This window comes from Lytechinus variegatus, chromosome 3 (assembly GCF_018143015.1).
Source record: "Lytechinus variegatus isolate NC3 chromosome 3, Lvar_3.0, whole genome shotgun sequence".
NCBI lineage: Eukaryota > Metazoa > Echinodermata > Echinoidea > Temnopleuroida > Toxopneustidae > Lytechinus > Lytechinus variegatus.
The window spans coordinates 8,328,345-8,392,930 of NC_054742.1; the positions used below are offsets into that span (position 1 = coordinate 8,328,345).

General features: G+C 36.3%; 2 protein-coding genes across 2 annotated transcripts; both read left to right on the top strand.

Annotated features, from left to right (window-relative positions):
- The first annotated feature begins 13,417 nt into the window (after positions 1-13,417).
- Positions 13,418-42,116, top strand: LOC121410146 (MTRF1L release factor glutamine methyltransferase-like). Its single transcript, XM_041602036.1, has 8 exons — positions 13,418-13,914; positions 22,458-22,549; positions 23,970-24,063; positions 24,246-24,359; positions 26,184-26,248; positions 27,729-27,896; positions 37,805-38,014; positions 41,757-42,116. Exons 1-8 carry the CDS (start codon positions 13,555-13,557, stop codon positions 41,788-41,790), a joined length of 1,137 nt encoding a protein of 378 aa, XP_041457970.1. The 5' UTR covers positions 13,418-13,554; the 3' UTR covers positions 41,791-42,116.
- Positions 42,117-46,847: 4,731 nt separating this feature from the next.
- LOC121410147 (protein kish-B-like) lies at positions 46,848-60,030 on the top strand. The gene is made up of 3 exons (XM_041602037.1): positions 46,848-46,972; positions 56,091-56,222; positions 59,211-60,030. The coding sequence occupies exons 1-3, from the start codon at positions 46,963-46,965 to the stop codon at positions 59,291-59,293; spliced, it is 225 nt and encodes a 74-aa protein (XP_041457971.1). The 5' UTR covers positions 46,848-46,962; the 3' UTR covers positions 59,294-60,030.
- The last annotated feature ends 4,556 nt before the right edge of the window (positions 60,031-64,586 follow it).

Consider the following 64,586-nt stretch of genomic DNA (forward strand, 5'->3'; position numbering starts at 1 on the left):
CCAGAGCTATCTACCCTTTGGAAAAATTGGTGATGCCGAAAAAATGTCTCTGCCGGGAATCGAACCCGGGCCCCCAGCTTTGAACGCCGGTGCCTTAACCACTAGACCACAGAGACGGGTTAATGGTTAGGGCGAGCCAGATCCGATTGACCGTCAGATAGACAGATTTTCGACACTATACCAATTATATTTTCCTTTGTCGGGTGAAGGTGAGTTTTGAACAATGACAAGCCGCCATGCCTCAGCTGGATCGAAGCTATTTCTTTTCCATTTCTTTACAATATTTAAATAAAAAAGAGTTGCCAAAAGCTGTTGTACATGTAAAGCTTTACACATTTATATATATATATATATATATATATAGAACGGTCCTATGTCAAAACACAAAGTAATAAGCTCTTTTTTTAACTGTGATCCATGCATATCTAACTCTCAATTTTCCCACAAAGCGCTTGAAATTCAGAGCTTAAATTGACCCATTTTCAGATCGGAATATCATATATTTTTAGCTCCCGCTTTGCACTCGATGATAAGAAAGGTATTTAGAATACCCAAATTCTAGGTCGAATTCTGAAACACTCTTATTCAGATACACAGCTTGTTCTCTATTTAAATCATTATCCAGTTTCAGATCACAATATCAAAAATTTTCTGCTCGCGCTCTGCGCTTGCATTGTTAATGTAAGGAAGATCCCCACTTATTCATCCTTTTCATGATTTACAGAATTTGAATAGAGTGTCTCGTTCAGTATAGGTCTCAATATCGATATTTTTTGCTTACGCTTCGCGCTCACGTCAATTGTTTAGCTATATACCTATTGTGTAAAGCATGGGTGTCGATCACGGGGGGGATGGGGGGATATATCCCCCCAATATTTCAATTGGGGGGGATGGCCTGTATTATCATCCCCCCAATAATTTAGGGTAGAAAAATTATAATAATGATGATGAAAAAATGAAAAGTTTGATCATGATGATTATAGTATGCCATCAATCAGTTTGTTTCCCTCGCAATTTGTGTATACTGTTATTAAATAAAAACATTCTTTTCAGGACTATTAAACAGATGGGTGGAGGTTCAAGATGAAAAAAAATGAAATGCTTATGTATATGATATTTTTTAACACATGGCATAAAAGGACCCCACCGAAAAACAACTTTTATTGATAGGGTGTTCCATCTCACCAGTGGTGAGTAAATTAATTTTAATAAATCAATTAATTCAAAAGGGCGGAAAAATAAACGGGAGTAAAATGGTGGCAAGATAAATCATCTAAGGAATGACGGTAAGCCCGATGGTGCACGAGAAGCCACACAGTTTGTAATTTGTGCTAGTCTTAATTGGTCCGAATCTGCATTTCATCATCATGCATTAAGAAGAAAAAAGATATTGCCAGTCGGGTTGTATACACAGAGGCGTCGATCCTCAATAATAATTCCGCATGTGCAACTAAAAAATGACATAAGATTGTAATGCTACGCTGAAATCAGCAAGCGAGATTGAGATACTAACTCGATTTTGATTTAAAATCGTGCTCAAAATGTCTGCTTTTTAGATTGGAATATAAAACTTTTCAGTTCGCGCTCGCATCATTTCTGTACCCAAAACCCATACTTTTCATGATTAAATAGCTGAATAGAATGTCCCGTTTTCAGTTCTAAACCTCAAAAGAACTCCCGCTTTGATTTGCAATAATCTTTTGTTGTATATATATCTTGTTCTATATTAAAAGCGTCCAATACTCTGTCTTTTTTTTCCAGATCGAAATATCAAAATTTTCAGCTCGCGCTTTGCGCTCGCATCTATTGTTCTTCTAGTGACCATCTCAATCATTGAATGCTTAGAATATCAAGCTTTCAGGTCAAAATATAAAGAAATTTCAGCTCGTTCTCTAGTGAGATACATGTATCTATCGTCCTCATGAGTTACTACAAACAAACCTAAACAGGTAAATTTTTCCTGTTTTCATGTGATACTAAAAAATTTCAGCTCGCGCTTCGCGCTCGCATTGTTGGTGAGGGTGAGATATATGTCTCTTTCTCATGAGTCATATACATATATATAAGCCTATGTGTGTGTGGGTGAGTTTGTTCGTTTTGTGTGATAGAGCGCCTTTGGAACGTTGAATTATGATTTTGCCCCCCCCCCATCTGAAAAAAGGATCGACGCCCCTGTGTATACATCTTGCTCAATAAACAGATCACTATGTACATGGTCCAGACAATTTTTGTCATTTTTTTTTCTTTCGCATGAGTTTTGAATAGGCTTACTTTTAACACAAATTGAATTTAAAAAAAATTATATAAGTAAAGTACACTACAACAATGAAGGGATTTCCAAGAGCACCATGCATATCAACCACTCCCAAATGTCCTTATTTGTGATTTTAGTGGGGGTAATGTTGAAAGATCCCCATCCACAAGAAAATTTGTGTCAATCATCCCCCCCAACCAAGAATACCGATCGACACCCATGGTGTTAAGTTACAGAAAGTGCTTATATAGAATGTCCATTCCTTAGGTAAAATTGTCAAAAGATTTCAGCTCGCGCTTCGCGCTTGCATTGTTTGATTTTTAAAGATATGTAACGTCTTCATGGCTAACTGCTAGCAAGTCTTGAACAGTACCTTTTCCATCACTTCATTTCTGCTCGCGCTTCACAAGTTCACATTCGTAGCAATTATTCACTTGCATACACAACTTTTTTGCAGGATAACAAACATTGCCCAGAATGTTCAAAATTTTAGGAAAAAGTACATAAGATTTCCAAAAATATTTAGCTCGCGCTTTGCGCTTGCATTATATAAATAAGGATTATGGTATTAAATATTTATGTTTATTCATAAGAATAAAGCTAAGAAGTGACTATTAGGACTACCCCTTCAAAGAAACCAAAAATCCCGGCAAAAATCATATTCGAGCGGCCAATCGGCGAAAATATGGCTGAAAAAATCCCCCCCTATTGGCGAAGGCTGGATCCGCCCCTGCATAATACCTGACTTTGAAAAAGGTTTTAAAAAGATTATTACATGGTTCATTTCTACACCCTATAGGTGCTTAAAGCTAATTGCACCATTAAAAATTCATAAGTGAGCAAAATTGCACACGTGCTGATATTGAACAAACCCGCATACATTCGTAATTCCGAAGCTTCGTTATTCCGAAGGTTCGTTATTCCGAAGGTTCGATAGTCCGAAAACTAAATGATTAACGAACCTTATTTCGTTTTCGGACTAATGAACCTTCGGAACAACGAACCTTATTTCGTTTTCGGATTAACAAACCTTCGGAACAACGAACCTTATTTTGTTTTCAGATTAACGAACCTTTGGAACATCGAACCTTATTTCGTTTTCGGACAATCGAACCTCCGGAATAACGCCACAAATGTTCGGATTAATTCAACCATTCTTAATTCAGAAGATATATCTTCTGAATTAAGAATGGTTGAATTGACTGTAGGCATGGCTTTACATTTTCTGCAAAATCTTCCTGCAGTCATTAATGATGCCCACTAAAATTTAGCTTGGGTGTCGCTTATTCATAAATTGTTCCGCAGAGCTAAACAGAATATTCATACACTGATATAGCAACAAGTTCGACTCAGGCCACCAGATTGCTTCAAATGTTTCCAAATCAAATTTAGTATGCAGATGGCTAAACATTTTGTGAAACAATTAATGTTTACAGAATTCCACAAGACAAAATACTACAGGAATAGGCATATTTCAGAAAAAAAAGAAGGCGTGTCTAATTTACAAAAGCACAAGTATAGCAAGAACACTGTTGGGTTGTAATATATAGATGGACGTGAGAGGGAGAGTCCCCGGTCCATCCCCGGGGGGGGGGGGGGGGGGGCACTTTCATTGAAGAGTGGATACAATGCGCGACCATGGTATTTTCCATATTCTGAAAATGCACCCCTTAACAAGTATTGTCGTATGAAACCCTACCCTTAACAAGTATTGGAAACAAAACGATACCCTTATTCATAGGCGGATCCAGGGGGGGAGGCTATTTTCTTCCGGGCCCCTTTTTTCCCTTATTTGCTCCGCCCCCCCCCCTATTGGCGGAGCAAAATAAAGGAAAAAAGGGGCCTGGAAGAAAATAAAAGAAGGGGGAAAGAGAAGAGAAAAAAAGAAGAGGAGGAAGACGAGTAAATAAATTAAGATGAGGGGAAGACTTGGAAAATAAAAAGAATCTTTCATGTCACTATACATGTATAAAATTTTCGCTCGCGCTTTACACTCGCATTGCCTGTTCGGTGGTTTTAATATCTTCTTCTTCCAGTCTGGTACAGTCCGCCACTGGCGTATTATCGTACCTTGTTCAATATGGAGTTTAAATATCAAGTTTGGAAGTCAATATACAAAACATCTTCATCTCAGAAATCGAATTTTCAATATTTTGTGTGATTTACAAATTGATTTTAATAAAGTGCTCTGTAAAAATGTCAGTTTTATTTTCTGCTCGCGCTGCGCGCTAGCAAATTTTGATTAATCAGGTACCTATTATAATTGTGTATTCCATAAAGATTTCAATATATCCCTTGATATCTCTGTAAGTGTAATGGTCTAATTCATAAAACGTGGAAATAAGAGTAACCAAGTTGTCAGAAAACTACCCTTCTTTGTAACCAAATACTTTTTCTTCATTTCAGATATACAGGAGCTGCAATTCGCTTTTCTTTGTAATGCAAATAAGTTGCTAGAGCAGGAGTGTGAGTGGTAGTGAGAGTGACTCTAGGATGGTTGAGCGGATTTGAATGAGTGTGTACAAGTGAATGGGTTGTATGTGAGGGGTTTCTCAGTTTGTCTCACTGCTAATTGAGGAAGCCATTTAGGTGGTCATAGAGGAAAGACTTCTAGCATGTCCATTCCTTATCAGCCATGTTACTGAATTATTTTGAAGCCAAGCACTACCAAAGCTGAATTGTAAGTTATAAATTGTCTTGTTTTCACACTTATATACTATGATGTGTTATTCTCTGACGAATTTGATATTGAATTTTAAGGATGTTTTAGTATAAACATGATAAAGACTGGAGTTGTATCAGGCATAATGTGTGAAGGTAGATCGATGATTGATTAATAATTGCCGCTCAGGATTAATCCTGATTTATAGTGGTCTCGTTATTGCATGTAAATTAGTTAACATTTCATTCAGTAAAACAAGTATTTACCTTAATCTTTAACTTCACATAGATATTTCTAAATGATGATTTGCTTGTGATTGTATTGTTATTTGATCTAAAGTAATTGTGGGTGTCAAACAGAAATAAACCGTTACAATTGTATTATATAGAGGTAAGGTATTATTTGCATATCGCTATCTATGGAAGTTTGGATTGTAATTACAGGTGGCTCCTCCCTTTGGGGACTAGGACAGAGTATAAAGCCAACTGAAGGGTTAGACAGCGTGTGACAGAACTTCCCCCTCCTGTGTGATGAATTAACTTCGTGAATCTCGCAATACTGAGTGAGAGATGATGGCGTCAAGCCTCTGTGTGGTGGGGAACTGTTATGGAATCTTTGTGCTGTACCCATTTGCAACTCGCTAATCTTCAAAAGGAAAGTAAGAACAGTACCATCTGGCCATTACATGTCCCCACTACTTGCTTTGCCTAAAGCAAGGAACATTTACTTCAAAATCTCCGGACCTTGAACTCTAGCCAGCTTCCATAGAAGTCACACACAATTTCATTTAAACGATTTGATTTATGCAAGACTGGTTACTGAACATAATTTCCTGGTTATATATTTGTAATATTTAATTATATTCTGATTGACATCCAATTTTAAGTAACTATGATTTCATTAATTGCATTATGAGTACTCTGATATTAAACGGAGTCTAAACTTAAACCTCCTCGACTCTGTACTCTGTTTGTGTCCAAGCATTTTCCTGACACAAGTATCACTGAACATCTTGTGCTAGTTATAGTAGTTTTCAAAGTCAGCACTGCTGCTATGTTAAATCGCGTGATGCGGGTGAGACGGCCAGAGGCATTCCACTTGTTATTGATAGACATGTGTAAAAAATCAAATTATAGCAAATTTGGACTTGTGTTTATTCAACCGTGAAATTTAGCCAAAAAAGTTGTATCGTCTTTTAGAAAGTACCTTTTACAAGCATTCTGACTATTTTCATGATGTGCTTAGAATTTTAATTCTTCGGGTGAAAATGTCAAAATATTTCAGCTCGCGCTTCGCGCTCGCATTTGATTTTTAAAATATCTTCGTAGTAATTATTTAGTTGCATACACATAATTTTAAAGGGGAAGTTCACCCTGACAAAAAGTTTATGGTAAAAATAGCAAAAAAGTTAATGAAAAATATTGCCGAAGGTTTGAGAAAAAAATCATCAAATAATTAAAAAGTTATTAGAATTTCAATTAGTTGATTTGTGACGTCATATGCGAGCAGCATTCCTACATAGCGAATGGTAAAAAATGAATGAAATGTCATTTTCTCAGAAAATTGAAAATGGTTTTTACTGTAACATTTGTATATCAATAGAAAAATCGTTTCACATCCGATCATGAAAAGAAAACAAAATTAAGTCATCAGGAACCATACAAAATTTGAAATTTATGCATTTTATATTACATAACACATGGGACAGCTGCTCGTTTATGACGTCACAGATCCAAAACTTTGAACTCTAATAACTTTCTTACTCTTTAACGGATTTTCCTCAAACCTTCACCAATATTTTTTACTATTTTTTCTGCTATTTTTACAAGAAATTTGTCTTCAGGGTGAACTTCCCCTTTAAAGATAACAAACCTTGCCCATCAGAATGTTCAAATTTTTAGGAAAAAATACATAAGTTAAAAAAAAATAGCTCGTGCTTCACGCTCGCATTATATAAATAAGAATTATATATTCACGTTGATTTATAAGAATAACGCTAAGAAGTGACTGATAGGACTACCCCTTCAAAGAAATTTTTTTTTTGAGCAGCCGATCGGGGAAAATATTGCTGAAAAAATATTCGGGCCCCCTATTGGCGAAGGCTGGACCCGCCCCTGATTATTAGCAAATTAGTATTCCCTAATGGAACCCTTTTTAGTGGCGTAACAGGCATGACAGGTGGGGGCAAGTCCCCCCCCCTGGCGGATTTCACGGGGAAAATAAAAAAAGGGGGAAGGGAAAGGGAGGGAGAAAGAAAGGAAGGGAAAGGAAAGGGGAAAGGAGGAAAAGGAAGGGGAAAAGGAAAGGGAAATGTAAAAGAAAAGGAAGAAGAAAAACATTTTTATGGAAAAGGAAGGAAAGCGGGAAAAGGAACAAAAGAACATAATATTATAGCATTCCGAAATAGGCCTGTGTAATGCGATAGCATTACAAGATGGGAAATAAATTAAAAGATGACAAAATGGCAAAAAATACCGGGAAATGAACGTAGAATGGAATTAGTCAAAGCTAAATTGGAAAACATAGAAAATGGAGAAGAAAAATGCAACTTATAACATGACCGGGCTGCCGAGGATAGAAAATAAGGAGCGGGAAGGAAAATGGACTGCATACAACATTGTACTATAAGTTTGCTAAATTTTATGCAAATAAGCTACCGGGGCTTTGCCCCAGACCCCACGCAGTAGGGGATCTTCATCTATAACCTTGAAATGGCTCTATAACGCCCCCCTGTGGGGACCCTTTTCCTATATTAAGCTTTACGTTCAATTACTGGCGTACAGGTGCGAGGGGGGGGGGGTGGGTGGTCTTGGTTCCAACCCAAGAGCCTGAGGAAATAAAAGAAATTATAGGAGACAACGTATAATGAAATGAATGGAAACAATGAAATGTGTTATTTGCTGAATATAATGGATATCTATCTGATCACATAACTAGAATTTAATTTCAAAAGGCTTTTTTTTTCTTGCTCGCCGGCGACTTTTTACAAATTTTCCCACATTGCTATGTTTTGCCCCCTCAAAATATTTGGTTCAACTGGGTTGAATAATGTGTTGTGTAAAAGCTATATTCTGTATACCCGCGATTTGATTGAAAATAGCGGCAAAATGGCTTTGATATAAAGTTCCGGGGGCTGCAGACGGACCCCAACCGCATAGCACTGCCGTAGATGAGTACGGAAGAGTTGGGCATATACAACCAAGAAAGAAAAAAAAAGGAGGAAAGAAAAGCAAAGGAAAAGTGAATGATATGATTTTATTTACTGAATATAATTTCAAAAATACATCAAAGTTAAATTCTCATGAAAATGTGATTTTTATTATCGCTCGCTTCGCTCGCTCGGGACTTACATTAGGCAGCTTTTTAGTAGGCCTATATGCGCCACACTGCACCTCTATATTGTTTTACTCTTCAAGTTAATGCCGCATGTTCAGAGTGGCATACAGACCACAAAAAGGGAATGGAAATAGAGAAGAGTGAAATATATTATTCACTGCATCATGTCAAAATCTTTCACAAAATTGGATTTGTGTAAAAGATGTCAAAATTTTTGCTCGCTCGCTGGCAACTTTTTTTTAAAGATAAAATCTGCCTGATACGCAATGTCTGGCCCTCTCAAAATCGTCGCTTCATTACACCATTACGCTTATTCATACCATGATATGACCGTCCCCCCCCAAAAAAAAAAAAAATCACCATGCATGCTTAAAAGGTGCTGAGCCCCGTGCTGAGTCACCGTTTGGTTACATCCCAAAATGGCAACTTAATTTACAAACAAATACAATCTGATATTTTGCACATCTTGAATACAACCTTTGCAATACGCTAAACGTTAGGGACTTAATTGCCAAAACTTTCGGATTAGATGAAGGCATGGTATATTACTACAAGGACAGTGGTCTGGTACGAAAATCCCGTATATAGCTCTTAAAATGGCAGAGTCTAAAAAGGCTGTTGATGTAATTAAAACTGACATAGGCCTAGTTCACCTGCAGGGTGATGATTTTGGCGTCTAAACCATGGTTTCAATGGTCAAGTATTAATATTGGAACAAATTACAAGGACAGTCGATGGTCATATTACGTCATCCAAGATGGCCTAAAAAAAAACGAGTCTAAAATGGCTACTGTTACACATGGACCTAGAAGGCCGAAATTTATTCGCATGAGGAATATGATTACCTCCATTTAGCAAAATTCTAATCAATGATAATAATAATAATAATTTTGAATACCGCAAATTTGCAAATTGCCTCTGAGCGGTTAAGAGAAAAGGCAATGGAGAAAATTAAAATGAATAACCCCGCGCAAAGCGCGAAAGCTATTTTTTGCCATGAAAAGGGTCCCGAGAAAAGAATATTCTCAAAGATATATTGAATACTTCCCTTGCAAAAATCAGATTTGATTACAAACAATTTAGCGAAAGTGCATATCTTTAACTCGGCGAAACAGAGGAGAAGTGTGCCGGGATGAATTAGAATGATATTCCTCCCTGCGCAGAGCAATGAAACTCTGAAATTTCAAAGGTCGGGTGTTTCATCAAATGCAGATATCTCTAAAACCCCATCAATCCGCTCCAATTCAATTGATTTTCTAAAATTATTGAACTTCACTACATGGAAAATAATGCTAAAAAAGTTGAAAATTCTGTGATTTATTGAAATTATATATAAGGATGCCTAATTTCTTTGACTTATCCTGAAGCGCTTCATTTTGAATTATAAAAAAAAAATTAAAGGAGAATGAAACCTGTGGAACAAGATAGTTTGTATGAAAACATAAGATCAAAGAAACAGATCAACTAAAGTTTGAGAAAATTCGGACAAATAATGAGAAAGTTATGATCATTTGAACATTGTGATTACTAATGCTATGAAGATCCTCATATTGGCAATGTGACAAAGATGTGTGATGTCACTTGTGAACAACTATCCCCATCAGGCGCGCCGGAACACTTTCAGTTTTTTTTTTTTTTTTTTTTTTGGGGGGGGGGCAAAATCCCGAAGGGGGCACAATATTTCTGACAGTGTGAGATACCGAAGCGAGCGGGAGAGGCTGTGGGACCCCCCCCCCCACGGTAAGGACTTTATGTAAAAATGGAGTATAAAAGTTGCGTTTCTAAGAGCATTCAAAAATAAATTTATTGAGAATTAAACAGTCTTGGAGTTCTTTTTGCTCCTTCTTCTGACCCAGACTGGTGTTTCGTGATGATCAGGGTCGCAGTTCCAGCAAATTACGAGCCTTATTGCAAACGAAATTGTTTCAAACCAATGTAATATAGGCCTTTTAAAGACTTTAAGATGGCAGACATGTCCGTACGCAGCAAGGGTCCGCCTATCGAGAGGGCAAAATTCACCAAAAGTGTGCACGAAATCCTTCAATTTTATTGTAGAAAATGCAAAAGCTCCCCCATCACGAACCCCCTCGCTCTTACGTTTCTCCGAAAATTTAGGTCTTGCAGCCCCACCCACTCCCGGATTGTTTTTTTTTTAATTTTTGCAAACGTCCATGAATAACAAAAGCTGGGATGAACCACAGAACATAGCTGCCATCTCGATCTGATTAGTAACAGGTAATGGGAAGAAGTTTTGGAATCTAAAATACATAAGTGCTATATCATATGAGCTGAAATAGTATCAGACAAAACGCCTTCCAATCATGCCAATGAAAAGGAATAGAGGAAATACAGGGCTGTGAAAATATCTTTAGATTTTATAGTAGAGCAGTACTGTAACGCTCATTATTTCTTTTATATTCTTTATTTACATTTTTATTCATATCTCGGATAATATGAGTCCGGTCAAGAAGACACTTTCACAGATGATTTCATTTTTTTCATGTCTAAACATCTCAAGTTGCTTTCGAATGGGATTCACCATTTTCACAAATTATAAATTATAATCCTCTACACATGATTATTCTGCGTGTAATTTTCTGATAACATGTCTATATTGAGTTGAAATGACCTCGATATTTTCTTTAGGGCACTGACTTGTTAGCATTGTATTAACTCAATTTATATTTAGTTGAAAATGAAATAATTGAAACAAGTTTCTCGAGATGTTATGGTTTCTGGGCTTGACAGCTATGACATAGATTCCATATGTTGCTCGAGTAACTATATATAGTGTTCACGCGCGTTAGTGATATCGGGTCCGGTCTGAGCGTTTCTGGGCGACCGCGCGTTTGTTAGACGACACAGCCAGCATCATAGAGTTATAAGCCTAATCACTGGTGTACCACTATCAATTTAATTGCCATTCGCTTTTAGTCTGAAAGGTATTCATAAAAAGGTAAAACGTTATCACACTGTAATAAGATGGAAAAGGGGCTTATCAAAGGTATGTTTCACAGAGGAACTGTTCGTCGAAAGACGCGAGGCTTACTGTGATAATGTATTTTTTCATTTTTGACAATGGAAATGACAAATTTTCAGGCAGAAAAGTGCCTTCGTTTGCTTTTGTCCTTAAATAATTTGTCATTTTTCTACTTTCAGGGGGGCACATGGGGGGGGGGCAAAATCTCGTTTTGCCCCCAAAAAATTTTACTGGGGGGGGGGGGGCAAGTGCCCCCCCTGCCCCCCGCTTCCGGCGCCCTTGCTCCCCATTATATTTCACTTAAATTGCCTCTTTTATAACATCTATCAGTATGTAGATCATTCCTATAGGAGGGCATGTAATACAGATTTTTAAAGAATACACCATGGATAAAGAGTTTGTATCACCATACGAAAAAGCAAAAAGAGACATTTTGAGGATATTTATAGTCCATCAAAGGTAAAGTTTTTCACATATGACATCACACATCCTTGTCGCATTACCAATGAGAGGATCTCGCATTATTGATTGCAATATTCAATTGCTCTTAACTTTCTCATTATTTGTCCGATTTTTCTCAAACTTTCTTTGTTCATATTCTTTGATTTTTCTGTTTTGACACAAGCCTACTTATTAAAAAGGTTTCTTTCCCCTCTAAGTGTTACTCAACTGAGAGCGCAAAACAGGACAGGAGATGGATGCATGTGCAGCTAGAGAGATGACATCAAGTTTAATAGAATTTGATTTAAAAAAATAGGACCTATACTTTTTTTTATTTAATACGACATGAATTATATCAGGAACCTGTTTGCCCCGAAATTATGGTTGTTTAGTAATAAGCTGAAAAGCGGAAGAAGTTGACTTTATGGAGGTGACGGCAGAAATTGATATAAAGATTTGACCCGCCCGGCCGACCCGACCAGAAGTTGCGCGATCAATTAAAAAAAAAAAGATAACATAGGCCTACACTTCGGCTTAATTTTACTCTAATTCCATACCCTAATGTATACATTTTAACTTTAATTGGCAAGAAACACAGAGGTGGAAAAACAGGGTTAGAGAAAGGATTGGGGAAACGATGGAAAACTTCAATATTGTCATTTAAATGCGCGCAGCGCGGAAGCAAAATTCATATACAGAATTAGAGCAAGAGTGAAGGAGTTTCTCTTTTGAGAAAAAAAAGAATAAAAAGAAAAAAATATCACAAAGCTACCTTTATCTCTTTCCTCCCTTCCTTTTTCTTTTCCTCCTCCCCACCCTTTTTTTCGCCTGTGGGGATAGACGAAATGTTGATGGACGGAATGACATGACCATTTGGTGAGTGGACGTGCTAATTAATTGGCATATTGGCAATTTACCCAATATACATGTACCCGATATTTTGCTCGGTTTGGTCTTTTTGACACACCCTAAACAATTAAGCTACACGCGTGATGTGCCATGATCGGCAAAAATACGCGGTTTTTGCACGTGTGTGCAACTACATACTAGTTGAGTCAAACTTGAGCCCCCCCCCTCGATTTATCCATCGAAAAACTGAGTTTCGGCGATAACAAATGGCGTGCCATAATCAAGGGCTATGGCACGCACCTTTTATGTACATGCGGTACCTACACGCAGTTCGCGCGACTGGCCTTATCGAGCCAGCTATAGCGAGCGCTAGCGGAGCATAGCAGGTAGGCGGACCCGGCCCCCGCTCCCGTATTACTGGTAGTACCGTGCCGATGTCGACAGTACGTGAGCTGAGCTGTGACTGTGTCATTGGCTTAAAACGATTATCTTTAGTTCAATATTCTCGCCTGCGAGCTGCTCTGGCCTCTATATCAGATCAGAAACCATGATATACTGGTATCTGCCATAATTTTTTGACCAGTGTCTATCCTCACGGACCTCACAGATCCGGGCGATTTTTGAACATCATCAACATGTTATTGTTGAACTTGAGCTTTGATTTAGGCCCTAGAAGGAGTTTACTGAACTAAAACTTACTCTGAAGTCTGAAGAAGCTGAACAACACTGTCATGACTGTGTGACTGTCACTGCCCTGTCGATTCCAAATAATCTAGACTTCCTACTACTAGTAGTACTAGTCATTGCTAGTACACTACAAGTCATGCAAGTACAACTAACTAAGTTTTACAACTTGCTATACCGGTAGATCTAGGCTACTTAGGCTACTTAGGCCTAGCTGCTTATAGTGTTACTAATACTACAGGGAACCGGAAAAGTACTTCCTACTAGTTTCTACGTTACTTTGTAGTCATTACACACTTACGGCTGGATTGAAACATTTTTGATGACATCAAGTGATTTTCAGGGAACATGCTATTGTCTTTTAGGCCTAGATTAATTTCTAATGTTTTGAAAGGAGGGCTGTCTCTGGGACCCAAACATTATTTTACTTGTGATTGTTGGCGCCAGCGGAACTCGAAGTTGAAGACGAGAATTTCATCATCATCCTCCAATCAAGTCGGACTTCAACTTCAAGGTTTCGCTGATCAAAGACCAAAACATGATATTCAGCAGGAGCGAATAAGAACTTGCCTTTCATGGACATCAAATGGTGATGAAAGTGTGTCAAGAGTGGTTTCTAAACTGGTTGAAGAATTTGAAAATGAAGATGTTCCAGAAGCAGATGTTTCTGCTGAGTACATTGTTGCTCATGCTTTAGGAATTAAGCAGGTGGGTCTTGTACACGGTTTCTTCTTTTTCTTCTCATTTCCATTGAGTAGGATGGGGGGTTTTGGTGTCCGGACACTTAAAATTATTGAGACCTCTTTTGTGTTGGAATTAAACAAAACTATGAATTGAACAATTGTAATCATCATGATCATGAGAAGGCTTATTTGTCCTCTTATTGTCAAACACTTTGTATCGTCAGGTAAGTTCACCCTAAGCTAAGGGCCCCTTGTTTGCGCACACGTTTCTGTGCGATGCTAGAGAGAGAAGATGTGCAACGACCGCAAATTTACATGTAAGTGCAATGCATAGACAAGTACTATAAAAGAATCTTACTGAAAATGGTGCAAAAAGTGACGGCCTCAAACTAGGCCTGTAGCCTTTCTGATCAAAATCCCTGAATCGTGTGTAAAGTGAATAGGTGCGCAGACATGGGACCCCAAATATTTGTTCCAAAATGAAAATTACTGGCTTGGGTTTTCTGAAGAAAATCCTATTTTTCACCCAAATTTTATGAGACATTTGGCTCACTTGGTCATGAAAAATATAAGGAACATTAATCAACCGAAATAGAATGAAGGGAAAAAATTCTGGTTTGTGACATGCCCCCATACTAAAATTGTGGAAACTATGCATGTAACAATTTTTCAAATGGCTGTTTGAAATATATTGTCCGGACTCACAACCTGTTCGGACACAACAACTGAGAATTTCTCTTTGCAGTTCTAGATCTAGTCATATTTGGATGGGACCACAAGCACATGACATCTGGTACAAGGAATTAGGAATAAGATGCAATTTTATTTTGGGTCCAATATGGCCAATTCTAACATTGGTTCAACTTCGCCCACTATCCACATTGTCTAATGTTTTGTTCACTCACAATTTTGTCTGGATCTGGATGTGTATATTGCTGGACCAATTGGTATGAATGCAGCAGGTATTATGCAATGTCTGATAACCTGTTGGTCCAGTTGCCATTAACACTTTATATTCTATGAACAAGGTATGATATAACCTTGTTCTCTGAGTGTTAGTACTCCATATGTGGCAAAATAATGTTCGCAATGTTTGGCTTATTTTCTCTTTTTCTTTGGAACAAATGCTTGATTGTTTAACACTGTCAGATTCCATTACAGCTAATCATCATATAACTTGGCTCTTAAGTAAATTTGATTCTTTTTTTTATTTTTTATAAATTAAGAATAGAGATTGAAAAATGAAAATTTTCTCTCCATATTACTTTCAACCAATAGAGGGCGTACATAAAAACATGCCCCTAATTCAAGTTTTTGAGCACTCTGGTGATTACAAAATAATTTGCAACTGTAAGAAAATTAGTATTTTTGGTCACAAAAGTGTTATTTTAATAATTCTTTGTGTGACACTGCATTGGCATACCATAAGTCCTGCCTGTAGATTCCCCACAGGCAGGATGGTTGCAGTGAGCAAGTGCCCATTAAGTCTGTTTGGTCTGATTGTGTTAATTAGGCAAAATGAATGAAAGTTTAAAAGTGGGTAGGCCTATTACCAGACCAACTGCAGATGATTGCGTACTGAACAGGAATATAACATCCCCAGATGATGCAAGAGGGTAAGACTTGGATACACTCCAGGAATGGACAACTGACTCTTTAATGCAATTTCATCCACAAAAATGCCAGGTGATGCACATCTCAAATAAGAGACAAACATCCATAATGTCTTTTCCTTATGACATTAAGTTTTTAGAAGAACCTCTCCAGATGTAGGGTGGCTCCTGGAGTTAGATGGCTTGTTTAGGGTTCAACTACACAGGTGTAATCTGGACAAATTACAACAGAAGTCTCTCCGTTCAAGGTTATGGTTAGGGTGGAACAAAGGCCCAGTTTATCCTTTCAAAAAAATCTCATCAATTAACATAATCATTGACCAATCAGGAAATAGTGTATCCTCTGGGTGGACATATGTTTATCCACATTACATGAAACGTAGTTACAAATTAATGAATAATCAGCAAATAGTGTGTAGTGTATCATCTGGGTTTATGCATGTACCCTGTATCCACTAGTACATTACATATTATATAATACACAATAACACAGTGCATTAATGAGTATGTTAGATTCATAGACAGGGCAGTGGATCAATGTGTGCAACACAGAGAATTGATGGAGTGCATCTAAACCAGGTCAACTCCATGTCTAAACAAAAAGGTGAAATTTACAAATACTGAGCAGATGAACTGAATCGCATCAAACATTCCAACTTGAAAAGTTCTCTGACCTATGAAAATAAGACTCGACAGTGGGGAGCGCATGCGTTTTTACAGACTCCACCAAGTACATGTATCTAGGTGTTAATCTGCAGAGCAACTTAAAATGGAATCATGTGGATGTAATCATGTAATAACCAAGAAGGCTAACTCTGTACAGGGCTTTCTTCAGACGAACATGAGGGCCTGTCCACCAAAGACAAAGGTGTTGCTATACAAGACTCTGATACTCCCCGGGGGGGGGGGGGGGGCACTTCCATTCACGAGTGGATACCATGCACGACCATGGGGTCTCGAAAAGCACCCTAGACACGTAATTTCCATATTCTGAAAATGCACCCCTTAACAAGTATTGGCGTGTGAAACGCTACCCTTAACAAGTATTGGAAACAAAACGATAATCTTGGCAAATATTACCTGAAATGAACCCCTTAACAAGTACAGGAATGTTTTATTGTTAAGGTCCTTCGGTCGTCGCCTTTACCTTATTTGGTTTAGTGCGACCCCATCTTCTACACCTCACGCAAATCGGACTCAAACATGAAGTGTTGGGGCAAAAAGGACATCCTTTATAAATCATTTTAATTTTGTTTTATCATCCCCCAAATTCGACCCTAAACATGTAATCTTCCTATACCCTTTTTACACAGGCTAAAATTTCCTTAACCCCGTACTATAGGTGGGGCTAAATTGCCATTTAGCCCCACCTATAGTACGGGGTTAAGCTTAGCCCACTTTCTTTTTACACAGCATTTTTGCAAAGTGGGCTAACCCCACCTATAGTACGGGATTATTTGGCCCTGCAAAAAAGCAGGGTTATCCCAGCAATTGCGGTGCTAAGAGCGATAGTACGGGGTTAAGATCGCTAGTGTAAAACGAAAGTGGGCTAAGCTTAACCCCGTACTATAGGTGGGGCTAAATAGCAATTTAGCCCCACCTGTAGTACGGGGTTAAGGAAATTTTAGCGTGTGTAAAAAGTGTACGAGTGAAGTACTTGTACTCCGAATGATCGACAAAAACCACTAGTCCAGGGTTAGCGAGTTTCGTGTGTAAAAAGCAAGCATTCCTTATCCGGAGTTAGCAATAACAATTTGGCATGTGTGAAAAGGAAAAAAAAATAGTACGGGGTTAAGGATAGTACGGGGTTAGCGATAGTCCGGGGTTAAGAAAATCCTGTGTAAAAAGGGTACTAGCGAAATAGATACCCTTTATTCATTATTTTTGTGTTTTTGACACCCTTATCATGTTACGTACGTAACGTGCCCTATCGTGAAAAAGACATCCTTTTTACATGTTTTTTTGGTCGCGCATGGTATCCACTCGTCAATGTAAGTGGCCCCCCCGGGGATACTCCCTGTCTTGGAGTAAGCATTGCTGTGGTAGTTTGGGACCCATCCACACAAGAGAACATCAGAAAGTGTGCCTGTTTTGTCCTAGACTAACACCACACAAGTAGTTTAACATCTATGCTGCAGCTGCTCTAGTGGCCAAGTCTTCAAGAGAGGAGGGCTCAGCAGAAAGTTTATATGGTATACAGCATACTCCATGGCTCATTTCTCATTCCAGTAGCAGCGCCCAAATGTTGATGGATGGAATGGCATTAGACCAGTTGGCAATTTAACCTGTTAGACTACATTGTATGACATGATTGTTAAATCCAGAAAAGGAGTGCTCTTCTTTGCATGGAGTACATGTACAGTCCTCTTTGTTGAGTATAGTTGTACCTGATTAAGGCTGCAATCACAAAGACAACATGACATTTGGTGTTTGTTAAAAAATACCAGAAAAAATATAATTGTGAATTTTGAGGAAAATCCATATCAAAGTACTGTTAATAAAATTTAAAGATTTTTAATTTGTGATGTTACAATCCATATGATTACTCTGGAGTAGTTGCCCCACATTTTTTATGAAATGCATACATTTCAATTCTTTAATGGTTCATGATGAGTGATTTTTTTTTTGGAGTGGATGTGAAGTGATTTGTCATACAAAGGTCCAATATTAAATCATTTTGGAAAGAGTTCATTTTGCGACAGCCACCCCAATCCTAATATGTATAGCTTTTGTCTCACCTGCATAGCAGAGTGAGACTATAGGCGACTATAGGCGCCGCTTTTCCGACGGCGGCGATGACGGCGGCGTTAACATCAAATCTTAACCTGAGGTTAAGTTTTTGAAATGACATAACTTAGAAAGTATATGGACCTAGTTCATGAAACTTGACCGTAAGGTTAATCAAGTATTACTGAATATCCTAACAGAGTGTCATGTCACATGACCAAGGTCAAAGGTCATTTGGGGTCAATGAACTTAGACCATGTTGGAGGAATCAACATCAAAAATCTTAACCTGAGGTTAAGTTTTTGAAATGTCATCATAACTTAGAAAATATATGGACCTAGTTCATGAAACTTCGACATAAGGTTAATCAAGTATCACTGAACATCCTGCATGAGTTTCACGTCACATGACCAAGGTCAAAGGTCATTTAGGGTCAATGAACTTTGGCCGAATCGGGGGTATCTGTTGAATTCCCAACATAGCTTTGAAAGTTTATGGATCTGATTTATGAAACTTGGACATAATAGTAATCAAGCATCACTGAACATTTTGTGCAAGAGTCAGGTCTCATGATTAAGGTCAAAGGTCATTTAGCATTTTAGGGTCAATACAACTTTGGCCGAATGGGGGTTTCTGTTGAATTACCATCATAACTTTAAAGGTTTATTGGTCTAGTTCGTTAAACTTCGACATTAGAGTAATCAAGTATCACTGAACATCCTGTGCTTATTTTAGGTCACATGACCAAGGTCAAAGGTCAATGAACTTTGGCCGAATCGGGTGTATCTGTTTTATTACCATCATAATTTTGAAAGTTTATGGATCTGATTCATGAAACTTTGACATAAGAGTAGTCAAGTATCACTGAACATCCTGTGTGAGTTTCAGGTCACATGATCCAAGGTCAAAGGTCATGTAAGGTCAATGAACTTTGGCCATGTTGGGGTTTTTGTTGAATAACCATATCTCTGTAAGTTTATTGGTCTACATGTAGTTCATAAAAAGTGGACATAAGAGTAAGCATGTACCACTGAACATCTTGTGCGAGTTAGAGTAGTTTTCAAAGTCAGCACTGCTGCTATATTGAACCACGTGATGCAGGTGAGAAGGCAAGAGGCATTCCACTTGTTTCACTTTAGGTGGCTGTCGCCAATTTTTTATACGCCCGTCCTACGGGACGTATTATGGTATCACGCTTGGTGTCCGTCCGTCTGTCCGTCCTTTTCTTTGTAAACGCGATAACTTCAGTTTGACTTAAACCTACGCTGATATAATTTAGTGTGTATGTTACTAGCTAGCACCGATCCCAGGAAGCCTTTTGCTATTGAGGTCTAAAGGTCAAAGATCAAGATCAGTTAGACATGTTTTCATCTTACCCTTCTGAAGTCCTTGTTAACGTGATAACTTTAGCATAACCTAGGCTCAAATAATTTATTGTTTATGATACTAGCATGGATCCCAGTAAGCCTATTGATTTTGAGGTCAAAAGATCAAAGGTCAAGATCACAGTGACATGTTTTCAACTTACCGTACCCTTCTGAAGTCCTTGTCAAGCTGATGATATCGTATGCCCACTTATTCTTTTGTATCTTATATGAAAATTATGTTTGTTATTGAAATTTTATCCTCCATGAAAAAATTAAATTGACTACTGATTTAGTGTGTAAGATAATTATTTGTACAACATATGGTAATGAAGATAATTAGGATTTCATGTAAAAAAAAAACAAAAAAAGAGGATGAGAGGTCATCAGCCTACTGATGCATATTATCGATGGTGTGCATATAACTTTTTTTTTTTAAGGACAAGTCCACTCCAGCAAAAAGTTGATTTGAATAAAAAGAGAAAAAGCCAACAAGCATAACACTGAAAATTTCATCAAAATCGGCTGTAAATTAAGAAAGTTGTGATATTTAAAAGTTTCGCTTAATTTCACAAAACAGTCATGCACATCCTGGTTGGTATGCTGATGAGGAGACTGATGACTTCATCCACTCACCATTTCTTTTGTATTTTATTATATGAAATGAAATATTCAAATTTTCTCCTCATTGTCAAGTGAAACAATGATCAATTCCTCCCTGAACATATGGAATTAGCATATGGTTCAGTCAAGTTGGTTGTCAAATCTGTAAAAATTGAAATATTGTAGAATTCAAACAATAAAAAACAAAAGAAAATGTGAATGAAGGACATCATCATCTGCCTCATTTGCATGTCACTGAGTTGTGCATATCGCTGTTTTGTGAAAAATAAGCGAACTTTAAAATGTCAGAACCCCTATTATTTTACATCCGATTTTGATGAAATTTTCAGCATTATGCTAGTTTGATTTTTCTCTATTTATTCAAATCAACATTTTTTGGGGGTGGACTGTCACTTGACCTTTAATTGCTTAACTTCAAAATTCAATAACTTTTTTGTTAGCATTTTGCTCAATGAAGTCAACTTTATGTTGGGCAATTTATGAATGAAGTTGAGGAATGTGAACAGTAATTAACTCTACTATATAGATTGGAATGCTTATCACTTTTCCTTTGAGACCTCTAGTTTTTGTCTCACCTGCATAGCAGAGTGAGACTATAGGTGCCGCTTTTCCGACGGCAGCGGCGTCAACACCAAATCTTTTTGAAGTTTTTGAAATGACAGCATAATTTAGAAAGTATATGGACCTAGTTCATGAAACTTGGCCATAATGTTAATCAAGTATTACTGAACATCCTGATTGAGTTTCATGTCACATGACCAAGGTCAAAGGTCATTTAGGCCTTTTTAGGGTCAATGAACTTAGACCATGTTGGGGGAATCAACATCAAAATCTTAACCCAAGGTTAAGTTTTTGAAATGCCATCATAACCTAGAAAATGTATAGACCCAGGTGGGTGTTTCATAAAGCTGTTCGTAAGTTAAGAGCGACTTTAAGAACGACTGGTGATCCTTTCTTTTGGTAAATGCTGTACACCATTGGTGATGGTTTAGCGCGTAAGAAAGGTTCGCCAGTCGTTCTTAACTTACAAACAGCTTTATGAAACACCCACCAGTTCATGAAACTTGGACATAAGGTTAATCAAGTATCACTGAACATCACATGACCATGGTCAAAGGTCATTGAGGGTAAATGAACTTTGGCCGAATTGGGCGAATTTGGGGTATCTGTTGAATCACCATCATAACTTTAAAAGTTATTTTATCTGATTCATGAAACTTGAACATAATAGTAATCAAGTATCACTGAACATCCTGTGCAAGTTTCAGGTTACATGATCAATGTCAAAGGTCATTTAGGGTCAATGAACTTTAGCCAAATTGGGGGTATTTGTTGATTTACCATCATAACTTTGAAAGTATATTGGTCTAGTTCATAAAACTTGGACATAAGAGCCATCAAGTATCACTGAATATCCTGTGCGCATTGTAGATCACATGACCAAGGTCAAAGGTCAATGGACTTCGGCCATAATGGGAGTATCTGTTGAATTACAATCATAACTTAGAAAGTTTATGGATCTGACTCATGAAACTTGGACATATTAGTAATCAGGTATCATTGAACATCTTGTGCAAGTTTCAGGTCACATGATCAAGGTCAAAGGTCATGTGAGGTCAATGAACTTTGGCCACGTTGGGGGGTATTTGTTGAATTACCATCATATCTCTGTAAGTGTATTGGTATAGTTCATAAAACATGGAAATAGATTAACCAAGTATCACTGAACATCTTGTGCAAGTTAAAGTAGTTTTCAAAGTCAGCACTGCTGCTATATTGAATCGCGTGATGCAGGTGAGACCGCCAGAGGCATTCACTTGTTTTTTTTTACATGATCTCTGGGGGTGTTTCACAAAGATTGAAGTATGACTTAGAGTCACACCCAAAAACCGAGTTGCGTACGGTATGAATGAAAGGCTTGATCGCATTGTTCAGATCTTGTCATGAGGATGCACACTACTGCGTATGTATCAGTAAGATTGCGTGTTGCATATCATGTACTCGTCGGCATTCAAGTGCGACCTAAGTCATACTTAAATCTATGTGAAACACCCCCCTGAACTTACAAAGGTAGATGGAGTAGTACCTTGTGCATCTAAGCTCATCAATTTTATATGATGTGGTGGTCAATAGAGCAGTCTTTATTCTCTGAAAGCATCTATCAACATATACTGGGATATCTTTAGGTCTTGTAGTAATATATCACCTATAATTTATCAAATGTATCTTATTCAATGTAGCTTTCAGATTTTGCAAGAATTGACCAAACAAAGATCTTGTCTTCTGATGAAAGAAAGAGGATCACTGACTTAGCCATTCAGAAATTGGCAAGGTAATTCAAACATGATGTAATGTTAATGTGCTAGTTGCTAAATTTTCAAAACAATTTTAGCTCAGATAATAAGTATGCTGTATTATTTTGGCTAGTACTTTGGTAGCCCCAGGGATTTTGTCAGGAATAACTTGGGTGCTGCCTGGGGGGGGGGGGGGGCAGTCAAATGTATTGCTGTACACATGCGTCCAAACACCACCTAGATGAGTTTTTCTCTGTGTGCAAAATAACCCCCCAAACAAGTTTATCGTGGGCTTTATTGACACATTTTGGCCCGTAAACAAGTTGTCGCCAGAATATGACCCTGGGGAAAAAAACATACCCTAAAACTTGTTTGGCTAGTCTTTAAAAAAAAAACTTTGGAAAAAATACCTTTAATACGTTAGACCCTACGATTGACCACTTTCAAAACTACCCCTTTTTTTTAAATCACGGCCCGCGTCCAAAACTGAAGAAACACCCCTTTAATCATGTTTTTTTGGTCATGTGCGTGTACAGCAATATTTGACTGACCCCCTCCCAGGGGTGCTGCGTGCTACCCCCAAGTCCTCAACTAGCCTAAAGTTACGGTAAATGGAAAAAAATACAGGCAATGTAAAGTAAAAGAAAAAATGATTACTTGATCCAATTATTTGTAACTGAAATACTCTCTATTAGATATTCGTATCCCATTCCAATATGCTTTTAGATTTTACATGCAAAATTCTCTTTACTTTAAATGTGTTTTATTAAATGATAATGAACAGTTTACAAGTGTGTAAATTGTGGTGATGCTGTGAATTTGAAGGTATCTATAATAATATGCAACTAGTGCTGAATGCTTTTGCATATCATTATGAAAGCCCTTGATGCCGTCATCACTAATATTTTTTTTAATAAAACAGGTCAGTAGAATGAATTGGCTGTGGAAATCAGCTTTCTATAATGACGTCAATGGGGTGTCTACTATGTGTGCCTAAGAAAGTGCATCAAAATCCCTGCCATAGACTTTTTTTTTGAATAAATGTGTATTTCAAATATCGTCTCGGGTTTTGTGGCTATGGTGAAAATGATTCACCCAAAATGCACAGTGCAGCTCACTAAATGCACAGCGCTGCACTCCAAAATGTACAGATTGAAGCATGAACTTGTGATTTGGTTGAGCACTCACCAAGGAAATAAAAATACACAGGGCCGGGTCATGGCCAATTCGCCCTGGAAATGATCAAAAGTGCCCCAGAAATAATGAAAAAGAACCCCTGAAAATCCCCATTCACTAATATTATTAAAGCTCATCCAAAGGAGCAGATTGAGGCAGTACTTAGGTTTTGAAAAGTCACCTCCCCCCCTGAAAACCCCCCCAACCATTGCTTGGTACTCGCTATTTACTATTGGCTACATCCTTGAACCTGTTTTATGATATGATTTGACATGTTAACAGAGTACCAATGCAGTATATTATAGGAGAATGGGATTTCCGTGACATCACTCTCAAGATGAAGCCTCCAGTTTTTATACCTAGACCAGAGACAGAGGTAAGAAACTTTGATGATAACCACCCCACCTTGGTTGTGTTTAAATGAACATATTCAAATGTACATGTTCTCTGTAAGCATGTAAAGTGCAGTAGTAGTATTTGATACCCAACTTGGTTAAAATAGAATGATTGCTCTTATAAACTTGAATTATTTATTAATCTGCCATTTTGTATCCCAAGATGTTGGTAGATCTACTTGTCAGTCATTATGAAGAGGATGAAGAACTTAGAATTCTTGAAGTTGGGTGTGGTTCTGGTGCCATTTGTCTCTCACTCCTCTGTGAATTTGAAAAGGTAAGAGACTAATATTTTATTTCACTTTCATTCATTCCTTTCATTTATTTTCCATTGAAAACATAAGTAAAGCAAATACATACAAAATTTACAAGTAAAAAATTGGAAGGGCCCCAAGAAAAGCATAGCTTGCAAGTATGGGGCCCTGTACAAAATAAAGATATAGACAAATTTTAATCAAATAAAGTGTAACTTAATAAAAATGAACAGCATAGCTCATACATATACAAGCACACTCGGATCAATGCACCAATGTACACCCCATGCTGAACATCGCAAAAGAATGAAGAGTATTAAAGCAAGGAAGGGAGAGATGGCAAAAAAAAGTGAAGAAAACCAAAAAAGACAGGGAGAGAGAGTGGGGAGAAGGAACAAAATGGCTTTTACTTGGTGAACATCAAGCATTTATTTTTTTACGTGAAAATTAGAATTTTTTAAAAGTTGAGGAACCGTTTACATTGCAGGGCAACATATTCCAATCATGGACACCCTAAAATCTTCCAGTATGTTGAGTTAATAAAACTTGGACATTATTAAGAGCCATCAAGTATCACTGAACATCTCATACGAGTTTTAGGTTACATGACCAAAGTCAAAGGTCATTTAAGGTCATTGAACTTTGGCCATTTTAGAGGTAATTTTTATATTGCTGTCATAACTTTCAAAGTTTGTAGTGTATAAAATGTGGATATAGGGGTATTTAAGTATCACTGACAAATTTTAGGTCACATGATCAAGGTCAGATGTCAAAGAATGTAGTATTGTATCATTATATGAATGTGTTTTCTTTATGAATAAGTATTTCATAGTAGTTTTCAAAGTCAGTACTTCTTCTGTATTGAATTGTGTGATGCAGGTGAGACTGCCAGAGGTGCTCCACTTGTTTCTTCTATTATTCTGTGGAGAAACAAGTATGACATGAATTATGAAATGTAAACCCCCCCTTCAGTTAAAATGGCAAAAGTTAAAGATAAATGCTTGAGATGTCTGAAATGAACTTTAGTTAACTTTAATTTGTTTCATTTTATGTCCTCAGATCCAGCTGGCACAAACAGCATAAAGGTTATATACACACAAAATCTTTGTGAATTATGTTTTATACTCGCATTTTATCACTGTTCTTTTTGTCTCACCTGAAAAAAGTTTTGCAGAGAACTAGTGATCACTTTTGCCGTTAGTCTGTTACCAAAATCTTAAAGTTTTTTTGTTCAACTTGCTATGATTTCTTTATTTCAGCATCGATTAAAAAGTTCATACTTGGTACATAGGATCCTTGGGTAATACCACGTGTGATTCCATTAGAATGATGGGGTCAATGATCATCTAGGGGTCAAAAGGTCAAATAATGTCATGCCCATCCTTTTTTTATAAAGTTTTTGTCTACCTTGCTCTCATTTCATTATTTCTGCATCAATTTTTATCACACTTCAACTTGGTTCAAGTAATCCTTGGGTAGTCCCACATGTTGATGATGATGGGCCAAAATGGGCAAGTTTTTGAAATTGCTCTCATTTCTTTTTTCTGCATCAGTTGTGTTTACTCTAGGTAAAAGTAGCCATTGGGCAATTCCACAAGTATGTTCATGATTATGATAAGGTCAAAGGTCATTGAGGGGTCAAAAGACCATATTGCATATTCTATCGATTGTGATATCAGGCGAGACTTTTAGACCTTTGATTTGTTTTATTTGAATTCCTATATTAATAAACATGAAAACTTACTATGGAGATGCTAATCAATGAAGAGATAGTAATCCTTATAAATCTTGATTCTGTGTACTTTCATTTCATCTTGCTTATTAATACCTTGTTCAATTTTACTTAGGCACACATAACAGCAATAGATGCAAGTAAGGATGCTGTTAGGCTAACACAAGAAAATGCCTTAAGGTAATTGCCACTTATGTCACTCTTTCCCTTTCGCTTCTAAACAATTTTTTTCTGAGATCTTAGGTCTTCAATCAGGTGAGTGCTGCAAAAATTTGCATAGTGGTAGTGTGCAATAAAATCTACAAGGATGTATGATTAATTTTTTCGAAAAAAATATGATTTTTCATTTAATAAATTCATTATGCTAATTTATGCATGAAATAAAACATTTGCTCTAATCAACCATCATACAAGCCCAAAACTGCTCCTATGTATCTCATTGTTTTTTAATTTCTTATGTATTTCTTTGTTTTTTAACTTTTTTTTTTAATGCTTTTTCAATGGAAATTGTTGCAGACTTAATTATGATCATAAACAAGACAAAATTTAATAATTAAGTTTAATCAGGAAATGAAGAAATAATGATACAGGGCAATTCCAAGCAAAAGTGGAAATTTTCCAAAAAATTGTATTGGCTCAATTTCAAATCTGGATCAAATTTTCTATCAAAACTCATATGGAATTTCATAAATACAAAAGCGTGGCATAATTAGCCACAATTTTTTTTCTTACGCATCTCCTTATAGGAGAAGCGGAACCATACAAGAAATTCTATACATGGGACTACATATATTGATTTTTACTTAATTTCAATTTAACAGAAAACTATTGCTTGTTTTGTGAAATTTTGGATAATTTGAAGGTCATCATTTTACATCATATCAAACAAAAATTTTGAAATGTAAGTTCAATTTTAGGTTGTTTTATGAGTGGATATTTCTCATGTCACTCCGTAACCGGGAATGGGTTTACGTTTTAAGTCGTAATTAATGAAATAATTCACCAATTGTTTAATGTAATGCAGCATATTAAAGCCAGAACAACATAGAATCCAATCAATAAATCAAAATTATGATAGCAATTCAAAATTCACAGAGTTTGAGCAATATGTTTTCTCCTCAAATATGCATGTCCATTTTGCGTCACTCCGTAACCATGATTATGAATATTCATATCTCATTAATTCAGTGGATCAAAATAATGAATTTTATTATTTTGAAAAGTGGGTTTTATCAACTACTGTCAGGTACCATTTCTTTGCAAATAACTATTCAAATATGGGTGATATCTTTGTTTGAATGCAAGCAAATTTCTTCTGAATGTCACTCCGTAACCGTGGAACTGCCCTACATAGTTTGGTTAAATACACAATTTGCATTGGATTTGTACATGAATTCACTTTTATGAGTAGTTTTGGGTCTGACATGCACTTTATTATGTTGTGTAATTTCATAACTGCGTATCCGGGCATCGCGAATTTGGTCTCAAAATTTGTGAGAGATTTGAAAATAATAAGTCAGCGAGCGGCACCTATAAAAAAAAATCAACAACAACAAACCGAAATCTTCAATGACTTCAGTAATATCATTTCTGTACCTTTTATGAGTTATCTATAATTACTCAATTTAAGATTTCCACTCTCCTTTTTGAAACATTGCAGGCATGGTCTAAGCAATCGTCTCAGTGTTCACCACTCTGCTCTGACTAATGAGAGTCCTCTACGTCTTGATTCCAAGTACGGAAACAGATACCAGTATGATGCCATTGTCAGCAATCCACCTTACCTTTTCACCAAGGATATGGATGACCTTGACCCAGAAATCTTAAGGTCAGTATCTTTTCTCCCTGTTGACATTTATAGAAGCTTTACAGAAACAATTGCATGAGAAACAATTTGAAGTGAAATTCCCTTCCTAAGTTCTGATTGTACGAAAATACCTAACGGGCGATTACTGGCTAAAGCTCACATCAAGTTTCTCGAAATAGATGTATATTTTGGGGTGACGTTTGTTATTCTGTAGGTTTGTTATTCCAAAGCTTCAAATATTCCAAAGGTTTGTTATTCCGAAGGTTCGTTAGTCTGAAAACAAAATAATGTTTGTTAGTCCGAAAACGAAATCAGGTTTGTTAGTCTGAAAAAGAACAAGCGTTCATTAGTCGGAAAATGAAATAAGGCTTGTTTTTCCGAAAGTGAAATAAACCTATTTTAGTAACAAAAACATTGTTGCAATTAAAATATAATGAGATTTTATGCATTATGAGTCTCAGTGGAGGATGACACCTGTGTTGCCAAAGCATTGTATTGTATCCAGAAGTGGCATGGAACAAACATCTTGATTTTATCTGAGCAGTTCCCGCATGCCTGAGCAAATGGATTAAGAATGTTAGGGACTGTGTGTTAGTCACCCATGAATAACTCAAGATGAGGACAATTCTTTTTTTCTTGGGGGGGGGGGCATTATTTAGGGAAATATACTTTAATGAATCTATGACAATGAAACGGACAGTATCAAGTAGTAGTTCATGATTAAATGTTCATTGAACATAAGGCTGGTAATGACAGCATAACTTAGAAAGTATATGGACCTAGTTTAGTAGTTTATGAAACTTTAGTTAATCAAGTATTACTGAACATCCTGCCTGAGGTTCGAGTAAGCTTGTAACCGATTTTGCAATCGGCAACCGATTTCATTCGATTTTACTACAATCGGCGATCACTTGCCGATCTTCGATCAAGCCCCTTGAAGGAAAAAATCGGATTAAAAAAATCGGCGTAGATCTAGTTACAGTGCGTGATTGTTCAGAACATATTTCAAGATTGTTTTTGAGGTGCTAGCTATTTAGTGGTCGCATTAATCAGGAAGAAAGACGTGGTATTATCTATTAGATATTGGCAATGTTGGAGGTAATTATCAAATTGCCATCATAACTTCCAAAGTTTATGGGTATAGTTAATGAATTGTTGATTATGCAGGTGAGACTGCCAGAGGCGCTCCAATTGTTTTCTTTCAAGATTATATATCTTGGTTGCCAAAGGGAAAAATTTTTCAATGTGGAGATTTACTCAGTAAGTCCTTGTTAATTCTCACTATTTGATTGACAAAGTAGACTTTTGTTTCTTGCATTGTCATACAAAATGAAATGTTGGTAAGGGTGGTTAGGGAAAATACAGTGGATGGAAGTACAAAACAACCAATAGGAACAAGTTGTTCATTATTGACTAAGTGATACGTACTTGGAACATAATGATGAATGCTCTTTATTCCTTCTGAACATTGATGCAATAGAAAATTATGTCACAATATAGTAGTTCATGAAAATGTATGATGCTTACATGGAACGTAAGATTATCTTTCTTGGTTGTTGAAGGGAAACGTTTCTCAGTGTGGAGCTATTTACTCAGTAAGTCCTTGTTACTCCTCACTTATTGGATGAAAAAGTAAAATTTTGCAAGTCGTACAAAACAAATGCTGGGAAGGGTGATTAGGTAAAATACACTTAGATGGATGGGAGTACAAAACAGCAAGTAGGAACAAGTTCATAATCAACTAAGTGATACTTAACATGGCACATGATGAAACCTATTGAAAAAAGTAACATCAAATAATGGGGTAGGTAAGAAAAAAAAGTTTTAAAGTCATGTGATAAATGGTACATCATGATGATACCTGTTTCACTCATGCAGATTTATCAAGATACTTAAAACAAACACAGCTATAGTTGTATCTACTCAAAGCTAGTTTGTATCCACATTTTACGATCATATTGCTCTCTTGATTTCAAGGCTTCATGGTTATGATAATGGCTGAACAACCTTGTGGTGGAGCTGTTTTGTCTGTTAAAATCAGTGAGATAAAGTACCCTTAAAATCTCTCTGAATTGGTATTCTGAGAACAATTTTATCTTCATTGTCTCACCTGCATAGCAGAGTGAGACTATAGGCGCTGTTTTTCCGACGACGGCGTCAACACCAAATCTTAACCTAAGGTTAAATTTTTGAAATATCATCATAATGGACGTAGTTCATGAAACTCGGACACAAGATTATTCAAGCATTACTGAACACCCTGCCGGAGTTTCAAGTCACATAACCAAGGTCAAAGGTCATTTTGGGTCAATAAACTTAGGCCAAGTTGGGGGTATCTGTTGAATTACCATCATAAATTTAAAAGTTTATGGATCTGATTCATGAAAATTGGACATAAGAGTAATCAAGTATTACTGAACATCCTGTGCGAGTTTCAAGTCACATGATCAAGGTCAAAGTTCATTTAAGGACGTTCCACAGTTTAAGTGAAATCCATGTCATTTTCACCAAACTTTGCACATAGATACTTTAGAACCTGAATATTTGAAATATGCAAAAATTAACATAGGTCCATGTGCTTGATAGTTTGCTATAGAGCTTCAAAGTTTACCTAAAGGGATGTTCTTACGAATTGAGCATTCAAAAGAATTTGGCATTTTTAGACCTCGCAAGATCACTACAATGAGTTTAAACCTCTACTCAGTCAAAATACATGAAAAAGTCATCAAATTTTGCAAGAGAGTTAATAATTGTATTGTTGAATGGAGAATCTATTTATAGTGCTATTGTTTGCAATTTTAATTCTAACAGCACTGTCAGTTCTTAAAAACGGCGTAAAGTTCTATGTGAAGAAAAAAATCAAAACCAATCTACCATTCATTCAAACTCGGGGTCATATTCGTGATTCTTGGCAGCACTGCAGAGTAAAGTATTTTAAAATTATAGACATATTTTTAAAAATGGTCTGTAAAATAATTCCAGTTTTTGTATTTTTGAATTACCATCGCAACAAAATTAGAACAATGCATAAAAGGGGAACTCCCCCCCCCAAAAAAGAGAATTTGAGCAAAATATAATTTAAAGGGAAAACAAAATAGATTAAAGAATAGAAATAAAAACAAAAGAGAAAAAATGAAGGAAGAAAATACAAAGAACATGAAAAGAAAAAGAAAATTTAAAATGATAAAAGAAAAACAAAAGGACAAACCCCAAAAAATGAAAAGAAAGAAAAAATCCTACCTTTGGAGCTTTAAAACTAAGTCACTACCAATCGTGATAACAATAATCAGCAATTTTACTGTAATGACTCATATCATTTGGTAATGATCATGAAGTTTGCTCATAATGGAACATGTGCACACGGCAAAATAATGGGTTTCCCCAGTCTTTGTCATCTGCAAATTTCACTATGTCAAACCAGTCAACGTATGTGCACAGTGTATTTTAGAGCGTAAGATGGCAGCCCCCATAGCCAAACAAGTTACCTGGCGATAAGTTATTGGTAAATTCACTAAATTGGCACAGATTTTACAAGTTTCCACTGTTTTTTGACTGGTTTGACCTTGTACGAGAGATAATTGGCCATTAATGGTAATTTATCCAAAATTTACCGTCATTTTACTTTTTCAATTTCAAACAATCACTTGCCCTGGGCATGCGGGTTTGTCGCGCCCTAGTTTTAGCAACTTCATAACCTGAGGAACCATACTTTTGAGGGTGTTTTCTTTGAGACACCCAATACTGGACTTGTGCATTCTCATTAACATTCTTCAAGGTTTGCAACAGAGCATTGAGTCTAGAATTGTCCAGGTCATCTCCATAGAATACGGTCAGTCTTTTCAAATTCTTTTTAGGGAAGTCCACATTGTTGATGCTGCTCATGATCAGCCGCTCAATCGACTGTATGATGGGCGATGCCTTGTCAACAATTCTGTCTTTTAACTTGTTTACCGCCACATCTAACGCCATGTTAACTTGCTGACAGTGAAAATCTTTTGGTGTTTCGAATCTGTGTGAATCAGATTCCTACAGCCTTCGAGATGCCCTAGATTGATGTAGGAGGCGTGGTCCATCTGCATTGCACTTGGTCACCAGCTGCTCATCATCGCTGAATATTCCTGCAAATTGGTCATCTCTTTAAAGGGCCTTGATCTCTTACCGCAAATCCAACCATCTCCATTCCTTCACTAACATACACACTCTCGTGTTGTAGCCCTTTCCATAGTCTGTCTGTAACCTTAAACAAGTGATGAGCAACTATCTACTGAAATAACAATAAAAAGAGGTCTTTCTTCAACACTTTACAAAGGACATTTAGCTGCTTCATGAGAATACACACCGACATCTGTTCTGTTGTGCTAACATAGATCTGTTGTTTAGTCAGCCATGATTCCAATAGTACCATGCTCTTTGATCTCCCTGATTACATTCCTGAGAATACTGTTTGTCATCTCCTTAACAATCTCATGTTGTGTCTTTACCAAGTTCTAACTCGTTTTCCTTTTCACCAGTCTTCTTTTAGTCCTCAGATTGAAGACTGTGAAGCTAGTCAAGATTTGACTCAGTATCATGGAGAGGCAATCCCTGATGTTCCAAGTAGTCGATATATGAAATAATCGTTATCAAAACACCAGGTTGCTGAACCATCTCTTGTCCTTGTTCCCTCCTTCATTGACTGAAACTGATAACTAGCATGACGATGGGATGAGCTGTTTTAGTGTTTCTTGAACTAGTGCTGCAGCCGAACCGCCGAACCGAACGGAAGTTCGCCAAACTTGGCACTTCCGAACCAGACCGTAACCGAACGCCAAGGCCTGGTTCGGAAGTTCGGTAAAAAGAAAAAATGTTAATATGCAATGCGTAAGTGCGATGACTACATAGATTTAAGTATAAAATTAAACAAAAAAATATTGGTTAGTGATTGTGCACAAAGAGAATTCCACTCAATATATTTTTAAAATCCACTATGACAGCTCCCATCACGTCTTTGATTGAACTGTTATCAACTTAAGAATATTTTATTAACATAAATATATTTTTTCTTGATAAAATGAGGGGACATTTGAAGCTAAACTCGGTATAAAAGTGTGGTGTAATTACGTATTGCCATAATCGATCGTGATCGTAATCGGACCTAATCATTTTGTATTTAATAAAGAAAAAGAACCAGACATAAATTCATTCCTCGTAAATGACAAAGTATGACAGTTTCGGTCCCGTGTTTGATTAAATTTTTATCATTTTCAATTTTTTTATAAACATGAATATATTTTTTTCCTTATAAAATGTGGGGACATTTTAAGCTTAGCTCAGTTAAAAAGTGTAGTTGAATTACGTATTGCTGTAATCGGACGTACATTTAATTGTTTTGTATTTAAAAAAAGAAAAAGACGACAAATTAATTCCTTGTGACTGACAAAGTAATGGTAAAGTATATATATTCCACCTTCTGAAATTTCCATATTAATATAAAAGATAAATAAATAAGATATGAAGGAATGAGTGTGAGAAAACAGCAAATATAAAAATTCAAACCAAATCAACGCATGTTCCCTGATCGATGTTCCGGAAATGGTTGGTAAGGAAAGTTGAAACAGGAAGTCCAAACAACCTGCTCTCGGTTGCTATTATACAGGTAAAATTCGTATTCCGAACTTGAAACGTTTTTCCATTGTCAATATTTTCTTAAAAGTGGTTTAATCTGGTCAATTACTGAAAATGAAATGATAAATTATCAGTTCCGTCTTAGTTCTGGCGATCAACGCCGGGTGATTTCACAACACTAAAATACAGTGTACAGTCCCATGTACTCATTTTCGTGTTGGAAATATGTTTGAAGTCACGTAGCGTCGATCTTTCTGGACCAAGAATGGACTGATATTTTATCTTTTTAAAGTACCGGTAATTCATTGACCAGATTTCACCACTTTTCAGAAAATAGGGACTTTCTATAACACTCATATTCTTTGGAATGTGAATTTTACCGGTATAATAACAGTTGAGTGGTGGTTGTTTGTCTACTGTTTCAACATTCCCGATCAACACTTTCCAATTTGAGAAGCTGCGTTGGCAATGACATCGTAATTAGGCCTGGGACGATTGTCATTTTCACCATTCGATTATTTCCTGAAAAAATTATTGAATGATTCGATTGTTCGTTGGGGAATCACGTCTTTTAAGTCACAATAGGTGACCTAATTTATGGTGACCCCCCCCCCCCATGAAGAAATCTCCATCAAAGTCACATGTTTAGCATAAATGAAAGTAGGCCCTTTTCCCCCTTTTCCATGATTTTTATATCAAAAGAAACTACATGAAATGAGATTAAATCTTTCAGTATATTGTTTCAATGAAAATCTTTCCTAAATCAATGCTGTTACTCTGGCATCATGCATGCATCCCTCCAAGTGCCACACCCCTGCATATGAATGAATCAGCCCAGATCAGCAAAGTCCAAAGCCCAAAGACGTAAACAACTCATTCATGAAGTATTCTTTGAGATTGACCCCAAGTGGAGCATTTCACTTAAAAAATTTCATCCCTTGCCCACACCATGTCTCCGCCCCCACTTGTGGCACTGCCCACGATGCTACACATGTATTTAAAAAAAAATATTTTGCAAAATATTTCATTTGAAATACCTTCAAAATTACGATTTTTTTATCATTTGAACCTTCATGTACAACTGGGTCTATTTTTGGAGACTAGTCGAGAAAGTACTGGTGAAGACGGGCGCATGTTGGAATGTCGTTTTCATTGTGTGAGGGGGATATAAAAAAGGTTGCATTGTTTTGAAACATGAAAGGAATTGTCCCGCTTCCACCCTATCTTTCTCTCTCTCTCTCTCTCTCTCTCTCTCCCTCACATACACACACAGATGGGGGAGGGGTCAATTCATTTCTGAAGTCATGACCTTTCCTGATAAGGGAACCACTGCCTTCTTCTTTGTTTCCCAAAGTTTCATTGGCTATCCGAAGGTCCAATCAGCTCAAGTGAGCTGGTTGTGTGTTTACTTATTGTTTTGTGCACGCAGACAATGACTTATTTTGTGTATCGACGGCAAGGTCGGGTGGGATTAAAATTTTCGGAGCGCTTTCATGTTGGTGTGTAACTGTGAATGTGATACAATCATTGATAAGTTTTGAAAAATTACCTCGGTAACATGATTTTTAAACCTGTATGAAGTATTCAAAAACCGTTGTCATCGTTGTTTTCTTGTTTTTGTTGTTATTATTACTTGGGTATTCGAGTTATCCCAATGTCATCATCAGGATCTACCGAACATTTGATAAGTGTAAATTTTTCTAATCGATTGGGGGCATGCCAATCGAACCATTCGATCAATCGATGTTTACTCCCAGGCCGAATCGTAATCGATCATGATCATAGCTACATGAAATAATCATGAAAAAAATATTCTCATCTTTGTAATTCTGTTTCTGTCCTGATTCTCTCATCAATATTTTTTCTTTTTTTTTTAAATTTTCATTTAAAAAAGGAAAGTAAAAATGACTGTTATTTTTTGTTTAAAGATTAAAACAAAAGAAAGTTCAACACTTTTCATAACTATTCTTTTTAGAAACAAAATTTATTATAAATATATGACAGATCATCCTAGAGATCACTTGTTTGTGGGTCGGCGATCTTTATTTTTTTTATATTTTAAATTTAATTTGGCATTTATTGCCGAACCCCGAACCGAACCCGAACATGCCGCCTGACTTGCAGCACTATCTTGAACCAATCTTCAGTCCTTTTCCAGTTCAAAAGCCTTTGTCAGTGTCTTCCTCTTGTGATTTAAGGCTGGGTGGCAAAAATAACACCTTTATCATGATACTCCATCCATGGAAATGTCTTATTCCACTTGGGATGGAATCTCCTATTCTTTGTGGTTGAAAAAACTGACTGCCATGGTATGTAGTGGGTTGTTTTGGCTCTAGTCGTACCTGTTTATATTAGTCATGGACTCAGAAGTTGGTGAAGAACTAGATGTGTCATAAGTTTCTTCTAGTTCATGTGCACGTATCGAGATGTCAAGAGCTGTATGAGTAGAAGGTCTAAAAAAACGTTGAAGTTGGTGTTTGCAATTTTGCACCTGAAAGAATGTTGACATCTTGGGTTTCGGCATTAGCTTTCGATGTGGCAACCGTTGTCAGCAGAAGTAGGCTTGAAGAAAGCAGTGATTTTCTTCATGTTGGATTTTATAAAGAAATAAAACAGCAACAATATATATCAATAATCGATCAGTAATGAAAATCAGAAGTCAGACAAACTGACTGATCGAGCAAGCGATCTTAAACACGTAGGAGTAATGCCGAAAATTTGTTTACAAAAAATATATATATGTCAATGAATGATGTGATATTGATAAAATTTGTTGAACGTTGAATATTCTATACAATGTTCAGCTAAATTTTAGTTTAATCCCTATGTTAATTTAAAACATAAATGTCAGCTAGGCAGGGCTGAACATTTTGGAAAAAATATGAGGTGTAGTTATGGGGTTACCTTTTTTCAAACTTAATTTGTCCTGTCTTTTTTGACGAAATGTTTTCCTGAGAATGAATAAATACTTCTCTTCCAAATTCAGCATGTCACTCAAGGTCAAATGTCATCTATTGTCAATGAACATAGTATTTTATCATTATATGAATTGTGTTTTTGTGAATGATTATATTATAGTAGTTATTAAAGTCAGCACTGCTGCTATATTGAATCACGTGATGCAGGTCAGAACGACTGCCAGAGGTGCTCCACTTGTTTTACATAGCCTTGGCACCATTTTGCCACATTTGGGGCTCCAAAAGGAACGATATCTTATTAGTCAACCTATATACGGATAAGGGTGGGGTACATTTGACAGGCTCTTGTGGGACTGCTTTAAGGTTCCCTAACGTCATTGTATGCAACATGCAGAGCAGTGCCTTCTCTAACTTTTCCAAGAGGTTTCATTAAAATGAAAATTGCTTTAACATGGAGAAAACGACTTGTGCCCTCATAACCATCTAAGTAATATACACCGTTCCATCGCTATGCACATTACATGCGTGTTAGTCACACCAGAAAAGGCGTGCCAAATCTATTCAGTCTATTGTACTCTCTTGAAAAGCATGCCAGCGATCACATTGTAGTCAATATTATTAGTGTGACTTGGACATGGAGGTTGCTTTTTAGTGTCATTTTATTATCGAGTAATACATTTATAAGTATTCGCCCTTTAAGCAAATTAAGGTATTAATACTGTCATGAAGCATATCAATATTCTAGTTAATATATCCTTTTTCATGTCGAATGCTGATAGTTTGTTGGTGTATGATAAAGCAGAAAGATATCAATGGACATGCAAATTTTTGACCCAAAATATGAACATTTTGGCATAAATTCTAATTTTTTTCAAAAAGTATTTATCGGACTGTCCAGAAAATGATTGCAATAATTTCTACTATATGTATTTTGTAATAATTTTTTTTGTAGTTGGAGGTAGGAAAATGTTTCCCAGACAGATTTTTAGGGCTTGAAAATACCAAAACCAGCTCTCTTTGTGTTATACTTTTAGAGATATAGCCATTTAAATTTGCGATGTCGCGCTAATTAGTCCAAAGGTCAAGCGCGAGTGCCACATGGGAGAAATGCACGCACAGCTTCGCAACTCCCTCCATATAACTAGTAGCCGCTCCATGCATGGCTATTGCATGCACAGGGCTAGCGTGCACCGTACCTACAGTGCCGCAATCCCGTTCTGTAGACCCTGTTTTTCACACTGCGTGGTATATATTAAGTTACCAAGAGCCTGTATTTTACACTTGTAGTAAGTTCCTTAGACCCCAATTTCAGAGTTTCGTGAGGCACACCCCATCATAAAATAATTTGAGTGCCCCCCCCCCTGGCTACTAGCTCTTTGATTATCTGTGTTTCTCTTTCATTTCTAGGTATGAAGACCCAATGGCATTGGAAGCAGGTGCTGAAGGTATGGATGTCATCAAGTCAATCATCAAACATGCACGGTTTCTTCTTAAACCTTTCGGGTTGATTTGGCTAGAGACAGACACCAGGCACCATCACATGATACAGGAATGGCTTACTGATTACCCAGCTTTCTCCCTTCAGTTTAACAACAGTTTCTTGGACTTTACAGACAGGTATCCTGAAACCAAAAATGTTTTGAAAGGTCCTTTGGGAAAATAACAAGGTCTTAAAATTTTTCTAAACAGCATATTTCTCATGAAATTTTAGAAAAAGTAAGCATGTGAATTTTGGGCAATTTGTATTTAAAGTTGATCAGGTTGAATGTCATTGCATTTTTGTTTCACCTATAGGAGAAGGCAAGCCTTACAGACAGATGGCGTAAGTCATCCGTCTGTCCATCACAAATGAAAAAGTTTACTTGCAAGACTCTTGTATGATACATAACTTGGCAATAGTGACCAAACTTTGATGGTAGATGCACTAGGGTTACCATCATGTTTAATAGTTGATATCGTAGGTCCCGTGGTGAGGTCAGATGTCATGTTATAGAGTACCTATAGAACTTTTTCATGATATATAACTTGACAACTTTTAGTCAAATGCCAACTAAGCTTGCAGGGTTGTAATGAGTCACTAAATTACGGTCTAGTCAATTCGTTTTAGGGTTCAAGCTGAGTTGAACCAGTAAAGTTCCTATAAAATGCAAAATATATATTATGGAATACTGCTCAAGTCACTATTTGATTGAAAATCTGCCAAGTTTTGGATGGGTGCACCAGGGATAATATGTGGCGCTGTCGGATTTTACACAGGGTGGTGAAAGGTCATTTGTGGCCAAATGTGTAGTTTATTTGCAAGACTCTGTTATGACAAATAACTTTGCAACCATGGCTCCTCATCCAACTAAAACGTAGGTTAAGGATGCATTTGGGGATCTTTCATACTGTACTGGTATTGAATGTAACATGGTAAGGTCAGAGGTCATTTAATTTCAAATGTTAAAAGTTTACCTGTGAGGATCTCTTCTGACTCTAAACTGGACAACTGCAAGTCCAATAGCAACCAAACTGGGATGATATGATACACTATGAGTACATTAATATGTATAGTTGGTGATAGAACTTTTCCTGTGTCAGCTTCATAATACTGAAATTATTTGCCACTTAAGATAAGACAGTCTTCTCACTAGCAATGTTCAGGAAGGCATTAAAACCTATCTCTTAGCATTGTGTTATATTCATATTAATCACTTTTGTTATAAGCGCTTATGGGAGAAGTGCAGTATTAGTAATAATGATATAATAATGATTAATAGGAGTAACATATTGCATGATGAGATCAAAGGTTATTTGAGGTCATGTTTTATATTCTACTTTCAAGCGCTCTTCTAATGTGTGTCTTTGCACATATGTTGCTGCAATAGTAATCAATCTTTGGTGATAGATGCACTTGGGACATATTCAAGGTGCATTTTGATGTCACATGGTGAAGTTAAAGGTCATTTTAGGTCAAACATTAAAGTTTACCTGGAAGTCTCATGACAGATAAATTTGCAACTCACTTTCAACTAAACTTGGGTTTTAACTTTTAGATGAACTTGGGAAACCTCCCATGGGGGCACTTCCATTGATGGGTGGATACCATGAGCGACCATGGGGTCTCAAAAAGCACCCTAAACACATATTTTCAATATTCTGAAAATGCACCCCTTAACAAGTATTGGTGTGTGAAACCCTACCCTTAACAAGGATTGGGAACAAAATGATACCCTTGGCAAGTATTCCCTGAATTGAACCCCTAAACAAGTACAGCGATATTCTAGTTACCTTAAATACATCATTGGGTATACGGCCCAAATTCTCACACCTTGCGCAATTCGGACTCAACATGTAGTTGATGGGGAAAAAAGTCCGGCAAAAAGTACATCCTTAAAGGAGAATGAAACCATTGGAACAAGATAGCTTGTGTGAAAACAGAAAAATCAAAGAAACAGATCAACGAAAGTTTGAGAAAAATCGGACAAAAAATGAGAAAGTTATGAGCATTTGAATATTGCGATCACTAATGCTATGGAGATAGCAAATTGGCAATGCGACAAAGATGTGTGATGTCACTTGTGAACAACTCTCCCCATTACTTTAGTATATATTTCACTAGAATTGCCTCTTTTATCACATCTATCCATAAATCATGTGTTCTGTCTACATGAGGGCATGTAATACATATTTTTTAAGAATACATCATGGATAAAGAGTTTGTTTCATCATAAGAAAAAGCAAAAAGAGACATTTTGATGGTATTTTACAGTCCACCAAAGGGAAAGTTGTTCATCAGTGACATCACACATCCTTGTCGCATTGCCAATAAGAGGATCTCCATAGCATTAGTGATTGCAATATTCAAATGCTCATAACTTTCTCACTATTTGTCCGATTTTTCTCAAACTTTCTTTATTCTTATTCTTTGATTTTTCTGTTTCTACACAAGCCTATTTGTTCCAAAGGTTTCATTCCCCTTTAATAAAACATTTTAGTCTTTACCCTCGCAAATCTGACCCTTAACATGTAACTTTCCTAGCGATATAAATATCCCTTTTTGTCTCGCCCACCAGAGGTGAAGGCGAGACTTAGGGATCCAAATGTCGTCCGTCCGTCACAAATCTAATGACACATAACTCCACAACCCTAAGTCGCTTTTCAACCAAACTTGGATGGTAGATGGACTTGGGGGACCTGCATGTTATGCTGCAGTCGTAGGTCGCATGGTAAGGTCGAAGGTAATTTTCAGGTCAACGTTAGAGTTTACATGCAGGACTGTCTTATGACACCTAACTCCGCAACCTTAAGTCGCTTTCAACCAAACTTGGATAATAGATGGACTTGGGGGACCTGCATGTTATGCTGCAGTCGGAGGTTACATGGTGATGTCAAAGTCATTTTCAGTTCAACGTTAAAGTTTACATGCAAGACTCTCTTATGACACCTAACTCCGCAACCGTAAGTCGCTTTTAAACCAAACTTAGATGGTAGATGGACTTGGGGGACCTGCATGTTATGCTGCAGTCGTAGGTCACATGGTAAGGTCAAAGGTCATTTTCAGGTGAACATTAAAGTTTACATGCAAAACATTTGTATGATACCTGACTCTGCGATCGGAAATTACTTTTCAACAAAACTTGGATGGTAGATGTACTTGGGGGACGTGCATCATGTTCTGCAGTTGGAGGTCACATGGTTAGGTCAAAGGTCATTTTTAGGTCAACGTTAATGTTTACATGAAAAACTTTCGTATGATACCTGACTCCGCAACTGGAAGTTACTTTTCAACAAAACTTGGTTGGTAAATGGACTTGGGGGACGTGCATCATGTTCTGCAGTTGGAGGTCACATGGTTAGGTCAAAGGTCATCTTCAGGTCAACATTAAAGTTTACGTGCAAGGCTTTTATGACAAGCGTTATTCCATCCCAGTCATTTCACAATGAAGTTTCGATACAATTTGGTTGTGTGCCCTTGCAAATCACGATATTTCTGGTTATTTTCATAAGTGGGCGAGACACAAAATCGCTTTTGCCTTGTTTATTATTTTATTTTTTTTTGCACCCTTTACATTATGTACCTAACATGTCCTATCTTGAAAAAGACGTCCTCTTTACGTGTTTTGGGGTCGCGCATGGTATCCACTTGTCAATGTAAGTGGCCCCTCCGGGGAAACCTGTGTGTAATGCTACCATTAATCTACCCATTGCCTTGTTCTGAGCTAAACCTAGATCTGTGTTTAAACCCTGTTTGTTTGTTTGTTTGTTTTTGCCATATTCACGGTTGGTTATTTTAACTGTGACACAGGAATTGAGTATTAGCTGATATAGATTTCCTAATTTAATTTCTTATGTTTTCTTGTGTTTTGATTATTTATAGAGCAAGATTTTGTCAACTAGAGTATTCTCCATGACAAGCATTACATTACTAAACATTTCAGAAGACACGGTTCGGCATTAAAAGTATGGCTCCTTGAGATGTACAGATGTCATTGAGAGACCGATGTCCTTTCAAAAGTCCTGGAGATAAGGGATTCTCACCTTGACCAAGTGAAATCTGAAAGTCAAGCATTGATGAGAGACTCGTTCTTTGGACCAGACTGACAAATATTTGCTGAATGGTCGGACTGATCAGTGGACTTTGGAAGATACTTCCAACAGTCAAGCAAGGATTTTCAATAGATTTGTCATCAAACGGTGGCAGCGTTAACATCAAATCTTAAAAAGGTTAAGTTTTTGAATGACAGCATAACTTAGAAAGTATATGGACCTAGTTCATGAAACTTGGACTTAAGGTCAATCAAGTATTACTGAGCATCCTGCCTGATTTTCAGGTCACATGACCAAGGTCAATGAACTTTGGCCATGTTGGGGGTAATTGTTGAATTACCATCATTACTCTGTAAGTGTATTGGTCTAATTCATAAAACTTGGACATAAGAGTTATCAAGTATCACTGAACATCTTGTGCAAACTTTAGGTCACATGACCAAGGTCAAAGGTCAATGAAATTTGGCCATGTTGGGGTGGGGAAATTGTAGAATAACCATCATAACTCCGAAAGTATTTGGATCTAGTTCATAAAACTTAGACACAAGAGTAATCAGGTATCACTAAACATCTCATACGTGTTTCAGGTGACATGACCAAAGTCAAAGGTCATTTACGGTCAATGAACTTTGGCCATTTTGGAGGTAATTATTAGATTGCTCTCCTAACTTTCAAAGTTTATACATAGTCTATAGAATGTGGATATAGGGGTAATCAAGTATTACTGACAAGTATGAAGTCGCATGATCAAGGTCAAATGTCATTATTGTCCATGAACCAAGTATTGTATCATATGTCATATAATGATTAAAAAAACACCATTCATATAAAATATGAATTGTGTTTTTTGTGAATAATTATTTTATAGTTGTTTTCAAAATCAGCACTGCTGCTATATTGAATCGCATGATGCAGGTGAGAATGGCCAGAGGCGCTCCACTAATTATTAATGAGCTTGGTGCAGACAAAAATGCTTCTATTTATTCTGCCATTGCTGCTTTTAACCCTATCTAGGCCGGGGGGGGGGGGGGGGGGCCTCGGAGGCGGCATGTCAGGCCAAAAATTGCTCAAAAACATAGTTTTGTGTACAAAGTCAATGCAAGTTGTGTTTTCAACCAAAATTCTTAAATGTATGATTATTTTTAATTTTGCTGGTCTACATGTATTTATTTTATGCTTTTTATGATCTCAGAAGAGTCCCCAACAAATTTCATTGAAAATACAATGAAAAACAAAAGGTCAAAAAACAAAGAAATACATAAGAAATTGCAAAAAACAATATAATACATAAGAAAAGGTTTGATATCACAATTTTTTCATGTACACTTGCTAAGAACACCATTTAGGGAGTTAGAGAAAAAAGTATGATTTCACATACTAATTACGCATAAATTAACATGATCACTTTATAGCGATTCGCATGAAAAAAATTAGTATACAATTTTGTAGATTATGTCCCAGGCAACATGCGTGCCAATTTTCGGCGTGATCGCATGATCGCTGGCTGAGATCACTTCCTAGAAGTGGCATATAATACTTACTTTCTTGTCATATTATGGTATGAAATAAAAATGTAGACAATTATTTTCCTCTAAATAAAGTAAATAATTCAGACTTCACTGTATTATTACCTTAGGTTAATATAAGTCATGAAAATATTAAAGGGGAAGTTCACCCTGAAGAAAACTTTGTTGCAAAAATAGCAGAGAAAATTATAAAACATATTAGTGAAGGTTTGAGGAAAATCCGTTACAGAGTAAGAAAGTTATTAGAGTTCAAAGTTTTGCATTTGTGACGTCATAAACGAGCAGCTGCCCCATGTGTTATGTCATATAAAATGCATTAATTTCAAATTTTGCATGGTTCCTGATGACTTAATTTTCTTTTCTATTCATGGTCGGGTGTGAAATGATTTGTCTATTGATATACAAAAGGTACAGCGAAAACCATTATCACTTTTCTGAGAAAATGACATTTCATTGATTTTTTACCATTTGCTATGTAGGAATGCTGCTCGCATATGACGTCACAAATCAAATAATTGAAATTCTAATAACTTTTTAATTATTTGATGAAATTTTCTCAAACCTTCGGCAATATTTTTTATTATTTTTTCTGCTATTTTTACGATAAAGTTTTTGTCAGGGTGAACTTCCCCTTTAAATAAATTGACAAAACATGACATACACCCCAGAAGGTGTTAGCCATGAAGAAATGTAGTAACAAGTTGGTTTATTCCCCATCTTCATCTATCATTTTGTTTGCTTTTAACTAACAGTCTCATCACAATCTCTCAAACTGGTTCTAAAACCACTTCACTTGAAGCAGTTCTTTTGCTATGGGAATGCCCTCATTTGGGTCACATGTTTCTTGTGAAATTTCAAACAGCAGTGTAAGCAATAGCATGATCATCAGTATACTATACAACATGTGTACTGATTTGCATGCCTGAAATGCACACACTATGGTATTTCCAGGCAAAGATCAGTTCCTGAAGAGCGGTTGTGTTCTATGTTTCGATCAGTGTAACAATGCAAAGAAGTTTTGAAAACTATTTTGCAACGTAGATTTCCATACTGATTTAGAAGACTACTTAAGATTGCTTACCTGCTTCAAAAGTTCCCACTTCACATTAAATTGGTATTCACTACTGGTTTAAGGAAGTAGATGAGAATCTGTTAGACTGCTGTCTAGGAACTTTTATGAGATAGTTATTTACTTGCTGGACTTGTCTACTATGGTCTGATGGTAATCAGGACTCGCAGCAAAACACAAATGAGATAGTACACTGTATAAATTGAATAAATAAACAATGATTACAAATCCCACAATGTCTTTGTATATTGATGTAATGATATTATTTTAGAGATATAAGGAGGGGGAGAGAAAAGAAGGAATGGTAATAAAACAAGTGGCCCTTGGAGGATGAGAGTTTTAGGAGAGTGAGCGAGTAATAGAGAGAGAGAGAAAAAAGAAATTGTTTAGAAATTTTCACAGCTGACAAATTATTCAGTGCAGACAATTTAAAGGGGAAGTTCACCCTGAAGAAAAGTAAAAATAGCAGAAAAAATGATGATAGATATTGGAGGTTTCAGAAAAATCCATTAAAGATTAAGAAAGTAATTAGAATTTCAAGTATTGGATTTGTGACGTCATAAACAAGCAGCTGCCCATATGTTATGTAATATAGAATGCATAAATTTCAAATTTTTCATGGTTCACGATGACTTATTTTTGTTTTCTATTCATGATAGGTGTGAAATGATTTGATGATTGATATACAAAAGGCACAGTAAAAATCATTTTCAATTTTCTGAGAAAATTACATTTCATTGATTTTTTACCATTTTCTAGGAATGCTGCTCACATATGACGTCAAAAATCAAATACTAGTAATCAAAATTCTAATAACTTCTTAATTCCTTGATTGATTTTCTCAAACCTTTGGAAAATTTTCAATTATTTTTTTAATGCTATTGCTACAATAAGTTTTTGTCAGGGTGAACTTCCGCTTTAAATGGGATAATGCCCTAGTACAGATGAACAAAATGTGACGGTGTACAAATATACATATATATGTTGAAATTATCTGTAAAATGATATCTTTTGTGGTTTTTTTTTTTGGTGCCTTTTGCTTGTTTCTTCAGCCAACCTTACTTTCCGTTTATTGTACATTGGTTTCATGAAATTACCAGTACTCGGGACAGTTATTCTAGAAAAAAATTCATTGGTTGAGAAGCACTTGTTTCTTACTGTTACCACACTATCCATAGAAGAACAAATTGTCAATACTGAAAGCTTTATGAAACTCAATTAAAAATTCTATGGGTGTGAGAGACTTGTAATGGTAGTGCCAGTAGTCGTGATCCTTGGGGCTGGGATATAACAATTTCTGATATATTGCATTCTGGAATTTTACTTCTTTTTTCTCTCATGCGTGATGTCAGAGCTGTATGAAATCAAGATATGGTACATTACATAGGTAGCTTAAGGGTGTCCAAACATTAAAATGCTGTGACAAAAGCACGCATCAGCATTGGGCATTTTTTAATATAGGTGGTAAATAAGCGTAATTTGTACTGGAAATCTGCATAAACCATGGATTGAACCTGATGATTTTAAAAACCACATTTGTGAGTTTGGGCCATAGAAAAGGGATGGTCCAGGCTGGAGATACTTGTACCTCAAATTCACAGAGAAAAATGCTGTAAATCATTGAAATCGGTTGACAAATATCGAAGTTATTGAATTTTAAATGTTTACATTATTCCGGTGAAACAGTTCTAGGCATGTCTTCATGAATATTGATTAGGTGGGCTGATAATGTCATATCCCCACTTGTTCTTTTGTATTTTATCATATAAAATTAGGTTTATTCAAAAAATTTCTGCCAAGAACTATAACAATTGGATTGACAACTGATTAACTAAGTTGTGCATTCGTTTTTTTATTGCCACAACTTACTTCATAATGGAGACACGTCATTTACACGTACAAATAGAATCAATTATGATTTCATGTATAACATAAGAAAAAGGAAAGTGGTGATGTGAAATCATCAGCCCACCTGATGAATATTCATGACAATGTGCATACTGTTTTCACAAAATAAAACTTGTTATCCAATTTTGATGAAATTTTCAGCATTTTGCTCAGGCCGTACTATCATTTTAATGTTGTCTTGTCTGTGAATTTGGCGGGAATTTGGGCCTAAGGGTATATTGTGTGAGAGAGATTCAAAGCAATTATTTAGCGTTAGGAGGTAATTTGCTGGACCCCACAAACATGGTTGTGAAGAGGATTTTCAGAGTATCGCCTGTTTGCCTTGCTGCGCGAAGCTGGTTAAATCACGTCACAAGATGGGGGTATTAACAGTGTCTTTGCAGAGCAGAGCCTGGAAAAAGGCTAGTAGTAGTGACGTGCTACGCTATACGGTGGCAAATTTTTATTTTGGTAGAATCGCAACGACCAGACATCTGAGGCTGAGGTTGAAATTTTTAAGTCTTCAACAACATGAAAGTTGTGATAAATCAAAAATGACAAACGGTAAGTAATTTGAAAAGTGCATATGCAGCCATACCATTCTTGTTTTGTGTACATGCTGAATAGGCATAGATCTAACGTTAGCTCAGGCTACTACCAAATTCCAGTACTAGCTTCAGTCCCATTCGTAAGCAAATATGTTTGGCTGATATTGGTGAATCTTCTTTTTATTCTTCCTCCGCTTTAATGGAAACCAGCACCAAAATGCAGTATGACGTAATCCATCCATCCAGTTCATTGCATTTGAAGGTTGAATTGGCCAAATCGTGGTTTTGGGAACCACTCGTAGATTTGTGTACGCGCACTTGTGTACAAAGTGAATGGAGGTGGAAATAGGGAACCGTGCGTGTGACTGAATAAAGCGCTGCTGTATGAAGTGAACGGTGGTTCCCTATATCACGATAATGCCGTTAAATTGAATAATTCATTGAGGACGGAAGAGATACGGTAAGTTTCATAATGAATTAAAAATAATGAATGCAGAGTATAGTGAGTGGCACTCATTCAATGAACAAGGTTATAATATAACCTTGTTCTCAGTTATATCTCCATGTGTGGCAAAATAAGGGTGGCAATGTTTGGCTTATTTTCTCTTTTTCTTTGGGGCAAATGCTTGATTTTTTTTACACTGACAGTTTCCATTACACCTATTATTCATACAACTTGGCTCTTATTTAAAATTGATTCATTAAATCATTTTTTTCTTCATCCAAAATAGAGATAAAAAAATTGAAAATTTTCTTGCCATATTACTTTCCACCAATAGAGGGCCTACACAAATATATGCCCAAAATTCAAGTTTTTGAGCGCTCTGGTGAATGAAAAAATTATTTCCAAGTTACTAATGAAAAATAAATTGCAACTGTATGGAAATTAGTAATTTTGGTCACAAAAGTGACATTTTAATGATTTTTTAAAGTGTGTGCTCTGTACAACATTGGCATACCATAGTCCTACCTCTAGATTCCCCACAGGCAGGGTGGTAGCAGTAAACAAGTGGTGAGTGGTTGTATTACCGACTAGACCAAAAGCTTCGGTCTCTGTTTTGTTGGTTGTTCAGCTGAACTTCGTTGGCTTCACTCACCAAATACAGAGACCGAAGTTCTAGCGCGATCTGTACAGGGGACTCAATGGCCATATGTTTATGTACTTAAGATCGGATAAAACGGGGAAGTGAATTTGCGCGACAGCTGAGGTAAGTCACTGTTTTTGTTCCTTTTAACTTCATTTTTCCACGTTTTTTGGCAATTGATGCCAAGAGGGAATATAAATTTGCACTCTGGTCACTATAATTTTCGAAATTTTTATTCATTAAAGACAAAAATTGAAAAGCCCCGACGGGGGGATTTTGCATTGCAAGTCCCCTAATGGTGGCTGCACGATAGCGAGCCGTCTGTGTACGAGGAGAAATAAAAAGAAAAATGTTAAAAAACTCCTCGAAACAGACGGCTGCCAGCTGTCTAATTACCGACCTGCCTTGTATTACTGAACGTGTGCATCGTACACGTCAGAAAATAATTTCATATGCTCAATTCTTTGCAACATCCTTCCAAAGAGAACTTGAATAGAAAGATGATGAAAAATGGTCAAAACACATTTTCAAAGTCTTAATAGTCTAAAAATAATAAAATATGGTCAAAATAGCTCATCAGTGATTTTGTTGATTTCTCAACTTTTGCCATTGAAAACACACGTTCGGTAATACGACACCTTTTTCAGGTGAACAAAATATTTCACATCCGAAGAGGGGTCCGATTGGAAGCTAATATCATCAAAAGGAAAAACGATTTCGGCAAATTTTTTACATATTTATATTTTGTAGGTAATTGTGTATTTATGGTGAAAGTTTGGTGAATTTTATGAGAATAATATTTTTGAAATGATTGAATTCATGAAAAGTGTTCGGTAATACAATCCACTACCATACTATCTGGTAGCTGGTAGTGGTAAGCATGACATCAAACTGAAGAAAGGAAGATTAACGGTAAGGAACTTGGTAAGAGTACCACTCTACTATAATTGTTCTTGATGGGGTCATATAGGCACTCATTCAATAAACAAGGTTATAATATAACCTTGTTCTCAGTTATATCTCCATGTGTGGCAAAATAAGGGTGGCAATGTTTGGCTTATTTTCTCTTTTTCTTTGGGGCAAATGCTTGATTTTTTTACACTGACAGTTTCCATTACATCTATTATTCATACAACTTGGCTCTTATTTAAATTTGATTCTTTAAATCATTTTTTTCTTAATTGAAAATAGAGATCAAAAAATGAAAACTTTCGTACACAAGGGAACATATATGCCCCAAATTCAAGTTTTTGAGCGCTCTGGTGAATGAAAAAGTTATTCCCAATTACTAATGAAAAATAAATTGAACTGTATGGAAATTAGTAATTTTGGTCACAAAAGTGATATTTTAATGATTTTTTAAAGTGTGTGCTCTGTACATTGGCATACCATAGTCCTACCTCTAGATTCCCCACAGGCAGGGTGGTAGCAGTGAACAAGTGCATATAGGTATAATATGCCCTAACCCAGGAGCTCGCGGGCGGGAGCCCTGGGGCTTACCTTTTTTTGCCATAGTTTAGACACGGGACTAGAGTAATTTATGGTCAAAATATTCATAAAACAATTGTGAAAACAGAAATTATGCACCTACCACGATTATATGGATGAAGGATTAACGAGTGGCAGTATCCTGACATCGAGGCACAGACTGGAGCCTCAAAAAAACGCAAAGTTCGCTCCTACCCCAGTCTCGATCTGCCATTCATTGTTATGAATTTTGAAAGAATTAGGAGAGGTATCGCGACCGAACTTTTTGGGTTTTTTTAGGTTCCAGTCTGAGCCTCGATGTCAGGATACTGCCACTCGTTAGACCTTCATCCATATAATTGATGTAAGTGCATAATTTCTGTTTTCACAATTCAGTTTTATAAATATTTTGACCATAAATTACCCTAGTCCCGTGTCTATGGCAAATACATGGTAAGTCCCTGGGGCCCGTTTGTCAACACCTGGACAAGTTAGTCATATCTTTATCCACCAACCACGGAGTTAGTTCCAATCTTACTAAACCCGTTTCACGAAAGGCTTCCTAACTAGAATACCGTGATATCGAATCTATCGGTAAAAACAGCAGACGAGACGTAGCCTCAGTCACAAAATAGCCTCAGTCACAAAATAGCATGATATTCAAAAAGAAAAATTATGACAAAATTGCAGATATTGTGATGAATTGGGAAATACATCTTTTCAAAATAATAGCACAAGCAAATTATACATCATACATGATTAGACCATGAAGACTGGAGCATTCAATTGCTGAGAAAATGGAATTATGAATAATTTATTTCATGACTAAAAAATCACATGTGGACGTTGAGATGGGTACCCCCGGGATATCCAATTTTGATAGTTTACAAAAGTAAACCATAACAGTTTTCTTTGTAAAATTATAATTTTACGGTCTTTTACAATTCCAAACATCGAAATATAGTTTAACAATTTTTTAAAAATCTTTGATACCGAAACTTTATACGATTTGACAAATTGTATACATAAATTTAGAGATAGAATTCATCCAAATGTTAATAGGGGTCCGAAAATGACAAATACGAGTCTAGTTATGGATTGCCTGACATGGTAGAATTATCTATTAAATTATTTACTATTTCAAAATGAATGGTTTTGTGGCGTTTTACCAACAGTTTCTTTGTATTACAATGATCAATGAATGCATTATCCCACTTGTTTTGTGATGTAATTTAAAGGTCAAGTCCACCTCAGAAAAATGTTGATTTAAATCAATAGAGAAATATCAGACAAGCACAATGCTGAAAATTTCATCAAAATCGGATGTAAAATAAGAAAGTTATGACATTTCAGAGTTTCGCTTTATTTTCAACAAAATAGTTATATGAACGAGCCAGTTACATCCAAATGAGAGAGTCGATGACGTCACTCACTATTTCTTTTGTTCTTTATTGTTTGAATTATACAATATTTCAATTTTTACGAATTTGATGATTAGGACCTCATTGCCTGAAGCACAAAATGTTAAAATAGTGGAATTCCACGTGTTCCGGGAGGAATGAAACTTCATTTCACATGACAATGACGAGAAAATAAAAATATTTCATTTTACTATAATAAAATACAAAAGAAATAGTGAGTGAGTGATGTCATCAACTCTTCCATTTGGATGTAACTGGCTCGTTCATATAACTATTTTGTTGAAAATAAGCGAAACTTTAAAATGCCATAACTTTCTTATTTTACATCCGATTTTGAGGAAATTTTCAGTGTTATGCTTGTTGAATTTTTCTCTTTTTATTCAAATCGAGTTTTTGTTGGGGTGGACTTGTCCTTTAAACCTCAATGATTGATTACATAAGATTATGATTTTCAAATTTCTAGGCACTTTTGCATGTCATAGTCTACCCACGTGATGCCACTACGTCATTAAGAAAGAAGTTATGACAGGTTCGGAGGTGTCATAAATATTTAGTGAGGTAGTTGTACCCGATCTTGGTAAAGAGGACAAGTAGCTCACTACATCCAATTTAGTCAAGAAGTCAGACTTATGATGGTGTTGAGAAACGGGCCCCTGGGTTAAATATGCCCATAATATTTCATCTTGCATATTTTCTTTTTAGTTTTGTAAGGTCTTCTCTGTGCATGTGAGATAAAAAATAGGCACAGGATCCACTCATTCAATGAACAATTATAACCTTGTTCTCAGTTACATCTCCATGTGTTGCAAAATAAGGGTAGCAATGTTTGGCTTATTTTCTCCTTTTCTTTGGGACAAATGCTTGATTTTTTTACTCTTTCCATTACAGCTATTCATCATATAACTTGGCTCTTAAGTAAATTTGATTCTTTAAATTATTTTTTCGTAATTAAAAATAGAGATTGAGAAATGAAAATTTTCATACCATATTACTTTCCACCAATAGAGGGGGTACAGAGGGATGCAGATGCTCCTCCAAAAAGAGTGTGGATTTTAATTGGATTGCCTCTGATGCTTTGTAGACTACCATACTTTTAACAGCAGACTTCACAACTGCACCCTGTACCATACAGTCAATGGAAGCTTCTTCCATTGACTGTATGGTACAGGGTGCAGAATGAGAGGGTGGAGGTCTGGAAGCTTGCATCTATTAAGAGTATCCTACCAGGCTTTGATAGAGGTGGTTTAACTGGAGAGAGCATGCAGGAACATCTGGTATTCAATGCGAGTGGTATGAGGCCGGTCAGTAGATATAAATATTCATCATGCTCAGCAGTTTTGGGGATGCCCAAAATTTGCTTGAATAATTGCGGCTCTGCTTGACCAAGCCTTCTCTTTATTCCTTTGGTGAGGGTCATGATCGTTGCTCCATACAGCATTCTGGGAATGCAGTAGACCTTCCAGAGAGTGGCACTGTGGTTTGGAAGCAGACCCCCAGTATAAGCTCCAGATCCAGAGTGTGTAGAATGTTTTTAGCCCTTTGCGATGATGTCTTCAGTTGGGTCTCGCCTAATGCTGGACTTTATGATGCCAAGATGAGGGTGCAAAGAGGCTGTCTGCACCACAACATCTCCAAGATGCCAGGCAGGATGCTGAGGAGCATTTTCCCTTCATTGAATATGACAATACAGCTCTTGGAAGGATTAATTCTCTAGTGCCATTCCTCTGCGTATTTACTAGTCTGATCTAGCATGCACTGGAGTTCACTCGGGGATGAGCTAAGGAGGGCCACATCATCTGCCAGTACAAGGAGTCCAGAGTATTGCCCCAGAAGGCTACATCCAATGTGCTTGACACGAAGAAGTTTGATGAGACCATCAATGAAAGAAATGTAGAGGAGAGGTGAAAGGACACCTCCTTGTCTTTCCTTGAAGAATAGGAAAGGGCGCACTGACTTTACCATCCCATAGGACTTGACTGCGCAGGTCATTGTACAAGGAATTAATCATGTTGCAATGAAGTGGATGAATGCTTGTGTCCTCTAACTTCTGGTAGAATTCGTTATACCACACCCTACCGAAGGCCTTCTCTGCATCAAGTAGGGCAACATAAGTAGGCTTCCTGCTGAGAGTGTTGAGTTCGAGGACCAGCTCAAGGCAGCATGAGGTAAAGAGACAACCAACACCTGGCACCCAACACCTAACAAGATAGGCAGAGGAAGAGTGAATCATCTTCTACATCTTTCCAGATCCTTTACATAACACTTTTTGTGATACCAATATTCGCATAAATGGCATTGTATAGAACCTTGAGATGCATTTTCATGACATAGAGGACAGGCCATATATATCTCTGAGCCAGCGTCTGAATCACTTGTATCTAAAACAAGATGACTTTGTTCTTGCTTGAGTTTACATGATGAACAGCAGTAAGGTTGTTGGTCATCGGCAATAATGTCTTTGAGTTCTTTGCCTTGGAGGTGGGTACATGAGAAGTGATACCACTTCAAAGACAATCCACCCGGGGTGGGGGGGGGGGCTACTTAGTATAAATGTATGATGTATGATACATATGTGCCATGAGATGAGGATTGAGACCCCCATTTTCAACAAGAACCCACTACACTATTCAAGTAAGATTAGGCGGACCCCGGGGTAGTCGTCCACCTACACTCCCCCAATCAGTTATATTGGGAGGAGAGACTTGCGAGTGATTCAAGATACTAGCATGGATCTTCGGAAGCCTATTGATTTTGAGGTCAAATGGTCAAGGTCACAGTGGCATGTTTTAATCTTACCCTCCTGAAGTCCTTGTAAACTTGATAATTTTAGTTTAACTTAACCTAGGCTCATATAATTTGGTGTGTATGATACAAGCATGGATCCCAGGAAGCCTATTTATTTTGAGGTCAAAGGGCATGATCACAGTGACATGTTTTCATCTTACCATTCTGCAGCCCTTGTTAATGCGATAATAATAGTGGAACTTAACCTAGGCTCATATAATTTTGTGTGTATGATACTGGCATAGATTCCAGCAATTCTATTGATTTTGAGGTCAGAAGGTCAAAGATGAAATCACCACCTTCCACTTTTCTTGCTTGACCAATAACTTAATTTTCTGCATTACAGGCAGGCGTATTATGTGCTCGCTTTAGAGACGCTCTTGTTCGCAAATGTCATAGCAAGTCTCTCGATCACATTCTAACTTCAAGGTCAATATGCCCACTGCAATATGCCTACTGCTTTTCCGAATTTCGAAATCGTAAATGGCTGTATTTTGGCACAAACTCAAGTTCATTGTCACACTCTCATTGAAACATCGCTTCGATTGTCCTGCTTGGCTTTGCCGCAGATTTTATATGGACTTAAGTTATCGTCCATCATACTGCGGGAGTTATGCTTGTTACCAATGAGAGGATAGTCATCAACAGTTCAATGCCCTATTACATTCATGGAATACCCCTGCATGGTGTAGACTGATAAGGCAAAATATCTTGGTGTAAACATTCATGAAAACATGAAGTGGAATCGCCATGAAGACGTCAACATTAAGTCTGCAACTCGGCAGCTTCCTGCAGAGAAATATCAGGGACTGCCCACTCATTCATTGAATAAGTTTATCATATAACCTTGTTCTCTGTTCTGTGTTTTGAAATAAGGTTGGAAATGTTTGTATTTTATTGTTCTTGGGGATAAATGCTTGGTTTTTTTACACTGTCAGTTTCTATTACAACCATTTATGATATAAATTGGCTGTTACGTAAATTAAATTCTTAAAAGTATTTTTTTCTATTTAGAAATAGAGATTGTTGAATGTCAATTTTCTTGCAATTTTGCTTTCCACCAATGATCAAAATTAAAAGTTTTTAAGCATTCTGGTGGGAAAAAAAATGATTCCCAAGTTCCTAATGAAAAATAAATCACAACTGCCCAAGAGAAATTTTATACCTTATACCTCTTTGCTATATTTTTTTATATCATGAGTACAATTCCTGCCAATTTTCTCAAGGGTATTTTGGTAATATGGCTGAAAAACCACCCCCTTCACCATCTACATAAAGACCTATTTTTGTTTTCAGAATATGGATGATAACAATACAACTTTGCCTTCTCCAATTGCTGATGCTAGAGCAATGGCATCATGTTTGGGCGAAGGATTTTCGTTAGGAAAAATATAGCAGCCTACACCAAAAGGAACAATATCGTTACATTAACGTTAGAGGCCAATAAATTTGCAAAAAAGACTGGATGATCCATGTTTTATGAATTAAGACAGATTGGCCTGTATTCTTGACTCGGGTTTAAATTAAACCCTGGTTTAAAGTTGTGGTTTAACTGTTGAGAGCCAATTTGGGCACAAACCTTACAGTACACATTCAACTCATATGATATCCAGATTGTTCATAATTGTCTGGGAATGATAACTGAAGTATTTTTCTTCATTATGGAAGCAAAAAGAAACAAAATAATAAACATAAGAAATATACAATACAAACAGACATTTTGAAATGTTGGCTCCCCATAATTTTAGCACAGAGATAGAACATGGTCTATTAAAATCAAACCTGACTTCAGAATATGGGCCTATGACATTTTATTTTTAATTTTATTCATATTCTTACTATGTCATCAAACAGCAGACTGGAAAAGGGTTTTAGTGAAAAACCATTTCCTAATAATAATAATAAACAGTTCTTGTATAGCGCATATCACAATTATGAATAATGTCTCTATGCGCTTCCAAAGGACTTGGATATTATTACCCCAGCTGTAGCTTGGCTGCCGTAATTAGTAAGATTACAGCGCACACGCATTTCAAGGAATAAATTCCTGCCAGGTACCCATTTACCTCACCTGGGTTGAGTGCAGCACAATGTGGATAAATTTCTTGCTGAAGGAAATTACGCCATGGCTGGGATTCGAACCCACGACCCTCTGTTTCAAAGTCCGGAGACTAATCCACTGGGCCACAACGCTCCACGTTTCCTAATCATGTAGTAAGCCTTTATCAGAGGCCTCATTATGATAAAACGGATTTTATGTTATAGATCATTTTAGATGCCAAACTCAATAGGAGAGTGATATACATTATGATCCAATAGTATGTTCTATATAACCATAGATATCTTTTCTTTTCTCTTTGTTTCTGTCCTGCTCCAGCATACTCATTTGATGGTCTAATTGTGTTTGGACTTCTGGTTATTTGTACATGTGCCTACATGAGGAGAGTTCCTCGTCTTAAACAGTGGTTCCTATCAGAAAAGAAAGGTTTCTTTGGAGTCTTCTACAAAGGTATGACAATAAGAAATCAAAATATGTGCATGTATACAAAATGTATTTTTCACTTTATTATTAAAGCTTTTATATTGCTTTGTTTTGTATTTGGGTATTTGGGAAATTTGAGTTAATCATTCCTGATCAATCAAAGTCAAACAATTTTCATTTTTGTCTCGCCTGCATAGCAGAGCAAGACTATAGGTGCCACTTTTTCAAAGGTGGTGGTGATGGGTCAATAAACTAACCAAGTACTAGTATTGGGTATCACTTATCAACATTGAAATCTTGACCACGGTTAAAGGGATTGTCCAGGCTGGAAATATTCATATCTCAATAAATTCACAGAGCAAAATGCTGAAAATTTGTTCAAAATCAGATAACAAATAAAAAGTTATTGAATTTTTAAAGATTTGCATTATTCCCGTGAAACAGTTCTAGGCATGTCTTTATGAATGTTCATTAGGTGGGCTGATGATGTCATATCCCCACTTGATTTTATTTTATTATATGAAATTAGGTTTATTCAAAATTTTTATACAAAGAACTAAAACAATCGTATTGACAACTGATTAACTGCATTAGTTATTTATTGGCCCAACTAATATTTCATCATGGGAGACAAGTCATTTACACATGTATGAAACATTAATGATTCCATGTAATAACATAAGGAAAAGGAAAGTGGGGATTTGACATCATCAGCCCACCTAATGAATTTTCAAAATGATGTGCATATAACTGTTTTTACAAAATATTGATAAACTTTAAAACTCAATAACTTCATTAATTGTTATAATAATAATATAGGGTATTTATATTGCGCACATATCCACCTTGTTAGGTGCTCAAGGCGCTCCTATATTACCCGGCTAAGCTAGGCGTTCAGAGCGCACACAGCTTCTTAAGGAATTCCTACTGGTTATCCGATTTCAATAAAATTTTCAGCAATTTGCTCTGTGAATTTTACTCTATTTATTTAGATATGAATATTTTCAGCCCGGACCATCCCTTTAAGTATTTGAGCTGTCATCATAACTTTGAAAGTTTATTGATCTGGTTAATGAAGCTTCGACATAAGTGATCCAGTCAGTCGGCAAGCCCTGAAAAAGTAGCTTCTTTTATCCAAGTGATATTCATGACTATAGGGTTTTTGCATTATTAATGAGCTTGGTGCGAACCAAAACACCTCTTTTTATTCTGCCATTGCTTCTCTAAATATTAACCAAATTTCATGTTTTTGGTATCTTTGTAAAGAAGAAGAATCATTCTTTCAGGTCATGTGTTTGGAATTTTTTAAAAATGTTGTAATATAGGGAAAACTTTTGATATAAAACATGAAACAAAATGATTTTTTTCATGAAACAAATGTTGTTGTTGTTTTCACACTTGATTTCTGTTTGAGTACAAATGATTTTTAGATCATAATAAAGCTGAAGATCTACGCTTTAATATGATATAATTTGTATATGACGATGTATCTTAGATGGGTCAGCAGCCAGCCTTTAAGAGGCCAAGTACATTTAGCAGCTCAAAAACAAGAATACTGCACTCTGATTGGTCACAGAGACCACACACCCACGCAAATTCCAATGTTCCCCACACTGGGCCTCTGCAAGGTCACACTCACCATGTGGTAATCTCTTCAAATAACCCGCGCCTGTTGTGAAAACATTATTCAGCCAATCAGAACTCTGGATTTTATGTTACTCAGAAATTTTAGAAATCTCGTCTTGCATCTTGATGGAAAAAGCTGGCTGCTGACCCATCTAAAAGATGCCACATATCAAGAGTGACATTGTAAGAAAGTATAGAGTTTGAGCTTTCTGATGATATAAATAATGTTGGTACCTAAAACACAAAATGTTGCACAATTTGCAAGTGAAAACAGAGGAAGAAAATTCTGTTTGATGCATCTTTTCTGGTAAAAAATTCACTTATTTATCAAAATATTTTATTCAAAAGAAATAACCAATATGAAAGAGTAACATTTACTCTTCCCAATGGTACAAAAATAATCAATTTTACTCCAGGAGAAAGTGGTTAAATTCTTTGAGAAAAAAGTCTCATAATTCACGAGATTTTGCAGGGACATGAATTCAGCCACGAGAGGACTTGGATAAATCTTGCCCATTTGCTCATTAACACAGGGGCTTGCCGACTGACTGGATCAGTGATCGTCTTGCATGAGTTTCTGGACACATGGTTAATATAAGGTTAAAGGTCATTTAGGGTCGATGAACTTTGAATAAGTTTGAAAGTATATGGATCTTTTGCATGAATGTTGACATAGGGGTAATCAAGTATCGCTGATCAGTTTACATTTCAGGTCACATGATTGAGGTCAAAGGTCAAAGAACTTAGTATTTTGTTATTGTATAAATGATGTTTTTGTGAAAAATTATGCACCTTAGTTGTTTTTAAAGTGAGCCCTGCTGCTACATTAATTGAAATGTGTAATGCAGGCGAGACTGCTAGAGGTATTCCACTTGTTCATGTTTTCTGCCAATTTGTTAGCAAACAAATAATACTCAGAGAGGTGGGGGATTGAGTGTGGTGATAAGCCTGTTGTATTGAAGTGAATTTATTACAATTCAAGGTAGTTTTGTTGTCTGAAACATTTTAAAATCCTCTTTTGTTAATGATATTGCAATGATATAATATTTGCAATATAATATTTTGTCTTCTCAATATCATCTGTTTATTGAATTTTACTTAAGTTTAATTATATTCATATCATTCAGCCTTACATAATACACCCATGAAATAGAATAATTTAAATTATCATGATATAGCCCCCCACCCATCCACAAACCTTAATGATTAGATTTACTGGTCTTCATAAATGTTTTGCCCTATCAAGTTAGGTCTGTATTTTGTTTTAGTTGCTGTTTTATTTTTTCTACCTGGATGTATATGTTGGTGTTTTTTTATTTGTAAAACACAATCTGTAAATAATGACTTTGAGTTTGACCCTCTTTCTTCATTGTATTTTCACAATTACAGCTTCTATTATTGGAACTCGTCTCCATCTGTTCACTGCATTATCATGTGTGTTCATGGCTGTGTACATCATGTTCCTGAAATGACCTTACATCAATGACTTTTCCAAAATGAAACTCTCCCAGGAGCATTGTTCATCACCAAATTTACATGGAGGGTACCATGAAATCAGTGTGATGGATAGGACAGCATTTGTACTGTGTGTGGCTTTAATAGATCACTTCTGGATGAGTGTGGAAAGAACATTGTGCTGGACAGAAGAAATGAAACATTTTTCAACATGATTTTTATCTGAAAAGGAAGCAGAGTTATAAGACCATTCCAGGTTTAGTGATGCACAATTGGAGATGATCTTCTGATATATGTCCTGAAACAAAATGGCTTGAATTCACTAAGGTGGTTTTTAAAACCATCGGTTGAACCCATGGTATGCAGATTTCCTGTATAAATTACCCTTATTTACCGCATTTTTATATTAAAAAATGTCCAATGCTGATGCTCACTTTTGTCAGTGTGCCGAATTGATGCCTGTTGCCATGGTTATCCACGCTATTTTATTCACAAGTTGACTGTTTTGAATTAATGACTTCACTCTTCAAGCAGTGGACTCATCAAACAGTCTGCACTCTTTAAGCAGTGAACTCATGAATAAAATAGCATACTTAACCATGGCAACAGGCTTCAATTTGGCGCACTGTGACAAAAGCGTGTGTCAGCATTGGACATTCTTTAATGTACACAGTGAATAAGCATAATTTATACAGGATATCTGCATAAATCATGGGTTCAACCGATGGTTTTAACATCCACCTTTGCGAATCCGGGCTAAGGAAAAATCAATGAATTAAACCATCAAAACTTAATTAATTTTAAGCCTAGATATCATACATGATAGAAGATATAAGTAGTAAAGGGGGAAATATTAATAAAAATTACATGATTAATCCCTTTTTGTACCATATTTTGTATAAATAAATCAATGAAAATGGTATCTCTAAAGTTTTAGGCTCTCTGCTAATGCATATTGAACAATGTTGAAATGTATGTTATTCAAATTAGTCATTTCAAATTACACAAAGACTATCAAATAAGATTGGTATTCAAGCCTCCATCAGATAGTATACCCAACTATGGTGACAAAATTCCAGACATTATAAATTTGTTTGATTTAGTTGATTTTTCTTCAAAGCCTATCAAATATATCAGTTATGTTTATCTTCAAAATTTGTTCATAGTCTTGTAAAATGCTCCCATAGTTTGTACAAGTATTCATTTATAGAATTTGTACTTACCTTGTAGATGCAAAATATATATTTATTTTTTGTACAGGTTTTCTTGCAGAATAGAATTGTGAATAAAATACTGTATTTTAGTTACAAACTATGTATTATGTGAGGAATCAATGCTTGGGCTGAAATCAATATGGGGGGGGATAGAATGAAATGAAACAAAAATGGTGGCAAAATTATCAAATTGGATGGAAAAATAACCATTTTTATTAAAAAATATTTTAATAATAAACACAGCATTTATTATGCACCATCTATCTAGTAAATTATTCCGAGGCTCATTACCTATGCATTACCTATAAACACTTTCATGCTTATTATGAATATGTGACAAGTAAAGCTGATGACATCATATTCCACTATTTTCTTTTCCATTTTTGTCTCGCCCACCAGAGGTGAAGGCGAGACTTAGGGATCCAAATGTCGTCCGTCCGTCACAAACCTGTAATGACACATAACTCCACAACCATAAGTCGCTTTTCAACCAAACTTGGATGGTGGATGGACTTGGGGGACCTGCATGTTATGCTGAGGTCACATGGTAAGGTCAAAGGTCATTTTCAGGTCAATGTTAAAGTTTACATGCAAGACTCTCTTATGACACCTAACTCCACAACTGTAAGTCGCTTTTCAACCAAACTTGGATGGTAGATGGACTTTGGGGACCTGCATGTTATGCTGCAGTCTGAGGTCATATGGTAAGGTCAACTGTCATTTTCAGGTCAACGTTAAAGTTTACATGCAAGACTCTCTTATGACACTTAAAGGTCAAGTCCACCTCAGAAAAATGTAGATTTGAATCAATAGAGAAAAATCAGACAAGCACAATGCTGAAAATTTCATCAAAATCGAATGTAAAATAAGAAAGTTATGACATTTCAAAGTTTCGCTTATTTGCAACAAAATAGTTATATGAACGAGCCAGTTACATCCAAATGAGAGAGTGGATGATGTCACTCACTCACTATTTCTTTTGTTTTTTATTGTTTGAATTATACAATATTTCAATTTTTACGAATGTGATGATTAGGACCTCCTTGCCTGAAGCACAAAATGTTAAAATAATAAAATGCCACGTGTTCAGGGAGGAATGAAACTTCATTTCACATGACAATGACGAGAAAATAAAAATATTTCATATTTCATATAATAAAATACAAAAATAGTGAGTGATGTCATCAACTCTCTCATTTGGATGAAACTGGCTCGTTCATATAACTATTTTGTTGAAAATAAGCGAAACTTTAAAATGCCATAACTTTCTTATCTTACATCCGATTTTGATGAAATTTTCAATGTTATGCTTGTTAAATTTTTCTCTTTTTATTCAAATCAAGTTTTTGTTGGGGTGGACTTGTCCTTTAACTCCGCAGCTGTAAGTCGCTTTTCAACCAAACTTGGATGGTAGATGGAGTTGGGAGACGTGCATGTTATGCTGCAGTCGGAGGTCACATGGTAAGGTCAAAGGTCATTTTCAGGTCAACGTTAAAGTTTACATGCAAGACTCTTAACTCCGCAACCGTAAGTCGCTTTTCAACCAAACTTGGATGGTAGATGTACTTAGGCGACCTGCGTGTTATGCTGCAGTCGGAGGTCACATGGTAAGGTCAAAGGTCATTTTCAGGTCAACATTAAAGTTTACGTGCAAGGCTCTTATGACAAGTGTTATTCCATCCCAGTCATTTCACAATGAAGTTTCGATATAATCCTCTTGCGTGCCCTCACAAATCATGATATTTCTGGTTATTTTCATAAGTGGGCGAGACACATAATTGCTTTTGCCTTGTTATTCCAATATTCTGCATTAAGGATATGATGAAATTTGAAAGGAAATGTGGGGTCTGTTATTGTATACTGTGTTTATTCATGAGGTATGCATGCAACTTTTTCACCAAAATAAAGCAAAACGGTAATAGGGAAATAGTTGATATTACTCTTTTTTTTCCAGATTGTCATTTCACATTTTATTTTTCTTTTGGTAACTTTTACAACAGTTAATGGATGTAGGAAATCAATAAAATGAAAACATAGGAGCATATGACAATTTTATTTCTGTTACTGATAATAGGGCTGATTTTGGATACAGATATTTGATATGAGTGGTGTATTCATTCACTCCATAAATCATCTTTAGTTCAGCTGTATATAAAGTTTGATCCCTTACATGTAAATAGGTCCAAAATACATATGTAATGCAATATTCAAATTATATATTACAGTAAGTTAATTCTAATGAAATTATCATGATCGAATATGCAACCCAAATTTAGTTGAAAACAAAGGTTTCGTATAGGCCTATAATCGGAGGTATAGTTAATTTGATTACATTTCCAGTTCCTGGTAATTTAATGCTCACTTGACATTTATAGATGAGCTCCTACATGTAAATGATAGAGGAAATAATGTTTGTTCAAGGAAATATGTATCAGATTGCCAATGACTTGCTACAATCATGGATCTATCAGCGTTGATGGCTCCTTTTTATTAACCTCATATTAGGTAATAGAAGGATGAATACTTGTTCTTATTGTTCTGTAATTTCTCACTTTTTCCCTTTCCTCCTTTCACCCCTTCCCCTGTCAATTTGTCTTCATCTACTCTCCTTCTGTCTTATTCCACTGTATAATTAATTTCTTTAATGGACACATTGATTAAACAGTTCATGAGTAATATATATAAAAATCGAGAAATCAATGTTTTATTGATTGTATACCAACACATAAAAATAATCTACTTTAATTGATTTATGTAATTTTCCAGGTCTATGAACTCTATATACAAAGTGAACTTTCTTTGAACAATGGAATAAATCTTAGCTGGTATGAAAGTGGTTAAAACTTTAATCGATTCTATTGATAAAACTTTGGCAATATATACCAGGATTGTTTATTATCTCTTTTTTTAAAGGAAGAAAGGGTTGGAATGAATACTTGTGTAGAAGGCTGGTTTGTTTTAACATGTTGATTTGTAATAAATGTTGCATGTCTAAATTGTATTATATTAAAACAATGAGTTATAATTCATGTATATATTTGTTTCCATTATAGCTGGTGTTATATATTAATTTTGGAGAATGATTAATTTATCATCAATATTCATATCGCAAGAATTATTCAATGCTCTTGAAGTACACTTTCCTTCTTTATATTCACATCATATAACATAACATTCCTTTCAAGTAAATAAATAGGTGTTTGGTACGGCAGAATCGTATATAAGCCTTAAAAACGGACATACTGAAGCTTTCTACGTGCACTCATAGGAGTAAAATCGCCTGAATGACCAAAACGCTAGAGCAAAAGAAACAAAACTAGACAAATGACACTAAATGGTGAGCCATGATTGGCTGTCAAGATAAACAAGTTAGGCTTAGTACCACCCGTAAATTGAAACAAAGAAACTAAAAATAACATAAGGGTTGTTACGAATTTCTGGCGGCACAGAATCGGGTCTGTTAGTAGGATATATGCTGCCTTGAGCATGCGCAAATGAGTGAAACACCTTGCTCGGCTGAGCACCTTAAACCAAGATGAACAGTATTGTTCAGCGCATGCTTGGAACTACCACCGTACGTCGCAGTACGTTTTCTGCATGCACCACGGGGGTTGTGAACCCACGCTAAATTGACAATTTCGGATAAAGGCAGGGCACATGTTGGCTAATGCGATCTGCTAAATGTTGGGTTGTACGCCCTATGTACTGAGCTCGGCTATTGTTTACCACTTGCTGAGCAACTAATTATGCGCTGAACAATGCTGTTCATCTTGGTTAAAGGTGCTCAGCCGAGCAAGGAGTTTCACTCATTTTAGCATGCTCGAGGCAGCATATCCTACTAACAGACCTGATTCTGTGCTGCCAGAAGAAGTTCATAACAACCCTTGTGTTATTTTTAGTTTCTTTGTTTCAATTTACGGATGGTACTAAGCCTAACTTGTTTATCTTGACAGCCAATCATGGATCACCATTTAGCTTTGTTTTCTGTTTACACGTTGTACTTGGGATTAAAGAAAAAAAAGAAACGTGGCAAAAATCTTCTGCTTTGTTCCTTGCATTTTTTGTCTCACCTGCATAGCAGAGTGAGACTAAAGGC

Bases quoted from the DNA above. Each gene is read 5' to 3' on its own strand.
- LOC121410146 (XM_041602036.1), top strand. From the start codon at position 13,555: ATGCTATTGTCTTTTAGGCCTAGATTAATTTCTAATGTTTTGAAAGGA. The intron at 22,550-23,969 runs GTAATTCAAACA...ACATGTTAACAG, and splicing joins GCCATTCAGAAATTGGCAAG to AGTACCAATGCAGTATATTA. The intron at 24,064-24,245 runs GTAAGAAACTTT...TTGTATCCCAAG, and splicing joins TACCTAGACCAGAGACAGAG to ATGTTGGTAGATCTACTTGT.
- LOC121410147 (XM_041602037.1), top strand. The intron at 56,223-59,210 runs GTATGACAATAA...TCACAATTACAG, and splicing joins CTTTGGAGTCTTCTACAAAG to CTTCTATTATTGGAACTCGT.